Genomic DNA, 72,089 nt, shown 5'->3' with positions numbered 1-72,089 from the left:
ATAATCGTCGTTCAACAGCCGACCCAATTTTGGGTTTACTGTTACCAATGTTCAACAACGTCGCCTTGTAATTTTGTACCCAATCCAGAAGACCAGAGAACTCTTGGATCAAGTGTTGGGAAAAATTTTTTATTGAAACTAACCCGCGTTTGCGTTACACGAAGAAAAAAACCACGAAATCCCATAATCCGTCTACCGTGGAGGATATTCTGCATCAGCACTGTAGTAGGTGCGAGCCGGGTGCGGAATTCGTATCGACCAGCCATTATTAGGATTCGAATCTGGTTCACCTCATTCGGAGGCGAATACTTTTTCCCTTGGTTCCATCTTCACTGAGTATTAACTCTACAGGATGTTCCAATTTTATTGATTGGTACCAATTTTATTGTTTTGTCTAAATTTAGTCATCTTCAAAATGTAAATAGCAATTCAAGCGTAATTTATGGAAATAAACGTTTTTTTTTCTCTTAATCCGCAATGATTGATGAGAAGCAACCATGAGGGTTGATCAGCAACGTAAGCAAGGGGCGGAACTTTCCAGTTTTTAATTATAAAATTACAAAACTACGGAGTTGAACATTAGTGGTCGTAAACCCAAAAATTGGGTCAGCTGTTCTACGACGGATATAAAATAAAATCTATCTATTATAGGCCCTGGATAGTAGGGCACTGAACCCATGCCCAAGAGTTCGTGGGTTCGTCCATAGCCGGCCGAAGACTGCCCGTATAGTAAATGGTGACTGATGCAAGTTAAATCTATCGAGTTGCAAAGTCCTCCATGTTCCTATAACAAATCAAACAAAAATTTCCTTGTCTACTGAATTTGTTCAAAATTAAAAGGTTACAGAGTTGAACATTAGAAGTCGTAAACCTAAAGTTGGGTCGGCTGTTCAACGACGGTTATAAAATAAAATCTATTTTAAATAAGGCGAGTGAAAAAGTCTTTCTCACAGTTCAAATAAGGGGGAAAATCAAAACTGTTACTCAATGCATGATTTGAAACCAAAAGTAGATTACAAGACAGGATGTGAATATTAAAGCGCAAAAGCGTTTAGTTTAGAATAGTAAATTAAGAAAAGGACTTCGACAAAGGAATAACATAAAAAGATAAGTTGAGGCGTTTTATGTCACACACACATATATATAGGGAGGGGAGAGACTCCCCCCACTCTATAGGTACTGCCGCGATCATAATTTTACTGCTTATAATCTTAGCTTAACTAAATTACGCCGAAGGAAAAAAATGTAGCTTTAACTTAAACTAAACTCAGTGGCGCGACAGCCCCTAGGGGGCCCAAGGCCTACTGGGCCCATCTCAGTTTTCTTGACATTGGGCTCTAGTGTGCAGGAGCAGATGTTCCAGTTAGGTGGTCAGCCGAACGCGGAACCCCCAGTGTTTAGTTCCCAAGCATGCTTGGTACTCATTTGTCTACCCACTTAAGGGATGAAAGGCTGATTCAACCTTGCCCGGCCTGAGGATTGAACCCAGGACCTGTGGCACGGGAGCGCGAAGCACTACCACTCAGCCACCGGGCGTCTAGCTTTAACTTACGATAATTTAAAATCTGTTCTCCTATTTATATCCAATTATGTTAGAGGCCATGAGTCCTTTTCGCTCGCACTCACTTGTTTTTTCCTATATTTTAAAAACATGAATGTAATTATAAATGGATGCAGAATTTAACAGAGTATTTATAGTTTGTCTAAGCTAAGAACTCCCCTCGCCACATGGTCTGAGACCGTCTGCTGCTATGGATACAAGAATAGCGTATTTTAGGGATGGTATAGCTAGCCGACCGGCCTGTGGAAGGGTTAGGGAACTGCCCTTGCACCAGAAAGGTTCTGGGATCGAATCCCGGGCAAGGCATGGATGTTCTTTTCTTCTCTGTACTATCTGTCCTTACTGTGGGAGCAATGTTGGCCTACCTAATATGGTGCCCTGTTAATGTCCGAATTGACGAAAAATGTTAACACAGGCGGGCATTGGGGGGGAGGGAAGGTAGCTTCTCTTCACTCTAGGGCTAACACAATAGACTGAAAAAAAAGTCCTCTTACTCTCGCCGAATCTTAGTCAAAATCTGTCCTAAGCAATGACCCCACACCCCTTGAAATAGTTAGACCTCGTTACCATAGTCACCGCCAAGGGTCTTGACAAATGGCTAGGCGAGTTTTTACTTTAGACAAACTATACGTTAACTAGTTCATTAAACATTTTTTTTAGAAAAAATTGCACGTTGAGACATAAAGGTTTGCCACCCCTGAACTAAACCATCCGACAGAGAGCAATGAAATTTGGCATACTAATAGTTCGTCGCACGAAGGTTACTGTTGACATTAAAACATTCTATTACAAACCGTTCGAGTGAAAAACGGATTGAAACTTTCTTGCGTCATGTCCACTTCATTGCATGTCGGATAATCGAATAACCCGCTTACACGAATGGAACCAAATCATTTTGTATGCAATTAATGTTAAATTTCCCCGTTTAAACTGACATTCTTTGTTTTTTGTCCCCGCCTAATTGCATGAAGAAGAGGTACTGAAATGAAAAAAATTTGTTTATTTTGGAGAAATGCTTCACTAACTAAAATGAAATTTTCGTTTTTCAGTTAAGATAAGGATACAATAGGTGGTCACTTCAAAAAGGTCCTGTTCATTAGTTGGTCTAAACAGGTGTTAGGGGTAAAATTGAAAAAAAAAAATCAAATCTTGCTGCTAGTTATACATTGAAGTGAGCGACGAGTGTTTTACATATCATTGACTTATAGTTTGTTTACGGTAAGAACTCCCCCTGTCACTAAATCTGAGGCCGTCTGCTGCTAAGGAAACAAGAATAGCGCATTTCAGGGAGGGTAGCTTCTCTTTACTTTAGGACAGTGTTTCCCAAACTTATGACTTTTGTGTACCTTTTCTAAATTTTTCGTAACGCTGTGTACCACTAATAAAAAAATAAGTGCATTTTTTACTATAAAAAAATTGCACAAAAGTTAAAAATCACAACTGGCTGTTGACGCCACTAATTATTAACTGCTAACTCCGTAAATTTTCATGGCTAGCTTTGTTTTTAAATAAGTTTGTTTGAAATTTTCGTTTATTGCAAGATATTTCGCATAAGGACGCGTACCCTCGCTAAACTGTTCCCTTATCCCTGGGGGTACACGAACCACACTTTGGGAAACTCTGCTTTAGGGCAATATGAAGAAAAAGATTCCCTTTCTCTCTCCCACCTGAGACAAAATATATCCTAAATAGTGACCCACACCCCTATTTGAAATAGCTATACCTTGTTACCATAGTCACCCCCACGGGTCCAGACGAATAGGGGAGTTCTTACTTCAGACAAATTGTACTTACTTACACATCATTTAGAATTTTAAAAAGGCTCAGAGTGATTTGTTTTGTAGTCAAGATTTGTGGTCCTCTCCTGGTGCGCTATTAGCTTTCATAAGAAAAAATTTCAATAACGTAACACATCAGTATACAGTGTGTCTTTCTCTAAAGTAAGAATAATTATTGCTTAATCCAGAGAATAACTCTGAGAATGGTTGCAAGTTCAGCGAGAAAAGGATGGATTTGAATTAATCGGGGGGGGGGGACAATGAATCTGGGAAACGATATACTTAAAAAAATTCCAAACTAAAATAGCTCATTAATTTGGAAATTCTCAAGACGAGGTTAGAAAAAAAAAATATTCTGAATATGCGTTTGAAAGGAATACGCAATTATTCATGAAAGTCTTAATAGAAACTGAAAATCTAATTTTGATAAATTGACGAATTAAACGAGTATAAAAATAGTCTTCAATTATAGATATTTTCGGAAGGGATCAAATAATATTTTAGTACCTATATATTATACTATTCACTAATATTGATTTATTTTTATATAACTTTAAATGACATTTATATTTTATGATACTAACACAGATACTATTAATCAAAATTGTTTATTGATCATAAAACTAAGTTTATTTAATCAAAACACTATACTTTGCATTAAATACCATTAAAAATAAAATTTCGCAGAAATTTAGGATCGAATATTGCACTATCCTTTTAATCGAATAACCCGCTCAATTGCATAGATTTGGCTGGAACTGATGATATTCCTTTAAGCGGGGTTGACTGGTTAAGCCTTAGCCGTTGTTTCCTCAAAAATCTTAAAGATAACATCATTGATACTTTATAGCTCTATTTAATAACAATAAAAAAGAGTTATTGCTTGTACTTTATTTAGTTTTTTTTTCGTTATGTCATAATTTCAATCAACAACAGTTCCGCAATTGACTGATTGTTGACACGTTCTCAGCAGATCACGGAAGTCGAGCATCACTGGCCGCTGTCAGCGTGTGGGTGAAAAACTACTTGGATCAATCTGTGAAGGGACCGAGGGTGTAAGGTATTGGTCCTCGTTAAAATGTTATACGTAAGTACTTGACTTCACGCGCATGCCGTCGGTCTATCGAAGCGAAGGGAGCCTCACCTGTGCAGAGTTCAAAATTGTGATGGCATGTCTTCAGATGATTGTCAGGAATGTTTTCCAGACCGTTACCAATAGCCCATTGAGCAGCTTTAGTGCGACGTAAACAACAACGAAAAAAAAAAATTACGTGGTAGCACTATGTCACCAAATTATCTCTAAAGTTATCTGAAATCACGTATTTAATTTGTCACGTCTGTCAAAATGTGTTTCGGTATAAGTAAATAATTTAAAAACAGCGGTAATTAAAATAAAATAAAAATTCTTTTGCAATGAAAGGCAAAATTAATGGGAAAGTGGTACTAATTTGCTTAGGAAAAACGTAGAAAATTACTTCAGTGTTATTAACCGCTGTCCCTCTTTTCTTTTTCTCTGGTCTTTTAATTCCTAGTAAGAATATATATATTTTTTTGGTATTCTCTCTTTAAAAATAAAAAGTCAAACAGCTGATAAAAAATATTTGTTAGATTACGGAGTTATAGATTTCACTGAAATATAAAATTCAAAATAACTAGTTTGGAAAAATCTTTTTTTTATTCTTATTCAAAAATGTATTAATGATTTTGTAAATTAAAGAAGTTTCAATTATAAATAACTGCTTCGCTAAGATTTAAATAACTGCATATTAGTTAAATTGTTTGAAAGTGATCCGCGTTTGAAATATTTGACTTTTTATGCAGAAAAAAACATGGTGTTTCACGTTATATTTCATCTCACCAAATATTATTAAAATTCTTAATTTATTTCTCACTTATCCTGACATGAATAAATACAAAGAAATAATGAAAAAAAATATATTTAATGAAAATTCTGAGTCAAAGTGTTAATGCTGACACTCAGTTCATTTAAGTAATGTAATAGATGCATATTGAAATACTAAAAAGTAAGCCATTATGTTACAAAAAGCAACATTTATGGAGTTCAGGTACTTATTCGTTTAGATTAATCGTAAACAAGTGCCATACTATTATTGTCGCCAATGATGCTTAATTAATATAGGTAATTCCTTTTATATAAATTAAAAAAATTACTTATTTACAAAAATTTCAAGTTAATGGTAAATTTCGATATTATGCCTAGTAAGGCTGAATACAGTTAATCTCAATTTTAATGGGCTGAACTACAAAAAACAGGTTTTTGTTATGTTTTTGCTTATTAATTTTGTCAGTATATACCGTTCAGTTTTGTCCACGATTTCATAGGGTTGTTCAGTACCGAGTTATTGTTTTTTAATTTTATTAATCCTGTTCGAAGAGTGGATATTCAGCTAGTTGAAAATAAAAAAAAGTTGAATTACAGTTATAAAAATTAGTTTGTTAAAAATAAGTTAACTAACGCTTTTCGTTTCCCAAAACTCTGGTTTTTTTCTCAGGTCAAGAGCTAGCTCTTATTCAATACTTATCAATATTTTAGTCAAATGACTTCTAAACGTACTATTGGACGTATTTTCAAAATTTTAATCAAATATAGTAGCATTAAATTCTAACTTGAGATTCATTTAAATTGAAATAGTTGCAGTGTTAAAGTAGTAGCACCTTGGATACATATGTACTATAAAATAGTATCTTTCTCTTGATATACATCTTCAAGAAAGAATAAATAAATGAGATATATTTTCTTTTGAATATATTTATTTTTAGTGGTAAGAGTACAGCATATGTAAAAAGTATAAAAAAGGAAGAAAAAAAAATTATTCAAGTTGGATCTGAGAATTTGAAGCACGTATATTTGTTTTTATTCTTACACAATAGACAGAATATGGTAGCTAGCTTGACTCTATGAAGGTGCTTGCAGATGCAATCATATAAGGTCTATGACCACTACTAGTGGCATCATCCTGAGAAAAAAAGCAGCTAAGTCTTTCTTTATAACTATTGCATAGCTGCCAACCTTAGGAATCAAAAATTAGGAACACTATATGAGACAAAATTATATGCGCTAATTACGAGAGTAAGATAAAAATTTAACTATTTAATCATAACATTAATAGACATATATTTAAATATGTAAATTAGTAAAACAAAACTATAAACGCTATCTTTTGTGGGAAACTTATAATATTAATATTTTATAATTAGGAATACCGGTATAATATATTAAAAACAAACATTACCTATTATTATATAATTATTTATCTCCAAATTATAAAACACAGGTAAATAATAATCTACATCATAAACAAATATTTCTGATGCAAGTGTTTAAATACTACAAAAAAAAAATTTCCAAAAATAATAATTTAGTGAAATAATCAGCAACAGACAGCTAATGGAAAAATATTTTCCAATAAAAAGCTACTAATTACTTTAGCACAATAATCACAGGATGCGTGCTTGTGGCGATCAGAAAAAAGGATTGGTTTAAAATCAAAAATTTCAGATTTTTTATAAAAATATCGATTTTCAGATTGGATTTAAAGATTAGGAACAAATCCTAAAAAATTCTGAACAGTTGCCAGCTATGCTATTGTCTGCTTAGTCAGCTGTAAAATAAAAGCATTTTTCTAGATAAAAAAATAGAAATCATGTTACCTTAAAATTCTACAGTGGATCAGAATCCAATCTCAGACTTCAGTTATATTAATAACTGACAACCATGCCGGAAAATAAAGAGCTTAATTATTTTTATGAATTTAAAAAATATACAATTATATTTAATACATATAGCAAAATCAATGACTGAAATGTTATCTTGTTACGGTACAGAGATATTCTTCAAACTAAATGAGAATCTGCATAAACCATTGTAGAAAATCAAGTCCTGGTAAACATATCTCACAGAAAAGCTTTAAGCAGACAATGCTGTGAGACTATTCCCCGGGACAAACATGAATCATCAGTAGAATCCAGGCAAAAGCTAGAAGAGAACAAGTTGATTCAAGCTTCAAATTAATATTGTAATTAAGATACCTTGTTAAGATTTCAACCAATGGTTAAGTATATAGATAAAAGCACAACTCTTCAACTTGTGAATCTAATAAAGGATTGCATACATTAGTTTGAATCAATTTGAATTACAGAGTGAAAGAACATTTAGCACAGAAGTATACATTTTAAGTTATAAGCACAGATTAACAGAAATTTTTTTTTTATTATTAAACCTGGCATATCCATCTTTTTCCATGCATATGGCATACTTGCGACACTTTCAGAGTGGTCTCACAACTCTTTTGGGTGGAAGCATCACTCAAACTCATACTCGGGGATCTGACACACCTGTCACTTTAAAATCAAGACATAAAAAAGGAGTGTAAATTATTGCAACGTTAGGTTTGTTGCTCGATTTTTTCTTTTAAATTCTTTTTGCAGATCCCCAATTTAGTCAGGTTACTTACATCTGAAAGAGAGGGGAAGTGTCTGATTAATATTATTAAATATTTCTATTGCAGCATCAATCAGGGTTTACACACAAAGACGAACGGCTTTAAGAACAAGACAATCACAGGACATTACATCACAGCATTTAATAGTTAGTCACAGGACAGATTTTTTTATAATTTCTTTACACAACATAAACGACCCCACAGCCAATTGTTCAGTTGGTGTGTGCACTGTTGAGTCACTGTTTACCCTAGAGACAGCCACGTAGGCTTCTTAAAGGTACGAGTCCATGACGGATCATGGAATGTGCATGTTGTGCTATTCCCACGCTGATTTTTAATGATGAGCCAGTACATGTTGATGTGTTTGTCTACTGTTCAGGTTTGATTGCACTGCTCCCAGTTTTTTAGTATCTAATCATCTAAATTCTGTCGACATCACCAGTTCTTTAATGAATATTATTTTCTAAACCTTTTTCAAGAATAAAAAATAAAATCATAAATTAATTTTCTAGACTTATAAGTATCTAGATAAAACATTAAATTAGTTTTTATTTAGAATGCAATAAATGCCACTGATAAAAACAAAAGTAATAAATATTTTTGAAATAATCAAATTAAAAAAATATATATTATTAATTTTATTAATAAAATTAAAGACAAAAACTGATAAACATTAAAAGATCATTTAATTCATTCTGACTTTTAATTATTTTATTAACACTGTAATAATTTATAAACAGTGCTGTACTAACAGTAAACAATCCATACTATAACAATACAGTTGGGGAAAAAAACTCTGGTAAACGCCACTGTTAATAATATACAATTCCCTGAATAATCAAAACAAAAAACATTATAGTAATAATACAGAAAGATACTAACTGAGACACTCGTATTAGCTTCTGTTGAGTCGACATCTCATTTAAGCTAACAAAGAATAGAATTAGATTAATCTCCGTGCAATCGGAAATTTTTTATAATCTCTTTTAGTGTTGAACAATATACCCATTGCTATTTAGAAATAGCAATTGGCATTATTCATTAGCGTTATTAGCATTATTCATTTAGAATAGTTTACCAAAGGCGTTTAAAGTGGAAGAGAATTTATAATTCAGGGACAATGCTCTAACAATCTTCCCTCTGTCCTTTAAGGGTAGAACCAGAATCATTGAGAGAGAGAACTAGTCATAAAATATTCTATTGCATCTAAACATTTTTCTGCATTGTGTAAAGTAGCACAGATAAGAATATTAGAAAAAAACACTCTCTACTGAATACATTCTGAATATTTTTCTTCACAACATCATAGTACTAAATCTGTTCAAGTACTGTCAAGGATCTATCCAGACATTTTGTGAAAGGTCCGTATTTGTAAAATTGAGAAAAAATTCCTCGTAATTTGGGAATATAAAATAAACCTTAAGTCACATTCTTTCAACCAGGGTCCTGCTTTTGTGAATTTGTGCAAATAGGGTCTGTTATTGCAGCAAAAAAAAAAAAAAAAAAAAAAAAAAACTTTTTCAAGGAGTTTTTAAATTGTAAAGACTTACAAGACTATGCCCAACATTGTAAAATTACAATTAAAAAAAATTAAAAAATAAACAGCAATTGCTGCTACTAAATTAGCGATGCAACATACAAATATTTGGTATTTTGCCTATACTGCTGAACGCAGAATATTCATTTCAGACGAATAAGGGAAGAAGCGTATGCTGAAGACAAAATTTATTTCGTTTACATCTGTCGTTCTCCCCCCTCTCCTGGGAAGGGTTTATTCGATTAACAAAACAATAATGAAGATAAACGAATTTGTGAAGGGCCCGAGTAAAAGATAAATTATTTTGTGAAATGTCCGTTTTTATGAAAAGATATTTTGTGAATAGTTCGTTAACGGACCCAAATTTCTACTAAACAGACTTCTGACCGTGACTACTCTTTCTTATTTGTATGGGATGAGTTCTGGTTATCTGGCTAAATGTCAAGACAAGATTACAATATTTTCATATAATTAGTATATAAAGTTGTGTATAAATACACTTCCTTTTTTTAGCAACTTTGCCATGCATTCTTCAAAGATGTTTGCCAGTTGAATATGGCCCTGGCAGTTTAAATGTATGTAATCTTAACCAATACATTCATCCACAGATAAAGCTGATTCACAGAACATTAGCCCAAGTAAAATTCACAAAGTTTTAATTACCTCATTGAATTGCTTTACCAGTGACGTTTTCAATATCAACAAAATATTGATGCATATGCTGATCTTTTAGCAAGAGAAATTTCTAAACTCTTCGTCCGAGAAAAACAACTCAGGAATATTTCTGTATTATGATCCGCCGCGCCAACTACAATCGCCAAGGTGCTCAACAGATTTTAAACTTGCAAATTTAATAACAAACAAATAAAAAAAAAAATACTTGTAGATAGTTGCCTGGGGGTGGTTACGAGTTATACCTTCCGAGTTCTCTTCACTTTTTTTTTAGCCTGGCGGCTGGCTGCCCAGAATTATTCTTCCACAGATCAATAAACAAAATCTCCCCAATAACCCCACAAATTTTATTAACCACAAAAGCCAGTTTTTTAAAGTTGGGCATTGTACCCAATTGCACATCATTAGTTCCATTATTTTTAAAAAAAGCAAAATAAATTATTTTTTTATAGCACAACCATAAGTAATATTAAAAAAATAAATTAATCAGTATCTGAATTAGAATAGTTACACAAGATACAAACAATGCCAACGAATGGTTTAGATACATAATCATTGAATATGTAAATAAATTACATTTTAACTTACCAACATGAATTAAGGCAAAATCACTATCGTCCTTTCACAACTGCACACTTAATTTGTCCACACCGATTCCAGGGTGTGCAAACAGCGATATCCCATTTTCATTCAGCATTTAAGTACTTAGCTAAATACTTCTCCAGGGAATCACCTAGTAAAAAAAAAATAACAAAGTATTTTATTAGTTTGTATTTTGTGAAGAGAAAGAAGAAATGTGAAAGGTTTGCTTTACATTGTCCATTTATACGTAAACTGTCAAAAATCTTAGGGTAATGAAAAAAATACAATTATAGATATAGTTTGAGAATTTAAATAATTGAAAAAATTCAATTTAATATTAATATCCAATAGAGATAACTTAAATTTAAGATAACTTGCTAATCTGAATTATCTTCTAATTTATTATAGTATTTGTATTATTTATTTTAAATAAAACAAATTATTGAGTACAAATTGATTTGCACATAAATGTGATACACCTACAGAATAAAAATTTTTTTTGAAAGTATGCATGCTCATAATTTATTCAATAGTTAAGACAACCTAAAAGAATAATAATGAATGCAGTAACTGTGAATGAAAATGATAAATATTATCTAATTTTGTTCCATTTCTCTCAGAATTTTTTTATAGATTAGTTTACAATAAAATTGAAACAAATTATTTTAGACATGATCAAAAACTCTTCACTATTTTTAAGAAAATTCAATATTAAACTTTCTATATAAAATAAATTTTAATTAGCAATATATTTCCTAGAAAAAAAAGATACCTCTGTATTATGTCACTAAAATAAACATAAATCAAGTAATTTAACTAAATGAAATTTCATTACTAAGCTGCTTCAACCATTTTCGACAGATCAAACAAAGGATTTCTAAGGAAGCAGAGAAAAACTTTGATAAATGAATTTTTTTTATAACGATTTTCTTAAAATACATACATTTTACAAACTATTTACTTAAAAATCAAAAGCGTGGTATTCACAGATATTTAATAAAATTCATTAATCTTTTTTAAATTTCATGTAATTTTTTTAATATACTGCTATGGAACGTACACTAATATTATAAATCTTTAATTAATAAAAATTACCTGTAATTAAAACTTTCATGATGATAAAATATGAAATCCCGCGCAGTCAAATACAGAAAATGGCTTCCTCTAACAATAGCTTTTGTTTAAACAACGCCAATTGCTTTGGCGAAAAAGTTTGTAGGGTCAATCAATATAGGGTTATAAGAAGATTGATGGATAAAAGCTAGCGTCAAGCTCACTCCGCCCAGTTACCAATTCCTAAATTGACCAAATATCCCGCAACGGCTACTAAGATCGTTTCAAAAGATACTGTTGCTAATTTTAAGTTGTAAGCTATAATCTAACAACCGTTTATAAGTATAACATCAGTATACTACGCAATATTGTCAATAGTCTTCTCTCCAATGCGTGTTTGACTTATAATTGGAAATCTAAAATTGTTTATTTATTTTTTAACGCGCTTCACTAACTTTAGTTTTGAGAAGAAGATAACTGAATCCCACCAGAAAGAACTATTTTTCTCCCATTACCTTTTTACCTATAAAAATAATGGATTCTATTTCTCGCAAAAACCGAAAGAAACGAAAATTTCAACAAGAGATTATATACGAAGGAAATGCTAATAAATTAATCAAGAAAGAATCTGATGATAAAAGTAGTATGAACATTTCTCCTAAAGAAGTCTATAATTCATCTTTTGATAAAAATGATCCTGAAAGTTCCATTCCAGAATCTGATGTCCACGAATTTGTTTACTTTAAAAAAATTTTGGACACTTTGAAAAGTGGTGTGCCTGATGAAGATAGAGGTATTACAGGAAATGATGGTTTTATCTCCTTTTAATGTTATAGTTAAATAGCAATAACACGATTTTTTTCAGTTTTTAGAACTTCATAGGAATCAATATTGTATTCAGAGTTGGCAAGGTTTAAGGACAGAATGGATTAATCCACGGTTTAAACCGTCCTGTCCAAAACCCTATTATTCAAATGGTGTCACAATTTTAAAGAAATATTGTGAAAAGTAAAAGGGTAAATTTTGAGAAGGAAAAATGAAGACAAGTTTTTGTTTTATTTAAAAAGTCTACTATTATTTTAAATATTGCATTATTTGTATGGGATAAGATATTTACTATTTATTTATAATTAAAGGATAAGGTATTCGCTTTTGTTGTTCATTGAATTGTGGAGCTTCAAAAGTTACTTATATTCCTTTACTAAGTTAAAGCTAATTCAGGGGTCTGTTTAGAAGAAATTTGGGTTCGTTAGCGGACCCTCCACAAAATATTTTACTTTAGAAATGGACCCTTCACAAAATATTTTACCTTTAAATCAGACCCTTCACAAAATAATTTGTCTTTTAATCGGTCCCGTCACAAATTTGCTTCTTTTTATTATTGTTTTGTTAATCGAGTAAACCCTTCCCGGGTGGGAAGGGAAGAAAGACAGGTGTAAACGAACTAAGTTTTGCCTTCGGCAGACGCTTCTTCCATTATTCGTCCGAAATAAATATTCTGCGTTCAGCAGTATAGGCTAAATACCAAATATTTGTATGTTGCATCTCTAATTTAGTAGCAGCAATTGCTGTTTATTTTTTAATATTTAATTTTTTTTAATTATAATTTTACAGTGTTGAGCATAATCTTGTATCTATTTACAATTTCTAAACTCCTTGAAAGAATTTTTTGCAATAGGGATCCTTTTTGCACAAATTCATAAAAGCCGGACCCTGGTTGAAAAAATGTGACTTAACATTTATTTTATATTCACAAATTTATTTTATATACACAAATTTTTCACAATTTTACAAAAACGGACCTTTTAGAAAATGTCTGGACAGACCCCTGGCTAATTGTATAAAAAGTATTAAATATTTATTAATATATGTAATTATTAAGTGTACAATGGTTACACATATAGAATTTTTACCTTTTACTAATGTTCAAGGTTTTGGACACTTTGAGACAGTAAAACCCATGTGTCCTGTCCAAAACCCCAACCTTGATAGTATTTTTGAAATGCATTAATTTTAATGAACATTTCATTCATTGTGAATAAGTAGAGTTGTATCGATTTTAACCTCACTAGTTGATGTAAATTTTGATATAACTTTGAATTCTTTAAATGCCTACACCATTTTCCTCTCTAAATTAGACTCAGTATATCTGAAATAATATAATTAATACCAAATTCTGATTATCTTCTTTCGTAACTATTGTTAATTGAATTCCTATTTACTGTTGTTATTCCAATTGATTTTGCTCTTTAATCCCTTTGATTATTTTAATTTATTATTTAAATGATTATATTAAAATAAATATTAATAATATGCTTACATTAAACTTATTTGAATTTTTATCCTATTTTAGCACTATTTGTTTTAAATGCCTTAGAAGAGTCTAAAGGAAAAGAAATAGAATTGTCCTGTCATCACAGCACAAGCCGTTGCATTGAATCATTGCTCTCATTTTGTACAGATGTTGGCATGTGGAGACAATTCATGACATCATTTTCAAATGATAAAGTAACTGTATGCACTAATCCAAGTGCAAGTCACATAGTAGAACTCTTAATTCAATTTGCACTTAAAAATATCAAAGTAAATACCTATTTTATTTAATTTTTTATTAATTTACTCTGATTTGATTTTAAATACATTAAAAAAGGATTTGTTAATATTATTTTTGCAATTTTATTAAGTAAAAACTATATATACATTTGAACCTAGTTAAGACAAAAATAATTTATATAAATTTTTGTTTTAGACTAGCAAAACATTTTCCCTTTAGATTATCTTGGCAAACAATAATAATAGTTTATGCAAGGTAAATTTACTACCGTTTAGCGGTACCTTCACAAATTCAAACTTTAGGAAAAGTGGTAGTTTCACAAAATACTTTGCCAGCTAACTTTTATGAAAGGTAGCACATGTTTAGTCAAATAGTGCAATATGGTAAACCTAACTGGTCGTTTACGCATATCAAAGTGAGCTTTATTTTCTGCTCAGTTTTTTTACATGAAACGATGAGCCCTCTGTAAACTTCCCAGGCAGTCAAAATTCGATCATTATCTTAAACACTATTGTAAATTTATTCTAACAAACTTTTATTTTTTATGAAAAAAATTTTTTTTCTCTGTGAAACATTTTTTTTTTTTTTTTGTCTGACCTAGTCGAAAATGTTCTCATAATGAAAATAACTCTTAGTGCTAGTAGTGTTAAATGCATGTTTTTATTTTTATTATATTCAAGTTGAAATTTAACTAAAGACAATGTTTTTTAATTTTGGAACAATTAAATTTGGATACTATTTTAAGCTCAAGATTTTACAATCGCAAAATTATTTTTAAACATGTGGGGAAAAACATATATAAATTTATCAGTCAAAAGTAATTTTTATTTGTAGTGACAATTTTTGAAAATATTTTTTTACTTTACGCTATTTAATTATTAGTTTGTGGCTCTCCATGTATTTTCTTGTTTTACTTTTTTTTTTTGATGGTTAAAGATTCTAATATATATATTTGTAAAAAGTTTTTATAAGAAATATATTTATCTACCAGTTTTAATTCGTTTTTACTTTTCTTAGTTCTCATTTCTATGCAAAAAAAAAAGTTTTCCATATAATTGTAACTTTTATTTCAGAGTTCGTCATCAGTTTTAGAAACAAATGATGACACGTCATTTTTCCTTACCTGGATTGTAGAGTTTGGAAATTTTATTCTAGAAAATTTCACTGACTGTCTTGAGAACCAGTATGCTGCTCACATAGCAGCCAGTGTTATAAGGGCTTTGGGTGGAGATATGAGCAAGAAACTGAATAAAACTAAAAAAGGTGTTTCTTTAGGTAAGATAAATATTTTTTTCTAAACGAAAATAATAGTTCTTGAATATTAATATTTTTTCTTTAAATATTCACCCAAAATTCAAAGTTCATAAGTCAAAGAGCAGAGGTCTGTCCAGGGCAAATTTACTGTTTAGCGGTACATTCACAAATTCAGCTTGAGAAAGTACTTTTGAAAAAGCAAAATCTAAGATTCTCCACTCTACCCCTTAAAATTTTGTTTTTTTATTCCCGCGAAAAATAATAAATCCCGGCTGAATTACGCATTTCAACGCTTCCTCTATAAACTTAACAGGAAGTCAAAATTCAAACATTATTGTAAATTTATACGAACAAACCTTTTTTTTTCTCTTCTTTTTTAAAAAAATTTTTTTTCCCAAATAAAATTTTTTTCTGTATAAGCTAGTCAAAAATGGTATGTATAATGAAAATAGCTTTAAGTGCTACTGTTAAATGCATGTTTTTATTAAATTCAAGTTAAGATTTAACGATGGACAATTATTTTTAAATTTGAATGCAATTTTTAAACTCAAAATTTTACAGTAGCAAAATTGTTTTTGAATATATGAGAAAAAGTCTATAAAAATTTAGCATAGTAACAATTTTTGAAAATATTTTCTTACTTTACCATATTTTTGTGTTGATTTTTTAATATAATTTTTAATTTTCTCAAATTATGTCTAAATTTTCACAAAATCGGTACCCATCAAAAAAAAAAGAAAACCTAGGCAGACCCCTGAAGAGAATACAAAGTTACTACATCAATAATGGCATGAATAACTTTGAGTATGAAGAAAACATAAATACTAGTATTGAAAACGCAGATGAAATGTTTCTTCCACTGTGGAAAGAACTACTGCAGAAAGTTTCTTCAAACCCAAGTAGAAGAAATGGAGGAAACTCTATTTCAAATCGAAATACCAAATATTAAAATTATCTTTAAACAATCTATAATTGTAATGTAGTTGTAGTAATAGTGTTAATTTCTAGGTTATTTATTTATCATTAAATTGCTGAAAATTAACAAGCAATTAGAATGGAAAATAAGTATAATGGATATAAAAAATTTAAATAGCCATAATTCTTTATTTTACAGAAAGGAGTGTTTGAATAGTAAGACCTATTTCTCTAATTGTGATAAGAACTGTTAAAATGTAAACAAAATTTATTAAAACTACTAAATAGACAAATTATATACTACTACAGAATAGACATTAAATTCACAAGAACAAATAACGTTTTAATTTTTATAATCGAATAATGTTAAGTATTTGATTCTTCCGATTGGTAAATACCATACTCAAATTAACTCTTAAATAATATAATATATAAATTTTCAAATTATGTAAACTAAAGTAAATCATTTGTACGAAGTTTTTTTTTTTTTTTTATAGTAGATGTGAAAAGCACAATTATAAATTACACAATATTAAATTTGTTTAAATTTAAGCTTATCTTATAATACTTATTCTTTAACAATCATATTGGTCATTTTTAATTTAATAATTTCATTCAGTTTTTTCCAGCTTGCCGTGTTTCTTCCTGGTTTTTTTTTTTTTTTTTTTTTTTCAAATCTCTTCCGATGTCCACATCAATTTAATATCGGCCAGTGTCAATATGTTTCAATGAAACGTGTTTCTTTCTGGCAAAATGCAAACCTTGAATTAAAACTGTAATGATTGTTTGCATTTAGATGTTCACAGAAAAGTATTTACTCATTATTTTTAATTCTTTCTCCTCAATTTAGATGAAGCTTCTTCTAATGGTACTTCTTCTATAGAAGAAATTGTTTTAGAAAACATTCCAAAGGAGTTTAAAGAAAAACTGAAACTTTTGTCTAAACTAGTATGCAAAATTGAAAACATTGCAGGTAGTCATTGTTGCATTTTTTTCTTCAACTGAGTCTTAAAACTGGCTAATCATCCTTTGTATGTTTCTAATATGTTATATTTTCTTTCAATTATTACTGTTACTAGCTAATTACTGTTATGAGAGATTCTTTTGGAATAGAACATTGTGTTTTTAGCATTAACCTTGATTTTTAGCATAATGTTTGCTATTATTAAAAGTCAAAGTTAATAATTAATTTCCTTTAAATTTGCTTTTCTTTCCTCATTTTATTGCTACTAAATGAGCATTAGAAATTTTTGTTGTTTTCAAAAATACATAATAAATACCTGTTTGTCTAAAAACATATATATTTTGCAGTTATATTTATTTCAATTGATAATGACTTACTATATAAACAAAGCTAAAACATAGAAACTTTAAAATTAGAAAACTTACTATTTATTATGTTTTTAAGATTCCTGATTAGTTTAAGATTATTGGTTGTCAAAATTTAGTTTAAGATTATTTGTTAAGAATTCCACGAGACAAAATAAAGAAAATCTTATTACTGAAAAGTAAATCAGATTAAGCATATAAGCTATAAAAAAAAAAATTTCTGAACTTAAAAATTTTTTCTGTAAAATGTTTTCTTACCTTAAAATGTCTTGTTATAATTTTTTAATCAAAATATAATTATCCTGAATATTGCAACAAAAATTACAAAATTGTTTAAGATTCAGTTTTTTGTATTTTTTTTTTTATGTAGAATTTTTTTTTAAATCTATTTATTTAATATTATTCAGGTAGCATCAAAAGAGGGAAAAATCCAGGATAAGGAAAAATCAGGGGAATGGCAGGAATGAAACTAAAATGTCTAAAAAGTCTCGCAAAATAAATAAATTTACGTGTAAGGGGCCTTAAAGTCTGATGTTTTTTTTATTTATATATATTTTGGATTTGTAAAAATTTTTTTAAATGAATTCTTTATTTTCAACCTTATTGATACTTAGATGTGTTTTATCTAATCAAAGAATGAAACTAATTTACAAATTCAGGAAAAAAACAAAATAAGTAAGTAACATTTAAAATAATAAATCAAAATAGAAAAGCACTTAAAGCAGCTAGATCCAAATTTGTTTTATTTTAATTTATGAAGTCGGATAAACAATTCTAGCAGAAAACGAAAATTATAAAAATTTCAAGATATGTGTTAGTAGGAAAGCACTTCATTAGGGGACACGCCGCCTGCTAACACACTGGAGCCTTTCTGTTGTCAGTGGTGAAACCAAAAACTGACAGTGCCCCGAGGCCCCATAATAAAAAAGCAATTAGAAAAATTTTAATGTAAATGCAAATATAAATAAAGGGCATACAATCACAAAGCAAGTCTTTTTTGTTTCTTAAAGTAAGACGTAAAGGAAACGAAATAAGACATAAGAAATGCCCACGAAAAGAAAAATAAATAAAGTTACAGTTAGAATAGCCACATCAAAATAATATGTAAATTGCCAAATCATTAAGAAAACTTTAGAAAAAAAATCAAGTGCTGACTAAGTGTTTTCATTACAGAAGAAAAATGGGAGAGAATTTCTCACCCTTTCTCAAAAACAGGGTGAGATTTCAAAAAGTTAAGTAAGATTTCTAAAAATTTAAAAAAAAAAAACACGAATAGACTTGGAAAAAAAAAATTCTTAAACTTATAATACATTTCTAACATTTTCTAATTTCTACACCATTGAATATTTTCATTGAATATGGAAAATGTTCCATGTCTACTTTTTCATCAGCTATTCTCATTAAGTTGCTCAAATGCTCATCGGTCAATCTGTTGCGATATTTTATTTTAATTTTGTTTTGGGTGCTAAATGACCTTGCAACAGGTGCTGAACTATTCGGAATCACTAATTAAATTTGTAGCATTGTACACACACTTTCCTATCCTCTACATCTGCCAGCATAGGATTTTGAATTATTTCTGTTACAGAATAGTGAAGTTCGCTGAAGTTATTTCCATATTTATACTTCTTGTTAGGTCTTCCAGCATAGTCTTCACAGACTTCAACTTTTACAAATTGCTGTAAACTGTTGATGAGGGAGTTTGGTAATTCATTAACAACTAAATATAGAGCTAACTTTAAACAACTTATTATACAGGACTCATTTTTTTTCTTGCAGCTTGAAAGCAGCTACGGCAACACTTGCCGTAGCTGCTTTCAAGTCTTCTTCAAAATGGCATAAAACGAAGTTTTTTTCAAAATATGAGAGATTCCTGCATTTTAAAATTGATTAATAGAGTGTGCAAACTTCTCGCATTAATCATTTTTTAATGCGAGAAAAGAAAAAATATGCAAGGTTCTCGTACTGTAGTGAAAACACTGACTGGCCCCTTTTTTTAAAAAAAATCTTGAAAAGAAAATGAAAAATTACTTTGTGATTGTTTGTCATTTATTTATCTTGTTGTCATTTATTTAGTTTTGATTAGTGAATCCCGCAGCTGAATCGTGGTGACACGGCAATATTGTGGCAGAATGTTACTGAGTTCTTGCAGTAAGATTTTTCCTTTGGGAAGTAAAAAATTTTATAATCTGTTCTTTTTATCTTTTCTTCAGGATTATATTCAAAATTATATGCCATTCTTGCGCATTGGAGTGGGGAAAAACGGCTTGTAATTTTTCTATTTTCATTTGAGAATAATGAAATAAAAAGTTTGGTTTTCTTTTCTGTAGAAATATTTGTTCTATTTTTATTTTATTTTTTTGGCAGTTATTGCTATTTATTTCTGCATAGTTTTTGAAATCCGATATTTTTAATCTGATATTGTTTATTACAACAGCTGAATCTTGAAATGAAAACACGCATTTGTAATCCTCTTTTTAAAGAGTTTGATTTGATGTGATTTCGCCGTCAATCTTTTTTCTTTTTTTTTTTTCGTTAGTTACTCTGCTATGGATTTCACTATTTTAAATTTGATGATGACTTACAAAAAAAAAGGGAATAAATACTGTGTTTTCTCCCTACAAAATGCGAGAAAATCGCTCATAATTATAAAATAAAAAATATTTTGATTACGTATTCAATTTTAAAAAATTTTCTGAAAAGGTTTTTTTCTTTTCTTTTGAAGTTGACTCTTTTATTACTTGAAATTAGTAGCATACATATTTGTTATTATTAAAAGTATCTTGCAGAAAGAGATTAATGCTGGAGAGGTTTGTCGCAGAAACCCCCTAAAAAATTCTGCCACAGGATTAGTGAAAAGTCTTAACAGGAAATGTAATGTTATTATTTACAAAACAACATGTTTCTTAACAGTAAATTTTATTTTTCTTAGATTACGTTTGTGAAAGTTATGGTGCTCTTGTGGTGGAAGCTTTGATTTCTATTCTGAGTAAAAGAATTCCTAAATATTCTAGGAAATTGATCAAGAATTTGGCCTCTAATCTTTTTGATCAAAAGGATAATAATGGGTAAGAATAACTTACATATTTGATTTTTGTTATTTACCAAATAAGGAATATTAACAAGACAAATGGAACTTTATTAACAAACCTTATTTCAACATTTTTCAATTAAATAGCAAATGGCTGAAAAAGTTTATTGCTGAAACTTGGATGGATTCTAAATAATTTATTTTGATAAATTCAACAAAAAAAAAAAACATTTGCTTGATTAGTGTTTAATATAAGGGCTATTCTTTCTGTTAGTTAAGCAGTTAATAATTTGTTAGTTAATAATTTAAGCATGTTACTAGAGTGATATGTATTGTATATAGTAAGAATGATTGCACATGTTTTTATATGAATACAAAACAAAATAATTTTACTTATAGTGAATGAATAAAAACTAAGTAAAAATACTTGTTATGCAAATTTTTGTTGATGATAGCTTAAAAAAAGTCTAAATGGGAACATACATTATGAGGTACGAAATCATTGGCTAATTATGAATCAAGAAACAAATTGCTCAATTATAAGCAGCATTGTTTTTGTTAGGGTTTAAAAAGGAACATTTATTTTATTTAAAAAAGAAATACCGTTTTAACTCATTTTTGTTATAATATATTTCAAATGTTTTAAAAAAAAAAAATTTATATGGGCAATTTGTAGAATATATAGAAGTTTTTAAACAAAATGATTTCTTTAGACTCGTATTTTAATTTTATTTATATGAAATTCCAAGCATATCCGCTGAATCCCAACAAATCTGCTGAAATTTGCTTTACCTATGTTTAAAAAAATTTTTTTTAATGATTTAAGTGTTTTAATACTGATTTTGCAGTGTCTAAGTTGATTCACCAGTTAATGCAGAATTACCGAATTCACGCTAATTGTTTCTTTTTCAGTGTTCCTGTTGCTTTTCTACAAAAGAATACCTCATTTGTTATTGAAAAGATGTTTGAAGCGTCAGATGAAGATCTTCAGTCTACATTGTGGACAAATTACGTTGATGATAGTGTTGAACATTTGATTACGCATCGAATTAGTAACTTCATTGTTCAAAGGTTTTTTGACTCTGTCAAAAGTACAACTTTAGTAAGATAACTATTCAATCTTTAAATAAATAATTTTTTACTGTTTTGTTAGATTGAGAAACAAGGGTTTAATCCATTTTGTTTAATTTTCTATTTTATTTAAAAATATATTAATAAAATGACCAAAAATGAAATAAATGAATTGATATGATATTGTATCTTGCATATTAATTGACTTCAGAGTAAATTTATAAAATGAATAAGGGTAAATCTTTAGATTTTTTTCATTTTAAGAAGCAAAAGTATTTTGGAAGTGTTTTCATAAAGTATAGAAAAACACTCTTTTCTGTTGGCGTAGGAATCTTGACCAATGACCAGCGATAAAAAATTAATGATAAAGGAATGAAACCAGATTTAACTATAATAAAAATCCATCTTAAGATTTAGTTTTTCTGCTTGCTATATTTCAAAAATATGAAGGAATAAAATTTGTTTAGCATGATTGAAAAACTCTCCTAAATCCATAGATAATCTATGAGCTATCTGCTATCAGAGATAAAAAAATATATTATAAAGCAATAAAAGGCATAATTTGTTCATTGATTTAAGTATGGTGTAGGAATGAATAAATTATCGAAAACCTGAGAGAACCTAAAATTACTATGCGCCAAAACAAAACTAAAGAAACTTGCTATAAAATAAAAAAAAGAATAGTTTATTAAATATTACTTAAAAGCAAAATTGAATATTTCCATTAAACTGATAGGTTAATTATACCACTGCAAAAATGTTACTTAATTTAGATTGTCAAAGTGATTCTCATGCTTTAAATTATTTTTATTTCCTTTGCTTAAATTATTTGTTATGATGTAATGAATATCAGAGGTAAAAGTTATTTTCTTTATTTAGATAAGATTCTTGCATTTTACATCACAGTTATTTTGTTATTTATCATTTTACTATCTTCAGCTTACAATTTATGCTAAGCCTAACAAATTTAACTTGTTGAAAAATACACTCTTATAGTACAGTTTAAAATGTAAAAATATTATTCAATAGGAATCTCCTGAAAAAAATTAATGTTTTTTCTTTATCTCTGATTTTATACTCAGATACATAAATGCCGTTTAAGTCTTCCATTATTATTTGCCTCATGTTACTGAATTTTATTTCTTTGTTAATGGTTTGAATAAACCTAAACAAGATTTAAAATAGTTTTGTTAAAATATCTGTTATCTGTTCCTTAAAGAAGTTGTTTCTTTCTTGTAGCTACAAGTAATGAGTGAAAAGGCTGGAGGTCTTTTTAATACAATTTTGGAGGCTGAAATGTTTGGAATTTTTCTGTCAGTTGCTTTAGCTTGTAATCGCCTAAAAGCTCACCAAGCTTTATTTATGAAAGTACTACATTTTTTAGATATATTGATCTATAATTGCTTGTATTAAATCTGTACATTTAATAACTTTTTATTTGATAAGGTTATTTAATATTTTGTGATTATTTCTGTATTATGCCTTTTACTGCATTGTAAGAATTTTTAATATTATCTTATTGCACTATTTATGGAAATAGATAAAAATACCGAACATCTGAGACCTTTTTTAATTTTTCCTTTTTACTTATCACAGCAACCATGTATTGACAGGGTTACCACTCCACAGGGAAATTCTGAAAAATACAGGGAATTTTATTTCTTATTTTCGACTTTTAAAAGTGGTGAGCACTTAAGCGCTACCTATGGAATATTTAAGGATGATATTTCAGCTATACTAAACTAGTTAATTTACTATAGCATTATTTGTTTTAAGTATTTTCAGCTGTTCCTCTTTTCCTAAAGTTTTATCAGTAATTATAACTGGTATAGTTAGCCCAACACATCTCATCTTCTCCTTCTTCCTAATCCCCAAAATTAGCAGGGCTAAACAATGTCCATGAAATTCATGACCCGGAGGAAGTCGGCCACCAAAAGTGGGTTATCTGAAATGTCCTCTTGTCCAGTCCAGGATATGTTGGGGAGAAGCCTGCATGTTGTTGCACCTGGGGCAGTTTGGAAAGATTTTAACGCTACCCTCGAAAGAATGAGATTTAAGGTGACTGCTGGTAAGCCTGGTAATCGCCGTCTGATCCTTGCAGTTGCTCCGAATGTTGAGTGCACCTCCTGGACGGGTGCTCTGGTACCAGTGATGTTTAGGGAGTACGAGCCAGGAAACATTGACTTCTTTTTTCTCATACAAGAGCGCAATGATTATGTTTTCCCTGTAATATATTGTGTTTAATGTGTACAAGAAAAACAGGGAAATTTTTTTCTCCTCAATTGAGAGCAGAAAATTTTGGAGTAAAAGCTTTATTAAGGTATTGTGGTATTAATTAAAAAATAAAATTCATCTCATTTGAATTTGCTGAAGTGTAGAATACCATGCAATTTCATGTTTGCCATGAAAATGAGGGGTATAGAATGAAAGCCAAAAAATAATAATAAATAAATTCTTTGTTCATTTTAATGCTAGATCCATAATTTCGTAGTATTAGAATAATTATATTATATTTATGTTTTCCAGGATGTCCCAGTATTCACATAAGAAATAATTTTCACTAACACAGATTTTCAATTAAAAATTTTAAATATTTTCATGATTCTATCATTTTTATTGATTATTATATAATTGTTTGCATTTTCTATTAATCACGAATATCAAAAACGAGAAAAAGTTTTATTATTTAAATCAGGGTTCGCCAAACTTTTTTGATCATCGACCCCTACATAATTTTTCGAAATCTCCATCGACCCCCATAAAAGTAATTTTCTATTAATTAAAATTAAACTTTATTGTATACTGTTTTTTTTATGAATTTAAATATTTATTAAAGTAATAGTACATTGTGTAACAATAGTTTTAAGAAAAATATATTAATGTTGAAATTTAAATACCTTAATATTTCTTAAATAATAAGTAATTATGAATAAGTAGAAATAATAAGTAAAGTAACTACAGATTTATTGCTTCTTAATCAATGAGATGGGTATGCCTGGTGTTTTTTGCAAGGTTCGCTATATTTGGTTCAAAATTGGTCAATTTTAATTTTCGTAAAAGAATACAAAGTGTGCTATACTTTTGTCGCTGGTTGTACTAATCCATATTGTTACTGCTTACCTTCTTTTTTTACATGCATTGATAATTAAAATTGATATCTAAACTAAACGAATGGTTTTTATGGAAACAATAACTAATTATCCAAAACTATAAAAGTTTTATGAATGACACTGCAAATATTCAACACTGTTTACAGTTTGCAAAGATAGCTCAAACTGCCGTTTGCGTTTGTAACGTCAATGCTCGTCACACGTGACATTTGGACAAGCGCACATATGCATCTGACTTATAAACTGTGCTGAGTTCGTGCCACTGCGCGCTGGTACGTAAATACTTGTTTCACCCGATACGTTTATTAATTTATGTTTTATAAAGAAACTGATTTTAAGTCAATTAAAAAAATTCACAAATTTTGCATACTCAATGAGGTATGTGTGATTTTCCGATTCGGATCGACCCCCTGGCTCAGATCGACCCCCGCTTTTGTTAAAGAGACCCCTGGGGGTCTATATAGACCACTTTGGCGACCTCTGATTTAAATTAATCTCACCCTAGTTTTGCTGGGGGGGGTAATATTTTTTGTTTTATAATTTTATGCTGTTTATGAAATAGTCATACAAAGGTTTAATCAATATTTTTACTAATTTTTGCCAAAATATAGTTTACTAATTTTTGCCATAGTTTCATTGAATCAGTGTTATAAGAAGATTTAGAACTTTGAAATTTTAAGATTAAAGTACACTGATGATTTTTAGCTCTACAATTTGAACTTTTTTTTTAAATTATTTTTCTTGTAAACCATAATATTATTTAATTAGTTTTATTTTGTATATTTATATTATTTAATTATAAACTTTGGGCAACATATCAAGCTAATTTCCTATATTTCAAGAAAATAATTCATCTAAAAAATTGCTCCAAGCATGTTCTTTCAATTCATCCCATTTAAAACAGACATTTTCCTATAAGTTTTATAATACCTTACCTGATTTTTATGACGAGATTGAGAAACTGATATATTATGTTTATATTATTTATCATGCAGGCAACTTTTATGTAAATTCACAAAATTCTGTTTGTTTTCTGTCCCTTATTCCCATCAATTCTAAAAAATTGATTGGTTGAACTGGAGAAACTTTCACAAAAATTATACTACTATGATTAAAGGATTTTATAAATTTTTCTAAATTTGTTGTTACAGAAATTTTAGGGTTCTTGAATAAAGAAAAAAAAATTATAAATAAAATTATCCTATCATGAATTTCGTTTAAGGTTAATCAAGGGCTATATACTTATTAAATAATTTTAGAAGATGAAATCAAATCTTATCTGATGAAGATTAATTGCTTTAAAAATTTGAGCCCTTTGTACCATTAATTTAGTATAATTTTATTCAAATAACTGTTCAATCTGTACAGAATTTTAAAATGTTTCACTAATAAATTGCTCACTAATTATTATTTTTTAAAAAAACAAATGTTTAGTTGCTTTGAAACTCTTAAAGTTCTGGTTAAAAAATATTAAACCAACTTACAGTTTTATATCTTTAAATTGACTTTTGATAAGAAGTTATTCCAATTGAGGTTTCAATAATTATAACATATTTTAGTTTATTTATATATATATATATATATGTGTGTGTATATATATATAGAGAGAGAGATAAGTTCATTTGAATTTGCTACTCGCTGTATAGATTTTGTTTTGTTCTATTTTTTCTTTTAATTTTATTTTCTGTCTTTTGCATGATATATTTTTTACTTAATGTGTTCTATTTTGTTTCAATTTTTTTTACTGCATTTCTTGTTTGCTATTTTAATTTGTCCTGCATTAAAAATGAACATGTTTTCTAATTACAATTTCATGCAAAGTTTAGTTAAAGAACTTTCTTCTTGTTTTTCTGTTTAGAATATAATGCTTTGCTTACAATGTAATGAGCCACCTGAAAAGCAATTAAAATTGGTGCCTTTACTTCTCGGTCTCAACAAATATGAGGAATCTGAATACATTAAGACTTCAAAACTCACCATACGTTTGCATGGATCTTTGCTTATTCAAAATCTTCTAACTTTTCAGAAGCCTATAAAAGTAAGAAAGCCTTAAACTTATTTGTTTTGCTCAAAATATGTCAGTGTCAATTATTTGCATGCTGTAGTTGTAACACTATTAAAAGGTACACTTTTACCGGTAATGGTGTTAAGAACCAATTTTGAGAAATAAATTCATTAGTTATATTCAATATTGCTTGAAATGACGTTATGAAATACATTTTTATGATAAATTCATTAAATCAGGCTTCCCACGAGTCAAGGAAAACCTGAAGTTGCCAAGGAATTTTATTTAACTCCAAAAGTCATGGAATAGTCAGGGAATGTTGCATTTTTTTGCAAAAACCTGTAACATTCCTATATCATACCTGGAAAATAACTAGTCTTAAAATTGTCAGTAACAGTTATTCAGATTTGAGTTAAATTATTTTAACTACTATTACAATTAATTGTTGTACAAATTTCTCATTTTAGTCAATCTGAAATGTTCCCTTCCTTATTTAATAATATTTTCTTACACAGAAAATCTAATATTTCACATTATAAATAAGAGAATCAAAGTTTTCTAATAAAAATATGGTCTCAATTTTCATTGACATTTACCTAGTATACCTGGAAAAGTCAGGGAATTTTTTTTTTTTTAAATTGAGTGAGAACCCTGTTAGATACATATCATATAATTTAATTATGCAATATGCACTCATCTTTTGTAGAGATGCTTATATAATATTTTATCTATAATTGAAGTACCCCTATCAAACACACATAAAAAGCATAAATATTGTAAAATTATTTAAAAAACTGCATGAAGAGGAACTAAAATTTAAACCTAGAATGTGTTTCCATAAATGCTAACTCCAAAAAAATTAACCAAATCCAAGATATGATTAACATATCACATGAAAAAAATGAGTAAGTTAAATTTCAATAAAAATAATATGATTCAAAAAGTTAATTATTCCGTTTGAAAAATCTTAAAATTAATAAATATATAACCTTAAAAAACTGACGAATACATAAAGTATATCATGCAGGCACACGTTATAGCAGAAGCCGTTCAATATTATTATTTTAATACATTGTAAACACTGCAATAATAAGTCATACATACAGTAGACTTTACATAAGGTTGAAAAAAATTGTTGTAGAGAAAATTTCATCGTATAGAAGTTAGAGATTTATGATTTTCAAATTTTAAAGCAAAAGTTGTACTTTATTTTATCCAATGTTTTAAGAATATTGCTATTTATTTATTTGCAGCTGGTGAACAGCTTGTTAGATGTGAAACCACAAGTTCTTGCTTCTTTAGCATGTCATGTACAAGGCTGTTTTGTGATAACTTCATTCTTCAAAAGTGATACCATTGGAGAAAAGAGCAAAGACAAATTAGCCCAATGCTTACAGGTATACCTTACTAAAATCAATTCTTTGTGGTCAATTTTTAATAATAAAAGTAATTTTTTTGTTTTATATTTGAACTATATTTCATTTATACTTACTTTAACGTAACAAAATTTTTAAGTTATTTTTTAAATTTCATATTATTGCTTAATACTAAAATATTCATAAATATTTTCTATAAAAAATGTTTTTTAATTTTACAATCGGCATTGAACAGCTTTTTGGATATACGACTATCAATAATTTACTCTGTAGCCTAGTAATTTGAACTCAACCAAGGAGACAAGGTAACTTCTGGATCGAATACTGGGACAAGCTACATACATGGAAGATTTTTTTTATGGAAAACTTTGTACAGTTAGCTCGACCAGCCAGGGGATTCTAATTTTGTTCCATTTACCACTGATATTTTACGCCAGGTCTGTGGTCAATTCCAGCTGGAAGTAAATTTTGTATCAATCAGCCATCACTAGTCTAACAGATGGGGTTCCAACCTGGGTCATCACTCTGTCCTGATCATCACACTGTGGATCTCTAAAAGAAATATACATAGTAAACACTATGTCAAATAGCCTCTATTGCTGCAGAATAATTTTCAATCTTAAAAGTGTCTTGTTTTTTACATTCCCAAAACACACCAATTATCAAATTATTTTTTTAAATAAAAAAAACTTATTTTTCTTTCATTTTATTGTTTTTCCTTCTTAGAATGATTCAAGAATTGAGAAAAAAAATTATAAATATTTTTTTTAATTCTTTTTTTTTTTAAAGTCATGTTAAATAAAGTTCACATTGAGGCCTATAAATAATTATTCTGCATCAATTAATTGAAATTTTTACGAATTGTGAAAGTTAATATTAACATATTTCTTGTAGACTTTTTATTTGTGCTAAGCTTTTTAGAATTTCACTACTACAGTGTCTTATCAAAAAATATTAATACTTCATAGCATAAAACAAAATTTTCCATTTTTACGAATGTATATTACACATTGTTTTTTGTATTAGCCAATATTTTCATAGCCCAAATAAAGAGAAAAAAAATTTTCTTTTAAATTGCCTTTACTAATTTTAATCTTAATTGTAAAAATAAATAAAAAATAAGTGGTTAAACTAATTCTCAATAATATTGCAGTCAATAATTAATACCCATTTATTGTATACTCAATATTTATTGTAAGACATGGTGTTTTCTATGTAATGTAGAGAACACACTTTCAATTATTATCCCAATATAGCCGAATCCCATTTTAGCAAATTCCTAGGCAACCAAGCAATTACTACTCAATAATGAATATTCATTATACCAACATTACAAATTTTAACATAAACCAAAATTATTTTGTTACATTTAAATTTTTCGCATAAAAAATAAATAAATTTTGCATTTAATTGCAGTTTCGATCTATTTGTACTCTACAAGTAGAAAATATCAAATCAATGTTTTAATAGCTCAAAAAAAATTAAAGGGAAGAATGGATTTACTATAAATTATTTTTCAGTAATTACGTCCTCCGTAGCTTTTTCTGTACAAATGATTTTGAACAAGTTAAAATTACAAACTTCTCAAAATTATGCACATTTTAAAGCAAATGGAAATCACTCTTTCGGAAAGCCACATGCATTTTTACTTCTTCAAACATGAATGGGTTGTGGTTTATAGGTGGTCCCTTCCTAGTGATTCATCTTTTTTGTCATGTCCCTTTCATATCTGAAACTTTTTATTTTGAAGATGCAAAAATATTTTAATTCTGAGATCATTGTGTACTTTTGAAGAATGAAAAAGTGTTTTGATCATGAGAGAAAATGAGAATTGTTGCTGATTTTCACCTTTGTTAAATCGGATTATGAATTTCGTAATATCAGTAATTTTCACTCGTATCTATGGAGAGTCGTTTGGGGATTCGGAAAATTGTGTTACATTGAAATTATCGCTGTTTAGGATTTTACTAAAACGAGATTTAACTGTATAATAAAAATATTGTTATTTCGTGCTATATTTACTTTCATTACATTTGAATGCTAGAAGACAACAGCATTTAAATAGTAATTGTTCCTGGTTAAATTTAACTTCATTAGATCTAACAAAAATAGTAATATATTTCTTTTAGTGTTGATGTGTTTTTTATTTTTGTTAACAGCCAGTTGCCACAACCATATCCTGTGATGAAAATGGAAACCTAACTTTGGCAAGAGTCTGGGTTCTTCTCTCTCTGAAACAAAAGAGTTTTATTGCAAGTGAATTAGCTAAAAATGAAGAAAAGCTCAGATCTCACAAAACAGGAAATGTCATTTTTAACAAGTTTAAAATTTTTCAATACAAGCGTAATATTGAACAGTGGAAAGAATTTCAAACAAAGTTTTTAAACAAAAAATGTAAATAGCAAAAAAATTTATTGAATAAAATTTTATTTTTTATTGTTTATAGTTTCAGTTTTAAGTAGGATATTAAGTATTCATTATTTTGAACTATATAAATTATTCACGAACTTTATTATTATAACGAGCATGTTCCATACAATTATGTATCATTTATAAAGTTCAGTGTGAATATTTATGAAACTTGTCTGAAAAATTTAATTGTGTGATTAGATTTTTAATTTTATTAAAATATATAATTTATATGATATTCTTATTGTGATGATGGTATACTTTTCTCGGTACTATTTTGTTTGGTACCAGATCAATTAAATTATAAAACAGCAGCATTTTGTAAAACTGTTATAAAAAAATTGTTAAAATCTAGGGAAAAAAAATCTCAACAATAAGGAAAGTGGGGAAATTTAATTTGTAATCATATCTTCTAAAATTGTTGAAGAGTGAAAAACAATAGCCTGAATTTGTTATTTTATTAAAATTACAAGCTTATCATGCCATAGTACATTCAAGATTTTTATTTTCTATTTATTGCTTTCTTGTTTCCATATTACTCACAACAATAGAGTAGAGAAAAGTAGGCGTATAGTTTGTCTACTGTAAGAACTCCCCCCACCACCAAGTCTGAGGCTGTCTGCTGCTATGGAAACAAGAATAGCTCATTTCAGGGAGGGTAGATTCTCTTCACTCTAGGCCAGGACTGTCCAACTAGCGGGCCGCATGTGGCCCGCCAACATGTATTGCTTGGCCCGCCAACTTCTTATTCTGTCTGATCGGCCTCAGTTTTCCCATTAAAATTTAAGCAAATTGTTTTATAATCCTTCTGTTCCATTGTTTTATAATTAATAATTCAACTATTAATTGTTATTGTATAAGAGGTAAGAGGTTATTGTTCAACTTTTTCAAACTGCGGCCCGCCAGGTGATCAGCGACCGGAATTCTGGCCCGTGGGTTCTTTGCAGTTGGACAGCCCTGCTCTAGGCTATCACAATAGACCAAAAAAAGGTTCCCTTTCTCTCGCCAACCCAGCATAAACCTGTCCTAAACAGTGAACCCCCACCCCTACTTGAAATAGTAATATCTCGTTGCCATAGTCACTGCCACTGGTCCGTACGAGTGGCTGGGGGAGTTCTTACCTTAGACAAACTATACATTTTGCAAATTACTCTCACTGAGATTGTCATATTGAGTTGTCCCAAAACCACTATTAGTGCTAATACAATATAGAATACAAATTACAATACTTTTTCAACAGTCCTTTCATAATTATTCAAAAGTACTATCATTTGTTCAACAGTACTTTTTGATCACTGCAATCAATGCTTGTAATGAGTGAGAACGCACTTCAACATTTGCTTGTTATAAATCAAATGCTTAGGAAACTTTCATAAATATTTACTAAATTTTTAGATATAGTACTTACTATATTTATTTTTGTGTAGTACAAAAGAAAATAGTTAATTTGTTTTTTACTGTCTTATTGTCTCTTTGTTGGATTATGTCTCATCACTTACTTTCAATTGCCTTAGGGAATGTTCAAGGGATTTTTCCAAGAAGCGATTAGCTGAGTTAAAAGATAATAGGAATTTTTTTAATCACAAAAATAGTGCTCGCTAAATTAGGGCTCGTTATAAGTAAGATCGACTGTGCTTATTTTTATTGTAATGCTCTTTGATACTATTAGCATTACAATAAAAATAATTTGTGACTTAGTTTTTAATAAATTTTTTCAATTTTTGAAAAAACAATTGTACATTCAATTTTTTTCTATGTATCTATGCATTTTGAGAATGCAATGGACTGATCGTAAAGAACTAGTAGCACACCGAAGTAAAGCATCACTGGCTGTGGTCAGTAAGGAGGAGGGTGACCACTTTGATCAACCTGCATAGGGACCAAGGGTGCACGGTATCAGTCTCTGTTAAACTGTTCTACCATAATGTGCTCGGCTTCGCACACAGGTCGTCGGGCTTCCAAAGCACGGGAGCCATCCCCTCTACAGAGGATCAAAATTGCGATGGCACGTCTTCGGATCCTTGGGGATGTTTCAAAGAGCTTCACCAATGGCCTATTGTGCAGCTCTAGGGCGATGTAAATGAAGTACCTGCCTACCCATGCATTTTGAAAAATTCTTTATTAATGTGTAAGTTCAACTAATTATTAGAAGCATTAGAATTTTTTCTACTAAATATTATACAACCACTTAAAACATACAAATTCAAAAATATGAAGTTGATTTATTAATTTTTTAAACTCAGGGAAACTCTAAAATGTTTACTCATACAAGAATGCGTTGTTTTTTTTAATAGCAAGTTCAAAAAAATTAAATTAAGAATCCTGTTAACTTAAATTTCAAAAAAAGATTAATTGAGAAAAAAAACTCATCCATTCAATTATCTAATATTTTTTTTTCTAAACCAAGAGTCACAATCTTTATAAGATTAATTTCAATGAACTTTTTCCCCAAATTTTTGATGTCAACTTAATTTTGTGCAATTATTTTTTAAATTCAGAATAAAAATTTAACTTAATCCTTGCTATCCACGATTTTGTAAGTAAAACTCGTTAGGTGAATTAGTTTATTAATTTTCATGTTTTATTAAAAAATATTTAATGTGAAATTGCATCGATAACTCCGATCAAATATCTTCATTAAATGATACTCTCATGTTTCAACAATTGAGTTTTGTTTTTATTTCAAACTTTAGAGCTTAGAAATAAAAATATTTATTTATTAAATTCTTCATTGTCTCAATGAAGTATTGACTTTCTGAAGATCAGAAAGAATGGCGACTGCTTCCTTCCCTGACATATAATGGAACAGTTATTTTTAAGTACAGAAATATTTTGACCTCATGGTTTTCTTTTATAATATTCAGATTTACCATTACTTCGATGCTATGATATTAATTTTTTTAATCCCCACTCACTTCATACCTTCATTTATGAGGTTGAATTCTCTATCTGTATTCAAAGTGAATCAAAATGACAAATGAATTTATGTCTTCACAAATATTAGATGTCACAGGACTTCTAACCAATTGGTAAAATGATCTAAATATATATGTATCTACCACTGCAAAAATAAAATTCCAATTCCTTAGTGTATAAGACACGTTAACTGGATTCTATGCTGGGGTACCTTTTAATAGATGAAGGTTTACTTTGTTTAATGGTTTTCCCTCACATTGATGACCTTCGTGTTGCGAGCATGCCTATTTTGACAGAAACTCCCACTTCGATATGAACCATAACCACCTAGAGTTGACCTTCTAGTAGGTGTTGTATGAACACGTCTGCCTTGACAGTAACGCTTATTTTGAACTGAACACGCCTGCTTCGATGGATAGTCCACATTGAACAGTTGACTTGCTATACTTGTGACTGCGACATTATCCACCTCCTCACACTGTTGCTACTTAGTCTCGATCACACACAACGTCTGCCTGCATACACTCGACTGCTAATGGTAACCACGACTGTGACCTTAATACAGCTCTCACGATCAGCAAAAGTAAGGTGATCTTAACCCATTTTCGGCCAAAGGCGCGTAAACTCACCATTTTAATAAGCAATTTTTCTTTAACACTGTTGCGAATATTTTTCAATAATTTTATTGTTCTGCTGTTTTTAAGAGTTCTGAAGACATCCATAAAATATTAGTCTTTCAATAGGAGTAAATAATTTTAGTTGAGAAATTTTTAAAACACGCTAGTTTTTTAATTTCAAACGGATATGGAAAAACTCCATTTTTTGAAACTGCAAAATTATTTCAATTGAGATTTATCATATGTTTTTATAATGGGTTAAAGTTGTAAATTCTAAAAATAAAATTTTAAAAAAAAAAAAGAAGAAGAAAAAAAAAAGAAAGCAAATACCTTAAAAGAATTAAAATTTTTAAATCAAATTTAATGGTGCGTTAACGCGCCATTGGCCAAATGCGTGAAAAATAGGCAAAATTTAAAAATCCACTTTTTATGCAAGGTTTCAGAGTTTTATTGAAGCATTATTTTATATTTAGAGTTTTATTGTTATCAGAGTTAAATTGTGCTGAGGCTATGATTGATCAACAAGATATGCCATTATGAACAATCGTTGTCCTGAAGATACTTAGCGTTGCTTCAAAACCTGAGATGCACAAAATTTATTTTGATAACTTTTTCTCTTCCTATAGTTTATACGGAATTTTGAAAGAAAAGCGTTTCCTTGCATTTGAAACAACTCGCGAAAATTGCATAGCTGGTTGCATATTGGATGACTCAAAATACGAAGAAAACAAAATACATCGTAGCTCCTACGATTTTGTATTCAACAAGGATACAGAAACATGTGCAATAGAATGGAACGGCAATGCTGTGGTAACAATTATTACTAATAATTATACCATTTTTTGCCTCGTAAAAACCAAATGATACAGTCGCAAAGAAAAAAAAGTGATGTCAACCCAACGTTATTTCTGAATACAATAAGCATATGGGAGGTGTAGACCTACATGACAATACCATTATTTACAAACATCATTGATAATGTTATGGTAAATTCGTGGAAGCTGCATAGAATTTCAACTAGCTCAACAATATCACTAATAGATTTTATTTTATAACCGTCATTGAACAGCCGATCCGTTTTAGGGTTCGGTTTACGACTACTAATGTTCAACTCCGTAGCCTTATAATTTTGAATCCAATCCGGAAGACAAGGGAACTCCTGGATCAAATATTTGAAGAAATTAGTCTTCGTGGAAGACTTTGTGATGGAACTAACTGGCAATTGCTTTACACGGAGAGGAAGACCACGAGAGCTTCCGATGGTTAGCCTGACGGTAAGGAGACTCAAACCCATGATCCATCAACCTCTGAAGCTATTTTCACGTCAGCACTGTGGTCAGCGATAGCCGGATGCGTAATTCGTATCGACCAGCCGTTGCTGGGGTTCGAACCCGGTTCACCTCATTGGAATACCCTGCCTTTGGAATACCCTGAACCCTCACGGTTCTTTAGATCCTGTATAGCTATTTTATTTTATTTTATTTTATAACCATCAGTGAAGAGCAGACTCAATTTTATGGGTTTATGACTATTAATGTTCAACTCCGTATCCGTATTCCTTGTAATTTTGAACCCAATCCAGAAGACAAGGGAATTCCTGGGTCGAGTATTGGGAGAAACTTGCTTTCGTGGAGGACTTTTTTGATGGAGCTAACCCGCATTTGCGTTACATGGAGAGGAAGACCACGAGAGCCTCCCACGGTTAACCTGATGAGAAGGGGACTCTAACCCATGTTCCGTCTACCAATAAAGATATTTCACGTCAGCACTGTGGTCGGTGCAAGCCGTATGCGGAATTCATATCGACCAACCATCGTTGACATTCGAACTCGGTTCACCTCTTTAACGGTAAATATTGTTACATTCGGGTTGCATTATCATTTTTTTTTTTAATCTTTATGCATTTGTAGTTGTGATCTTGGGTTATTGTGTGACGCTTTGAAACAAATAAAAAATCTCCGTAGAAATCGTAGCTGCAAGCGTAAATTCTAAAATTAGTATACAGGGATTGGACAAAATAATGGAAACACTTCTATATTAATACACAGATTCTCACTATTTTTTTTATAATGAAGCGTATTGCTCTGAATAATTACATAAGGGAGCAGTAAAAAGAGAAAAAAATTAATCCTTTGAAAAGACAAGAAGAGGGTTTTGAAACTAAAATAGTCATTGGAAGGGTCACCAACGCAACTGCTTCTATGACACACTTAAGGTACTTGCGTGGTTCAATTTAAATAGTGAGACGGATTTTCTCTATTAGAGAGGTTACAAGTAGCTTTCTAACATACATCAGATGTATTTAATAATACGTAATTTGGTTCCGTTTTTAAATTTTCAATTCTTTTGCTTTTCAATTCAGGTTTAAGTACAATATTTATAATTTAAAATACTTTATTTAATTTTTAATTCTGTAGAAAAGTGTCTATAATGCTTATACGAAAAAATAATTATTCAACATTTTTCGCACGCTGATTTGCATAAACCATAAATGATTTATTTGCGACTGAGTGCTCATAGAAGTGGCAGGTGAATATCGCTCTGTGTTTAACGCAGATTTGCAACGTAGAAGCTTTACGAAATTTTAAAAATGTCTTCTCCTTTGCCTCCTTATTTGGGTAGTAAAATAAGTATTATTTCTAAGTCTGAAATCCGATATGAAGGTATTTTGTATACTGTTGATCCAAAGGAGTCTACTATTGCGCTAGCTAAGGGTAAACAATATCTTTTTCTGCCGTTTAATAAAATTAAATATTAATTGATATTCTTTGTTTTGTCATCATGAGTTTAATATCAAAATTAAATAAATTTTTTTTCATTACGTAGTGATACTTTTATAGTTTGAATTGATGTATTACAAGCCTTAAAAGTGTTTTCTTTTTTAGTGACATGGCAGTGACACGCAATATATATTTCACAACCCTTACGTAGGCTGAACTGTCAATACAATCAAAGTTCTATGTATATGTATAAAATATCTCTTTATATGTCACTTCTAAAATTACTTTGTTACTTTTTATCTAGTTTAAATAGAAAATTTTAAACTTAACAGGTTTAAATTTGCAACTCAAATAATGTCGCTAGATAAATTTTTTTGCAACAAATTTATGTTAAAAAATTTTTTTCTTAAATTTGTAACATTTTTCTGCTTTAAACGAAATTTGTTTTTTTAATAATCAGCATATAATTAAACAGTTTTAGTTAATTGTGTATTTTATTCAACTTTTGCTCATATTATAAAAAGATGTTTTAAGTATTTTAAACTGTTTTTCTGAGATAGCTGATATTTAACTTTATTTATTTCAATGTTACTTAGATATTACATATGCTACAAATAATATGCAGAATTTCTTTATGGTCCATAATCAACTTTAGTGATTGAAGACAAAAGTGTGAAATCTTATATTCTATTATAAATTCATAAAATATATAAAAACAATAGGTAAAGTGATGAAAAATAAAGAAGAAAATTTTGATAAAAATGTAAGTACAGTCAAACCCCGCTATAGTGAACCTTCAAGGGACTGAAATTTCGGTTCACTATATCCGTTACGCAGGCAATTTCACTAATGGTTCCCAAACTCCTCCCTTTTATTACATTATATTCATATAAATGACTGAAAAATATTATGTTGTAGCAAAAAATGTGTTAGTTTTCATCACTCTTCGTCTTGCGTAGAAAAAAAAATTTGTAATCTTTAGCTGATGAGCAATTCTCAACATCAGATATGGAAACACTTCCCGACTCTCAGATAATTTTTCCTGAATTTCTGTTATTACGCTTTTTGAACCTGTCTAACCTGCCATTCGAGCACATTAAAGTAGTTTCTATAGATGGTTTTAAAAATCGGTATATGTATTTATTTTGAAGTAGAAATTTCAAAATTATTTGCAAAGAAAATGGGGGGGGGGGAAATAAGTCGAAGACAGAAAAAAGTTCATTATATCCAACTTCCTCACTTTTTTGGTTCACTATATCCACTAAAAATAACATTATACGTGTATAGCAAGGTACGGGACCGAGCATTTCGTTCACTATATCCGGGAGTTCACTATAAGCCGTGTCCACTATAGCGGGGTTTGATTGTAGTAGTATATCAGAGGTTGAAAACTATGAATTGTCTGATTTTAATTGACAATACAACTCTCTCCAGCAATAATTATTAATCATCATTAAGATATAACTTAAAATTGTTACATGTGTTGACTAATAGGCACAATTAAATGTTTATGTAACAGATAAATGTAACAGTTTATCTAAACTATTTGTTTTTAACCTTCAATTTCTGAGTAATTTATGGAGTAGTTTTTCTTTGTCACCAATTTGAGTACTCTTCTATTTCGAAAAATATACAGATAGTGTTTTCAGGGCGAGGCGTGAGTCACTTTTCTCACTTAATGTCACTATCTTAAAAAAATACCACTTTTATTCACTGTTTTTAAGGCTTAGTCACTTATCACACTTTTTTAAAATTTTAATTTCACCATTTTCCTCCCATTTCAATCAAAAGAAAGATTTCACATATCCCTAAACCCATGATAATACAACCTTCTGGTAAAGGACTCACCTAAACGAGTTTGGAATAGATGATTGAATATGTGAAGAAAAATGAACAATTTCCACTTTCAAATGAATACCTCTTGAAATGAAAGCGCCATTCACTGTACCAAGGAATGATTTTATTCATCTTTCTCAACTTTCGTTTTCTTATCTGCCATGGAGCTGCAGAGCGTGAAATTTTGTGTATTTCTCCTTGAATTTAATTTCCTTTTTCTGTAGGGCTTTTATGTACCTTAAATGTACTTAATAGAGCATCATTTTGCATTATAGATATTAAGCACTATTAAAAGCTCTTTTTCTTCAGAAGAAAAAACATAAATTAAATGTTTACTTTTTTGTTATGTTTTAATATTTTGCCTTTTCAAAAATTTGATTCTTTTTTAATAAGATATTATGTCATGTGAATTTGAGTAATTTCTTTTTGACGCAAAATTTCACACCATTGGATGTTTTTTTTATTTTTGATGTCAGGACTTAAAAATTTTTCAGTCCTTTCTATGTGGTTTTTCAAATTGTGCTGTTTTTTATACAATGTTATGAGACACTAATTTTAAATTGATGAATTTCAAATTGATTTACTGTAAGCTTACTTGGTTTGATAATCATTTTATCAATCCAATGATTGACAAAGTTCCACTAATTTTTTTCACACGGTTTTTTAAATCTCCATATTTTAATTAATACAATGTTTATTATGTTACACGTATTCCAGTAAAAACTATTTGTTAATGATTTATTTGAAAATAGTTTCTTAGACATATTTGATTTCATCGTGATTTCTTAGTGTTTACCTTAGGCGCCCGAGCAAATTTTTTATAATTTTTCCAGCCCTTTCCACATGGTTTTTTAATGATATTGATTCAGGGCAATCAATATCATGATATTGATTACATTGTGAATTAATGTTGCTTTCCGTTGCATTAATTTCATATTAATACAATGTTATATTTTTGATTAATGCGGTGTTATAACTTTTAACGCGCTTGGTTCTATCAAGATTCCACTTTTTCCCTTGAGTTTTTTCAACCAATTTTATTTTTTTCAATTATATTTTTTATACAATGCTATTACATATGCATTTTTCAAATTTTTCCTCTTAAAGACAATGGTCACATGTGTCCAGTTTTGCACATATTTCTAATTTTCATACTTTTAATTTAATACTGCAATTTTTTATTGCATTGATCACTTTTTGCCACATTTGTCTTGTGCCATTTCTATTGTAAAAGTACTTTTTTTTCCAATAAGCTATTTTATCCAATAAGTTATTTCCAATAAACTATTTTTTCTCATAGGTTTTTTCAGTTCTTCATATCATATTTAAAAACACATCGTTTTTTGACACCTGAAGAGAAGCACATCTTAATAAATGTGTATTGACTTTTCATAATAGCAGCAATATTTTTGTTGTATACTTTTACTGCTTCTTTAATATAATATTTTAAGCCATAGTAGCTAAAGTTAAACATGCAAATTTTTTTTTAGTTGGGAAAATTAGAAAATATTTATTTTTTTAAAAAAAATTTCAATTAAATTAAAGCAATAACAATAAATGTTTCTAAACAAATTTTTTCCTTTAATTCATATATATTTTTAAGCTTGGATGTTGCCTGACTATTAACCCTATTTTAAATTAAGTCACTATTTATCACTTTAAAAAAATTTAGTCACTCTTTTCACTACTTTTTCTACAATGACCTGTGCTGAGCCACTTGTTTATATAAAATAGATATGAAATGATATACAAAATATGTTATATGTAAATGTATTAACTAATTAATGCAATATGTTAGAAAGAAAATTTAAATTTTCTCTCCGGTAGCTTTTGTTCCTCTGTATTAATAAATCAAATATATAGAAATTACCCTTCTAGTCGAGGGAAAAATTTTTTTTTTTGTATATCTTGCTGTTTATTGAATGAGTAATAAAAGAATTTCTAAGTAACTAAGTGAATAAAGGAATTTTTAAGTAACTGTTTATAGTTTTAATGAAATTTTCTTAATATTTGATTAATGAACTTAATTTTTAACATGTACATACAAGAATTACATATTTTAAAAAAAATTGTAACTAGATTAAAAAATCCTAATTTATCTATATTTCTCTTTATTTAAATTTATTAAAAAAGTTATAATTACTAAATATTCCACTAGCTAAATATTTAATTTTTATAAGGAAATGCCAAAACATTAGTGGCAATACTTTGGTATTAGCTACTTTGAAACTTAAAAAATGTGTTTTGATTTTTAACTTCAATATACTTTTTAAGAAAATAGTTCCGCATTTCAATCTTAATATAAAATTTTTATCTTGTGTTTTTAAATAATTTGTTTAAATTGTGACTGATTTGTTTTTCTTTCCCTGTCCAGTAAAATCATTCGGCACTGAAGGAAGACCAACAGAGAGACCCTTAGCGCCTAGAGATGAAGTTTATGAGTATATAATATTTAGAGCCAGTGATATCAAAGATCTTCATGTATGTGAGGGACCGAAGTCTTTTCATGGGTTTTTACCTCATGATCCTGCAATTGTTTCGGTATTTTTACTTATTATTCCAGTATTTGTCTTAGATTCAATGTTTAACTATACAATTCAATTACTTTTTATCTTTACTTCTATATGATCTTTTAATTCTTAAATCAGTAAAATTTTAAAACTTTTCTTTAACTTTTATCTTGGCATTTAATATATAAATTATTTTTCTTGTTGCTGGTTAACACTCAGTAAACAATAAGGGAAATTTCAACCCTTACTGATAATAAGTTTTCTGTAATCTTAAAATTTTCTTATTTCTTTATTTTTCTTTTAAGTTTAATTTGGTACCATTTGGTTTTATTTCGTTTTTGCTTTGCTACAGAGTAATTATTTTAAATTATATTAACAATCAATATTGTTTTGAGATTTAACCTTATATTTAAACAGTTCTCCCTAGAAATAAAAAGGCCGGCTGCTGCCTCTCAGAAAAAGGCACTCATTCATTGTGACTGGTATTATAAATTTAACAATTTATAGTATGAGTTTAATCCTAAAAAAGTAAATATTTGTAATAGTAATTAGAATTAAATCTATGAACAGAACTTTACTAGTGTGTAAATATTTAAACAGTGAATTAATTTAAAAAAAAAAATAGAATATGAATAAAAAGGCAGTGTTTTTAAGGTATGGTGGCTTATTTTTACAAAAAGGACAAGACGCATTTATAGGGATCAAAGGACATGCAGGGCGGACCACCTTTCTAAAAACGCTTAGGTGGTACACTGATTTAAGCTAGGAAATCAAGATACTAAATATTTATTTTAATTGTTTTTTTTTCTTCCCTGGAGTGTTATATCGAGACAAAATTATCAAAGAGAAGTCTAATTTTTTTCCTTATTATTAACATAACTTTTTTTCATCTGCCCTTGTGAATTACCAATCTTGGTCATCTTGACAAAAATGTTAAATGATATATTTGGATTGAGCTTAAGTTTTTCATTTTAGCAGTCTGGACCTGTTATGCATTATCCTTCGGGTCAAGGATACAACACATTTTATGGAATTACGGGACTTCAAGGATTCCCTTCTCATGTTGGCAACAACTATTCAAACGTACATCCTTTTAATGTAGCACAATCAAGTGAGTAATACTTTGATGTTTTTTTGTACAATGAAAACTGCAAAATATTTGTTTTTAAGTCCCTCAGTTTGAGTTCATTATAATATATACTTGTAAGTTTTTATCTTTCCATGTATAGTTTTGCAGTTCCTCTTCTGTATCTTTTTTAAATGATATTATTTAATTTTGTTAAATTAGGTGCAGGGGTGCCTGGATGGGAAATCACTGATGTCCTAAAGATTTACACTATTCGGCAAAATTTGCTTGGCCATTTGACATATTTAATAGAATTCATTTTCTAAAGTTTCATTTCAAAAACACATCATATTTACACCTTTTTATTTAATTTTTGCTGGAAAAAAAACAAGCATAACTTTTGTTTAGAATATCTATTTCTAAATTACATCTTCAACAAATGAACAAATCTATTTAAGAAAATTGGCATAGTATTTGATTGCCTTTTTTAAACTTCTCTAATTAGTTTTATTCTTTTTTTAAGAATAAACTAATGAATACAAATTAATTCGTAAAGTGGTTTTTATAATTACCATTACATAATTCACTTTTTTAAAGGACTTTAATTATCAACAGTTTTTATAAAGTTGTCACAGGTTCTATCAAGTTATAATAGTGGTGTTAATTTTATGTTGTATGAATTAAGAATTTTGAAACTTTTAGAATTCTGAATACGAAGACCTTACATCTGTAATATACCTAAAATCCTCGAAGTCGGGGATTTTGCCCCTTAATGATTATGTTCTTTAAAGGAAAAGTAGGCAGGTAACAGTGGCGTAGCGAGGGGGGGCATCATGCCCCGGGCGCTACTCACAGAGGGGCGCCAAATGGTCAGCAAAACAAAAAAAAATTTTTGGATAATTTTTTATTTTTATTATAATTTATTTCTGGAAAATATATTTTAAATTTAGTGTCAGTGAAATATAATAAATGTTAATTCGTAAATAAAAAGGAACACTATCAAACTGTAATAATGTATTCATAATAGAAATGACGCGTCTTTTCTAATGTCAGGGCTGACTCGACCTGTGTCTGTCAGCACTTCCTTATGGCATCTACGCTGTGTGGTTACATATATTATCTCCAAATATTTGCAGTGTACAAGGTTCAAACATCAGTGTACAAAGTGTTTGTATGTTTGTACAGTGTACAAAGTACAAACATTCTTTCTTTCAGAATACTATTTATTTTTATTTCTATAAACGCAAAGTAGCTTACGATCAACTTTATCATTAAAGTATGATCAACTTTAATGTTATTGATAAATTTGCTTCATCAAAAGCGGAAAATTTATACATAGTAATTAGTTTTATTAATGTATTATAATCATATTATTAAATATATGTATTTCCTTAGAGATAATAAATATTTACTTTTTTATTGTTTCAAAACTGCGTATTTTTAAAATATTTCTTTATAAATATGTAAAATAAATAATAGGTATCTTTTGAACTAATTCTAGATGATCATTTACATTTCAAAATCTAGTCTTGTTTTCTCAACTAGATTTTTTGTCTCAAATTTAATGCCTAGCTTGAGCCTATGACTTTATTTATTTTACTTTATTTATTCATTACTTTGCGAGTATATTTTACTTATAATGTTAGATGGTTTTCGAATGGGGGGGGCGCTAAAAAGGTATTGTGCCCCGGGTGCGAGTTAAGCTTTCTACGGCGCTGGCAGGTAATTCCTCATTTTAATCATTTGAAGTTAGGTTGAGAACTGAATGTTTTTAGTGTCCCTTTTCGTAAACAAAAATTTTAAGCTCTTCATAAACTCACACAATTTCAAGCTGTGTCCAGATTTAAAATCTTGTGCCCCGGGCGCGAGTTAAGCTTTCTACGGCGCTGGCAGGTAATTCCTCATTTTAATCATTTGAAGTTAGGTTGAGAACTGAATGTTTTTAGTGTCCCTTTTCGTAAACAAAAATTTTAAGCTCTTCATAAACTCACACAATTTCAAGCTGTGTCCAGATTTAAAATCTTGTGCCCCGGGCGCGAGTTAAGCTTTCTACGGCGCTGGCAGGTAATTCCTCATTTTAATCATTTGAAGTTAGGTTGAGAACTGAATGTTTTTAGTGTCCCTTTTCGTAAACAAAAATTTTAAGCTCTTCATAAACTCACACAATTTCAAGCTGTGTCCAGATTTAAAATCTTGTGCCCCGGGCGCGAGTTAAGCTTTCTACGGCGCTGGCAGGTAATTCCTCATTTTAATCATTTGAAGTTAGGTTGAGAACTGAATGTTTTTAGTGTCCCTTTTCGTAAACAAAAATTTTAAGCTCTTCATAAACTCACACAATTTCAAGCTGTGTCCAGATTTAAAATCTTGCTGAGATTAGCTAGGTAATTAAGATTTTTTTGCAGCCTTGTACCCTTATATCTGTAAATGAGTAATATGGCTCAGATACTTTATGTGTCCTATTTTTTTGTATAAAGTAAAAGGTAAGCAAAAATTTGCTTCTTTATATATGGAATAAAAACCAAATTTATAAGTAATTGGGAACGTTTTTAATTAGTTCGCTCAATGTTAATAATTTTAGCGAATATGGAGTAACAAATTTTTTCTTTCCCTTGAACTCCCATGCTTATGTGAAATCAGACTATTTATATTCCATGAGATTTGCTGATTGACAAATAATTTATTATTTGATTCATGGGGTAGTGTTAGGGTTGCCACTCCACAGGGAGAACAGGAAGATCCTAGAAAATACAGGGAATTAAAAAAAATCACCTAAAATAACAAGGTTAATGCAGGGAATTTTATTTCTTTTTTAGTCTTTTAAAAGAGTGTGGGATATTTAAGGATGACATTTCAGCTATATTAAACTATTTCATTTACTATAGCATTATTTGTTTTAAGTATTTTCAGCTCTTCCTTATTTTAAGTTTTTCAAGCAATAAAAAATTGTATAGCTAGACTAATATAGGTCACTCACGAGTACAATGATAGTGAGTTTCCTCTTGATATAATGTGTATAATATAAGAACAGAATATTCAGGGAAAACACTGAAATTTTTTTTCCAGATATGAGTGGAAAATTTTCTTCATTTTAGCTGTGAATTAATTTATCTCTTTTTACATTTACTTTTCAAATGGTTCTTTATTTATTGATTAAAATAAAAAGAAAAGAAAGCGAGTCAAGGGGTTCATGGAACTTCCTCAATCACGTCGCAGTGGCCAGATTCGGCAATGTGGTCAGTATTGAACATAAGCCATCTTTACTTCTAAGACATACTGATATCTATCGTTCTGAAGCATGTTAAGTGGCTACTAAGGATCGGACCCCAGTTTAGCTCCTTACTCACAAACCAATGGCTCATTTACTATAATGTATAAAATCGTTAAATCAGTTGTGGAACATAGTGTGTAGGGAAAATATTATTTGCAAATTTTTTTATTGCAGCAAATAAATTACATACCTATTTTATTTTCTAACTGCCGTTGAACAGCCGACCCAATTTTGGGTCTATGACTACTAATGTTCAATTTCGTAGCCTTGCAATTTTGAACCCAATCCAGAAGACAAGGATACTTCTGGATTAGTACCCCCAGAAGTATTGATTTGTTATGGGAACTTGAAGGACTTTGTGATTCAACCAATTTAACGTGCATCAGTCACCATTTACTACACGGGGAGTCTTCGGCTGACGGGGATCAAACCTATTTATGATTTGGTTTTATTCAGCAAATCCCCCATCCAAAAAATCTAAGTTTGCGGTTAATAACAGTTTAGAATTTTTGCTTTACCCTTTTTGTTTTTCCTTCCTAAACTTTTTAACTTTATACTTGTATTATGACCACCCAGGAAGTTTGTTTATTGGTAAACAAGTCTCGCAACCTAAACTGCATGCAATTGAAAAACAATTTAAAGGCTTCACATTAGATTTTTTAAAAAAAAAACAGCTGGACAACTCTTCTTGCTAATGCTATGAAAGCTAAAATAGAATTTCTAGACTGGTGAAACAAAATTTATTAATTTTTTGCACTATGTAGCTTACAAAAATGCTAAGTATATGTAGATCTCAATTTTCAATTTTTCTTACGTTGATTTTCTCTATTGCACATCTGCAGGATTGATTGTGCTCTGGAAAAAATCCGGATTTCCGGAGATCGAAGTTTCAGACGTTTCAAAAAATCATTGATCACAGAAGTTTCCGGAAATCACATTTTCAAAGGTGGAACTTAAAAACACAGTTTATTTTATTTGTTTGTAAGAGAGAGCCAGAGATATACTTCATAAGCTTATATTCTTGATTAATATTGATTTTTTATCAGTAAAATTATAATCATTAACTCAAAGAAAGACATATTTGTAAATTTTAATTACTTCTCCAGGTCATCGTAGGTGTGTGTAAATGAAATAGGTATGTGTAAAATTTTAAAAATATTTTAAGTAAACTAAGAAATATCGAGAAAAAGGAAAAAAAACATGTTTGAATTTTTTTCTCCAATTTTTTCAATTTAAACTTTTTTTTTAACTCAAGAAATTTTCCGGAATTTTGACTTGGGCTCACAATCACCCCTGCATTTGTATAACAGATCCTTGTACTTCAAAATATCCACTAAGTTTAATTCAGTGACATAGCAAAATCATTTCATTGGCCGAAAATAAAACAAACTTAATTGCTTTTATATTTCATAAATTTATAAACAAAAAAAATTTTTTTTTCCCACTATTTCTAATACGGCGTGGGAGAGCTATGGTCTGGTGGTTCAAGGGATAGTGCCTGCCTTCCATTGAGGTGAACTGGGTTCAAATCCCTGTGATGACTGGTCTATACAAATTCCGCACCTGGCTTGCATCAACCACTGTGCTGATATAAAATATCCTCAGTGGTAGATGAATTATGGGTTAGCCCCCTTGCAGTCAGGTTAACCATGGGAAGTTTTCATCTCCATGTAACGCAAATGTGTATTAGTTTCATAAAAAAAAGCATGAGGGCAAATTTCTCCCAATACATTTTTGAGGAGTTCTTGTCATCTGGATTGGGTTCAAAATTGGGTCTACTGATCAATGATGGTTATAAAATATATCTAGGTAAAAAGCCTTTTAATACTCTTCTAAATTCTTAAATTGTTTGTAATAGTTTCTAATCTCATTAAATAGCTCATGTTATTTTATTTTCTAATTTATCACTGATTAGTTCAAAAGTTTCCTAATTTTTGTGATTGTTCATTGATAATTCTTTGAATATAGGTCGTCCAACAGCGCAAACTCCTCAGCGCAAAGGCACTACAACTGATGCTAGTGTCCAAGTCTCTGTGGGTAGTACTGATGTATATAATAGACAGGGACTGGATGGTAGAGAACCTCTGAGGCAAAGAAATCAGATGAATTATCCTCAGAGGAGGAGGGCCTCTTTTAACAGGCAACCAGGAGGTCCAAGACGAAATAGTAAGATTACTGTCAAGTCTTTTGCCCTGTGCTGGTTTTTTCTTCTGCAAAAAAGTGTTTCAATTTTTTTTCTGCAGAATTATTTCCATAATGTTGCCTTTCTTGCATATTTGTTGGAGGGAAAATGATTGTAGAAATGCTGAAAATTTTTAAAACCTGGATGTCTTTCATTACTCCGTTTATTATTAATATTCTACCGAAATTATCACGACATGCAAAGTGCAAATCACGCAGTTACATGATCAGACATGCTCTTTTTCAGTGTCGGATTAATCATATGCGGGGGCCCTAGGCCATTAAAATTTTTGGGGCCCTTAGATGAGATTTTTTTCTCTCATATTATTTATTCAAATATAAAAGTATTTATATATATTTTCATTTAAGAAAGCATATTTAAAATAAAAATAAATTAAATTTTACTTTATTTTATTAAATTAGAACTAAAAAATAATCGTAACATTTTATAACCATAACATATATGTTTGAAATTTTTTTTTTAAAAAAAATTGTTTTTCTAAATTTTTTAAAAATAATTTTCAAAAAATCCATTTTAAGGGGGACCCCTAATCATTGGGGGCCACAGGCCATGGCCTAGTCTGGCCTAATGGGTAATCCGGCACTGCTTGTTTTGCTCAGATATTATTATAAACTGATGCAGGATTTTGATAATTCAAATTGTGCATTTGATTGTTCACTTTACTCTTTGTACTTAGATGTCACTTCTTAGGCGACTCAGTTTTCACTCTAAAATTAAAAATTTCTATCTTTATAAAATAACTGGTTGATAATTAATTTTAAAGATTATGTAAAGATACTGTATGTATTTCAAATAATTTATTGCTTGCATTACTTTAAACAGCACTTTTAAGTACTCCATGTCCAAAGGGCTAATATGAAGATTCCACCGTTGTTGATGCTGATTTCCATGCGGTTTTTAAAATTCCAATAATTTTTATTTGATATTATTACTACAAGTGAAAATTGTTAGATTTTCAGGGATGAAAATCTTCAGAGTTTTTCCGGGTTTTTATATTTTTATCACGTGGTGGGTAGAGTTTTTAAAAAGTGCTTAAAGGTGCTTATTTTTGTTTTTTAAAAATCCCTTAAAGATGCTTTTTTGATTGGGTGGTTTTAAAAAGTGCTTACTTTTATTTTTGAAAATGAGATTTTTTTCTCAAATTTTTTGATTCAGTCGGTTTGTAGCATATGAAAGAACCAATCACTTTACAAGTTTGATGAAATACTTGCGAGTCCGCATGTGCGTCAAATGAGCTGGGTTCAGTGTGATTATTGCACTCTCATGTGCCGCTCTGCTACATTTTGCAAGATATTCTCAATTTCAGGCTTCATTTTCCACTCTCTGAAATCGGAATTAAAAATATCTTTTTTTTCTTTTTTTTAGTGGCTAATGTAATCAAGAAAAAGTTCTTTGTCAGAAACTAGTTATTTCATTATGATCATGTAGTCTTTGAAAATTATTTAGCATTTTGTTAATGTAGATAGTGCTTAAAAATTTTATGAAGAACTTCATTGAATTGCTATGATAGATATTATGACTTTTTTAGGATACGTTAAAAACAATAGAAGTTTTGCCATTTAAATTCTAATTTAGTTATATTTACCTGTCCAATAAACAAATTTTTTTGAACATATTTATTGATGTTATAGGTATTGCTCGGCGCAACCCAAGAAATGAGTCTAATATAGAAAACTATGACAAAGAATATGATTTTGAACAGGCAAATGCAGAGTTTCAAGAACTTGAAAATAAATTGGCAAAAAATTCCATTGGTATTTTTAAGCTTTTCTCTGGTATTTTTTTTAAACTATAATTTTCAATACATTTTAGAGTTTAACTTATATTACTTTATTTATATTTTACCTATAACTATTTTAAACTTAAATTTATTTTTATGTATAATTTATTTTTATTATGTATAATTTATTTTATGTAATTTTTTATTTTATTAGTTTTTATGTATCTGGATTGCAATGAATTTCAATTTTTTTAATGCAAGAAGTATTGTTGAGATAGTTAACTGGCCTTAAAATAAATTTAACTGTCAGAAGTTAACTCCATAATTCTGCTATAGTGAATCTTAATTGTAGAATTGTAATTTCTAGCTTCTCAATACTGTTGTGCAATAGAAAAATCAACATAAGCTGTAAAAAAAAAATTCAAAATTGATGGTCTTCAAAAAAAAATTTTTTATCAGTTTTTTAAGACTTTAATTTAGTGTTTACAGCATTAGCAATAGCAAGAAAATAATTGTCAAGCCACTCTTCTTGAAATCTGTCTAGAAGTGGTGTTTTTTAAATTGCACATCAGAACACATTTCAAAATTTGTCTGTTTCTGATTTTAAGTCTTTGAGGGAAAATATTTAAAACATACAGGGTTGCCCCAGGCGACTAAAATGGGACTATTTGCAGCTATTTTCGACCTGGGGCAACTATGGCAACTTTTTTTGCCTGAAAAATTTTAAAAAAGCAACTATTTTCAAGAAAAGGAGACTATTGGGAGACTTTTCTGTTCTTCTAGCGATGTTTTTTTAAGCATAAATTGGGCTGAAAATAAATTGGGCACCCTGCGGTAGCTTTCTGAACATAATAAAAAAAAATTTCTTAAATTTTTTTTTTGAAATGCAAATTTGAGTCATCACTTTTTAATGAGCTCAATTTGAACAGATTCCATTGTGAATCTATTTTGTTTCTCAATCGCCTTTTCAACAGTTATTGCTACGAAATTCTGCGTGATTTTAAAGAGCCCTATTTTTAATACTATATTATGATGCATGAATTTCGAATTTTAGTAATAACTTTTCAGTATATATATATATATATATATTTGCTAAATCAATTATTAATAAAAGGGAAAATTTTTTAGAAAGAGTTTTTTTTTTTTAACAAATATTTTTCTGAATCAATTCTAGTACTTAAAAGTATTTAATTTTCTGCAAATAGTCGAATTTTTTTATGTAAAAATTTAGTGCTAGAACACTAACGTTTATTTAAGAATTATCATATTGACCATCAAGTTGACAAAGTGAATCATGGTATATTACAATAAAGTCATTTAATAAAATTTTAGTAATATTATTGAAAAATTTTGTTCTTATTTAGGCAACTATTTTCATAATTTTAGGCGACTATTTTCGTGCTTTAGGCTACTAGAAGCAACTATTTTGTTTATTTTTTTCTGTGGCAACCCTGAACATATGAATTGCAACATATTCTTGCAAATACGTTTAAAAGTTGTTTTAGTTTCATTTAAACTTAAATGAAGCATAAAAATTTATTAAAATTATATAATTTAAATGAAATAAAATTATAAAAATTTATTAAAGCATAAGTTTAAAAAAAGAACGAACCATATTAGTCTACCTGCAGTTCTTTTTCCCAAGAATCTTGACATTTTTGCTATAATGAGATTAATTTATGGATTATTGTACACTTTTTTTAAAATAAAAGCAGCTGTTTAAAAAATAAACCGAAAAAGAAAGTAATATTACTTAGTTTATTTTTGTTGAAATAGGTGGCAAGATGGTAACAGTAATATTAACTATTTAGAGGTTTTATCATGTAATTATTAAAAATATCACATTTAAATTTTAAAATTATTTTAGTGATGCATAAAATAAAAGTTAATGTATTAAGTTTTTCATTTTATAAAATGTAATTATATAAATACATTAAATAGTTTAAGAAAATTTAACTCTTCAATGCATTTTGGCAAAATGACGCATGATTTAAGTTCCCTTTTTTAAAATTCCTATTAGTTCACACTCTCCCTGAATTTTGTTCAAACTCACAATCATTAATAAAATACTTTTTATTCAGCCACTCAAGTTCAAATACATTTTTTTGAACTTATAGTGATAGCACTTGATGTTAATACAGTTTTTTCACATTAATTGATTAATTAAATAAGGATGAGCTAAAAACTAAATGGAATTTTCTGATCGGTTAAGTGTTAGTCATTGTTTTAAATTTTACGATAAGCGATAGTTTTTCACATATTTTAAAAATAACAGTAATTTCTAACGTATAGGTCTATTTGAACAAAAAAAATTTTTGCTCACATTTAAATATTTAATTTTATATTCGCTGTGTCAGATAAATTCAATAAAGAATATTATGTGGTAGCACATGTGGTCCTCATCACTAAATTTATACTTTTATAGCTATCTGATACTAGCATTTTTTTTTAAAATTCCTACTTTGGATTTGAAAACAGACATCAAGTGTCTGTCCTACATGATGATTTGGATATAGGGGATTCACTCTCCCTATATATATTTATATATCTTGTTCAAATTTTCATTTATAAAATACTTTTTATTTATCCATTCAAGTACAAAAAAAATTTTTTTTGAACTTGTAGTGGATGACACTTTTTAATAGTTATTTCACATGTTAATTCATTAATTAAATGTAATTAATTTTTAGTTTTATATGGGGAAAAAAACTGTAATTATTTAATAAAAAGAAATTAACATAAAATTTTTCTTTGAAAGTAGGAATTTACTTTAAAAACTTTTTTTTATATTACTTGTTGGAATTTATCTTTAACAAAAAATACAAATTAGAACTTTGAGATTTTTTAAAATTTTTAATAGAATTTTAAATATGGTTGTAACATCCAGTACATCATTAGAATTTTAGTTTAAAACAATACAGTAAAATGTGAAAGAACAGACTTTTGCAAAAATATATCTATTGTTAATTGAATTCAGGTTAGCATATATTTTTGATTAAAATCCATCTGCTCTTCCTCACTCAAACCTGGTTTAGCGATTGGTTCCACCCTTGAGTAAAATGAAGTTTTTATGTCTCTTTTCATGATTGTCTATGTTTTGCAGATTTGAGCCTGGATCAGTCTCCCAGTGTTCTTGAAGATCAGAATTCCTCTTATGACAAAGAGAAGTCTTTCTTTGATGACATTAGTTGCGAGGCAACCCAAATCAGTAAAGGGTGAGTTAAGATTTTCATCTTTATTTATAAATCAATGGTGCATAGCGTTTTTAAAAGGTGCCTATTTTCAATTTTCGTTATTTAAAAGCCCCTAATAGTGCTTTTTTTCATTGGGTGTTTTTAAAGTGTGCTTAATTTTCTCTTTTCAAAAATGAGATTTTTTTTGTTACCATGTCTATTTTGGCCACGTATAAAAAGCGTGCTTTTGCGTTCTATTCAATGTTTTCACAATTCATTTCGGCGTAACTTCGGTCCATAGTGTATGAAACCACATCTTGCATGTTTGATGAAATACTTGCGAGCCCGTTTGTGCGTCTACTGAACTGGGTTTGAGTTATTTGGGAGTGATGATGAACTGAGTTCTCATGTGCAATTGAGAATATCTTGCAATGTTTTGCAAGATATTCTCAATTGCAAATCTCTCATACAGAAAAATCTCTCATTTTATAGCGGCTAATATAATCAAGAAAAAGAGTTCTTTATTAGAAACTAGTTATTTTCTCTTGATCATCTGAAGTCTTTGAAAAATTACTTTGCATTTTGTTAATGCATATCGTGCTTAAAAATATTTTTTGAGTGCTTAAAAAGTACGTAAAAGGTGCTTATATTTTGTTGAAAGATTTGGCTACGCACCCTGTAAATGGTTCAGATTTTCATCTTAATTTATAAATAAACACTGTCATAAATAAGCATTTAATTTTGTTTTTTTAGTTTTCCCAGATTCGATTGGAGACTTGAGAGGAAACTAAATGTAGAAACATTTGGGGCGTCCGCAAACAATGCTTGGCTGCGCAGACGCCGTGGCAGAGGTAATATGCGCAGAGGATACAACCGAATGAATGAAGTCCCTAAAACTGGTAATCAAATTTAAAATTTCTAATTATAATTTAAATTAAATAATATGAAATCAAATAATAAATTAATCTTATTTAATAAACATATTTTATAGGACCATTTCTTCTAGGAATATTATAAAATATTGTTAACTTTAATAACAGATTCAGCCTATTGCCTAAAATTAATGATTTTTAACCCTGTGGCAGAATCGCAACGACACTGCGACGTTGTTGCAAAACGTTACTGAGTTCTTGCAGAATGATTTTTCTTTTGAAAACTGAAAATAATTACTTCAGAAATATATTTAGGTAATGCTCCAATTGTGTTTTAATATTTATTGGTATTGATTTTCATGTGAATTTTAAATATTCAGATGTATGTCACAGGGATGCTACGCCTGCGCCATTTGCGACAAACTGAGACAAAACGGCATAACTGCGCCATTTTGCGACATTCAGCTCAGTTTCTGCCAAAGCTGCGCCATTCTGAGACAAAACGTCCAAAATTTGGCAAACCTGAATTCAGTTTCAAATATTAATCCGCATCGCCGTGAGTCATTGGAGATCATTTTGCCGTTCACGTCTCCACGGGATGAAAGACTTCCGCGAAAAAGCGGAAATCCGATTTTTTCTCCCAATTTTTAAAATTTTCGACCATGTTCCAAAAACTAAAATTTTTAGGGAGTCCAATTAGAGAAACCCAAGCCGCCGGAACGATAGTCGGATTCTCGCGACTTCCGCTATAGAGTGGAAAGGAGTCTAAGCGTTTCGTTTCGACCACCGGTAATTGATTTTTTTTTCTTCGTTTGGCTGATTTTCGGAATTTTAAATATTAGGAACTGCGCTGGAATATGCTAAAATCGCGATTTTTAATCAGACGATTTTAATATCAATCATCGATTTTCGTATTTAACTGATTTAAAACTTATGTGTTGCGATTTTTTTTACGCTGTTTAAAAATCGTACTAGCAATTCCTATTCACTCAATTTAAAAATTCAATATCGCGATCTGTATTTTCGCGAGTTTAAAATCCAACGTCGCGATTCGTATTCACGCATTTTTAAATCCAATATTGCGATTCGTTATCACGGAGTTGTAATATCAGATCTCGTTTTTCGTATTTGTACGCTATTTAAAAATTACTCATTGCGATTCGTATTCACGTGATCTAAAAATTATTCATCGTGATTCTTATTTACGCGATTTAAAAATTCAATATCGCTATTTGTATTTTCGCGTTTTTAAAATCCAACAGCGCTATTCTTATTCACGTGATTTTAAAATTCAAAATCGTGATTCATATTCACGCGATTTTAAAATCCAACCGCACGATTCATATTCACGCGATTTTAAAATCCAACCGCACGATTCATATTCACGCGATTTTAAAATCCAATATCGTGATTTGTGTTTTTTAAATCCAACAGCGTGATTCATATTCACATGATTTTGTAATCCAAAATCGCGATTCATATTCACGCGATTATAAAATCCAACCGCACGATTCATATTCACGTGATTTTAAAATCCGATATCGTGATTCATATTCACGCGATTTTAAAATCAAAAATCGCGATTCATGTTCAATCGATTTTAAAATCCAATATCGTGATTCATATTCACGCGATTTTGAAATCCAATATCGCGATTCATATTCACGCAATTTTAAAATCCAAAATCGCGATTCATATACACGCTATTTTAAAATCCAATATCGTGATTCATATTCACACGATTTTGTAATACAATATTGCGATTCATATTCATGCGATTTTAAAACCTAAAATCGCAATTCATATTCACGCAATTTTAAAATCCAGTATCACGATTCTAGAAAGAAGTAGAATTAAGTTTTTTCTTGAATTGTAAAGATGTGATATATTTTTCTACAGTTGTTGCATTTAAACAATTACTAAGTGCATTCATAATCACATTTTATGATTGTATATTTAGCTATATAAATTAAAAGAACATAGTCAACTAACTGATCTTGTGATTGCAAGAAAGTACAATCTACTAGTCAATGCCAAATAACTAAAAAGTTTACTTTTATACTTAATAAAGGATGCAAGTCATTTTAGAAAGAAAATTATATTTATATGTGTCTTTTTAAATTGTTTATAATAGTTTTTATATATTTCTGTTTTGATATAAAAATGTATATATGCTAATTTTTGGCTATTAAGTGCTCCCTAAAATTTTCTTGAAAAATTCCTACCTAAAATATTTCAAAATTTCACTGCACCTCCTGAATTCTATCAAAGAGTGTTTTTTTTGTGTTATTTGCATTTTCTTAAACTCTCATTATTTAATTACTGAATTTCTCTTTTAATTATTGAAATCTGTAGACCTTCCATTGTAACTGAATAGTTATATATTTTGAGATGAAATTTGAGCTCAAAATAAAATGGGTATTTTCCCTTTTGAATTACTGAAACTAAATAGATATTTCTTTTTAGAAAGTTAACACCATTATATTTTAAAAAATAAGAAAGTTAAAATTTACTTTGTAAAATTCTGGAACAGATACTATTCATTGGCATAAATGATAAATGCAATATATATGAAAACAACAGAGTCCGTAAAACAATTTTGTGGACTCTTATAATCAATCATATGCAGGTTTTTTAAAATCCTAGCAATAGTGAATGTATGTATAATTGTAGTACTCCTAGTATGCTATTAATGGTTTTATGGATCCTGAAAATTATCTTTATATTGTTATCAAACTGATTAATAATCATTTTAGCTGAGATAAACTGAGTGAAAAAATAATTTTAGCTGAGACAAACTGAGCCAAAAAGAGATTTTAACTGAGACGAAATGCAATTTCTGGTGAGACAATTTGATATTTTGCGAGTAGCATCCCTGATGTCAAACAATATGGAAAATTCAGATCGCGCATTTGAGTATATACTTGTTAGGGAATGATTCTATCTAGTTTTGGCAGTGATTGCTATTGATTTCTCCATAGTTTTTAAATTCGATTTTTTTTTTTTTGTACAATATTTATTTCAACAACCTAATCTCGAAACGAAACACTCATTTGAGGAGTCGGATTCGCATGATTTCGTCATCTATCTTTTTTTCGGTAATTACTACTAGAAATTGTACGATGTTTTTTTTTTCTGTGATTATTTACAAAATGCGAAGGAAATAATTTGCACCCCCCAAACAAAATGCGAGAATATTACTCATAATATTATAAAATTTATTGTGTTTAATTAAAAAAATAGTTTTTTTTTTTGCAAACATAGTGCTTTTGTTATTTTAAATTGTTAACATATATGCTAGTCATTATTGAAAGTATCTTGCAGAAAGATATTAGTGCTAGAGAGTTTTGTCGCAGATAGCTCCAAAAAATTCTGCCACAGGGATTTTTAAGAACCATTTATTTTTGGAAAAATGGATAAAATTTTCATAATTTTGTTTGCAGTGAAGTCACGCACTTCTGTACTTCTAATTAACCAAACTTATAAATAGTTTTGTTTTTTCACTCGGAATTTTTTTCAGTTAGATTCATATGATATCAACACTACCATTAAGAAAGTTATCATTAATTTTAATTTCAACCAATGTGGTGGTGGTAACAGAATTACATCATCCGAACGTGAAGATCCGTTTTGTTTCCCAAAATTTATTTAAAGTGCATTTAATTAAAAATCACTTTTAAAGGATAAATTACCCATTTGGGGTTCAGATAAAGACTTCAAAATCTCTTGCAGATCTCTTCAAAATCTCAAACCTGAGCAGACCAGGTAAAGGAATTTCCTATTTTTCAGGGTTGCCACTCAACAGGGAAAATACATGGAATTTAAAAATCACCAAAAATAACAGGGATAATGCATGGAATTTTGAGTTTTTCTTTAGAAACTGAGAAAATACAGGGAATTCTTTTCATCTTTTAAAGAAATGGTAACCACTCTAAGTGCAATCTATGGGATATTTAAGGATTATATTTCAGCTATATTAAGCTATTTCATTTAACATAGCACTAATTGTTTTAAGTACTTTCAGCTGTTCTTTTTTTCCTTAAGTTTTTTCATAAATTATAACTAGTTTAGTTAGTCCAATACAGTTCATTCAAGGGCGCAGTGATTTTGTTTTTCCTCTTAATATATTGTGTATGTACATGGAATTTTTTCTTCTTCCAAATTTGAGTGGCATTCCTGTTTTGAATGTATAGTTAAAACCTTTTTATTAAAAATTACCTGTCCTATAAAATGGTTATTTCACTTAGTTTATTATTTGAGTAGCTGGCATATACTACACCATTGATTGTGCTCTGGAAAAAATCCGGATTTCCGGACTTTTCGCAATCTGGAAGTTTCCCGATATCAAAGGTCCAGAAGTTTCAAGAAATCGTCTATCACATTTATGTATAAAAATTCTTGTATATTTTAGTTAAAACTATTAGAACTAGAATTCATTTGTAAATATTTTTTCTGGTGGAATAAAAAATGTGATAAGAGATAAAAGTAAACTTATACATAATCATTCATTTAAATTATGCTGTACATAATTTAATCAGAATTCATGTTTGGAAAACATCAGTGATTTGAATTTATAAAGATATTAATTTTTAGACTCACAATCATCCCTGCTACACTAAAATCCATTGTTCACTGTAAATTATCACCTCAGATTTATCTGTAGCATTCATGAATGGTTTATTTGTAGAATTCATATATTTGAAGTGGTGGAATAATGAGTTAATGGAAAAAGCTAAGTTTTTTGTTTCTATCATATTTACATCAGTAATAAAATGCGGTTTATGTGCCTAGGAATGGTTATATTGTACCAGTTTTTTCAGTTCTTGGGTGTTCTTGAACTTTTTTTGCTTAACACTAACACTTTGTTGTTTTGGCATCATGACTTGGCTGCGCAGAATTTTTTCCCCACAAGTTTGTGCTTGTCCTTCCTTAGTTAATACTGCTATGGATACTTTTCTTTCTTCAGCCCCAATTCTATATACAGGGCAGTTACCATGGCTAGTGGCAAAAAATATCTAAGTGATGTTTCTGTTAAAGTGAGCAAGAGTGCGTTGCAAACATTGTTTAAATTCTCTGGACTCTCCAGCTCCACATGGTCCATGCTTAATTTCTAATTCTAGAATCCTAAAGTAAGCATACTTATCATGCTACTGGATACAACATTTAGAGTGCACTTTTTAACATTCCCAAGCACAAGCCATGCAGGGCTGATTGTGCTCCGGAAAAAATCCGGATTTCCGGAATTTTCGCTAACAGTGATCCGGAAGTGCGGAGATCGAAGGTCCAGACGTTTCAAAAAATTATTGATCACCGAAGTTTCCGGAAATCAAATTTTTAAAGGTGGAACTTCAACACACAGTTTATTTTATTTGTTTGTAAGGGAGAGCCAGAGAAATACTTTATAAGCTTATATTCAAGGTTAATATTAATTTTTTATCAGTAAATAGTTATTATAATCATACACTCAAGAAAGAAAGACATATTTGTAAATTTTAATTACTTCTCCAGGTCATCATAGGTATGCGTAAAATTTTAAAGATATTTTAAGTAAACTAAGAAATATTGAGAAAAAGGAAAAAAAACTTGTTTAAATTTTTTTTCAATTTAAACTGTGTTTTTTTTTTTTTTTTTTTTTTTTTACTACAGAAATTTTCCGGAATTTTGACTTGCGCTCACAATCACCTCTGGCCATGAAAAGCGTAACTTGATTGCATGGCTAATATGATTTTATTTTCCTGTTTGTATAATTTTGAAATCCACTTGAATTTCTATTATTAAACTATTTTATTTGTGTCTTGAAATACTCAGTTTGCCTTATTTTGATGTGTGCTGTACAAAAATACAGTACTAGCTTTTCTATTTCAGCAAAGCATTCCTCTACTTCACAATTTGAGATTTTAAGTTTTACCACTGCTATAATTTAATTTCTAAATCATCCTTTTTATTAAGGAAAATTGTGGGTACTCACTACATTTGAAAAACATGCAGTTTTCATTATCCTGATTGCAAGTGATATTAGAACAGAATCCATGAAATGAAATTGGAGTTTGTGGTAAAAAAATTTTTTCAAGCAATTACCCTGGCAACAATTTTACCTTGACTCCAGTTAAGCTCGAAATTGGCTCAATATGGGAGCTATAAGAACATGCACCAAGGGTCCAATATTGGGAGGTCTAGATTTTTTAATTTGTCCTAGAATGGCCCTACTTTGGCCAATATAGAACCTACATTGGCTAAATAATGGATATAAAATATAGGGTTAATCTGATAATTCTACAAAGGACCGATATTGGTTGTAAAGTGGCTGTAAAATATCAGGTGAATATAATAATTCTATGTAGGGAAAAATGAAGATCATTCGAACCCTTACGAAGCAAAGATTCATGAATATTGTCCCAATGAGGGCCCAAGTTATTTTGCCGCTAGGGTAATAGCAATCTTGCATTTTCATGATGCTTGCATAAGTAAGTAGTATGTGAAACATTATTTTACAGTTTACCAAATTTCGCAAAACTTCCCGCATCTTTACTTTATGTCAAAGTGTACTGCTGTTTCAATTCTCTTAATTTCCTTACAATCTTTTTTTCTTCCCATAGCAAACCCATGTTTCCAGAACTTTTTACTCTTCGTATTTCTGGAACATTCTTTTCTGCGATTCTTTTTGGTTTGAATTAATCCGACAACAGAGCCTAGCTTTTTTGAAACAATTATTTCCAATGGAAATTTTGGCTAATATTTGGGGACACATAGTTTTTATTTCCTAAGGATTAGAATGTCATCATGTGTCTTTGCTTCAAATCTATCACAATCATTATTTTTTTTAAAACTTTGCTTTTAATCTATGTTCTTGACCATTTTTTTTCTGTTCCTTTCTCTCACTAGCAAATTTGGCCTTTGTCGTACTTCATAAAATTTTTTTTTCTTCCTTTCATTCTTTACATCTTTTCAGGATTTTTTTTTAATTTTTCTCTTCCTTTTATTTAGCAGTCAAAGCTTTTTTTTTAAATTTAAAACTTTTTGTCAGTACTGAATTATCAGTTAGAAATCAATAGTTATTTATTCTAAGCAAATTTGTAAAATCATGTTCATAAAAAAATAGAAATTATTTCATATTTTTTCTTTCAATTAATACAAATAATTGCTCTTCAATAATTTCCAACACCAATTTTAAAATTGCAGAAAATTTACTAAAAAATTGATGCCGAAGATATTACTTAAAATTCAATATTTTATGCAGTTTAGAATTATGTAAATGTATTGTTTAGTGATTATTTCAAAAAAGTATTTCAATCATCGATTATGAAACGCACATAAAAATTTAAAAAAAAAGAATCTAAACCTTTTCTGGGAACCTTTTTTTAAAAAATAATTTTTCTGTTATGTTAAATTTTTTACCTATTTCTCAATAAAATATCATGTGATTAAGTTAATTATTTGATCTGAAACTATTTTACTAATCAGAACCTAGAATAACTAAATCAATAGTTAAAATTGATGAAAAGATAGTTAATTATAAGATGTTTTTCAAATTATTTAGTAATGCACCGAAAACATTTTCACGGTTCTTAAGAAATTTCTTGCTATTTTCCATGACACATAAAGTTTATGCCCATTTAAATAAGCAAAAATATCTTCCATTAAATTGAACAAAATGAATTAACAATAAAGGTAAAGAACTTAATGTAGGCCTTAAATTTGCTCTCCCTGTTTGATAAAAAAGTAATTTTAAATGAATAACTCTATTCTGCTTCCCAGTATGTGATTTCTTTACCACTATTTAAACTAACAATTAAAGATAGAATTTAAAAATTATGTCTGCTTATATTTTCTCATAGCAGTATTGAGAAAATCAACATATCTAATACTGCAATATTATTCTTTAAATTAAAAAAAAGCAAACTTAAGCATCTTTGTGGTGACAGAATTACACTAAATTTGCTAGCAATAATTTAATAAATGTAATTAAAACAATACTTTTAAATATTAACATTGCAGTTAAATTTGCTGTTTCTATAAGTTAGCATAGTAGAAATAAAATACAATAAATTTTATATATTTTTAATCTCAAACTTATAGTACTCTAATTTTCCAAAATATTATCCATCTTCTAAAAATATTATTTAAACATGTCAACTTAGACAACAAAAGAAGTAACATCTAATATTTTTACTAAGAAATAAAAGATTTGTACTTGCAGGATTTTTGAAAATTCAAGTGTTATTTCAAGTTTTGTGACCTATGTCCTAATTTCCAGAGAACTGCCCAGATAAAATCTTTTCTTAATGCAGGTTTTTTTTAATAAAATCTTTGTTTCGCATTATTCCTGTGGCAGAATTGCAGCAACCCGGTAACATTGTCGCAGAAAGTTAGAGTTCTTGCAGAAAGATTTTTCTGCTGGGAAGTAGAAAATTTTGAGCTTTTGTTTGTTCAGAAATTTACAGGTAGTATTTGAATCATGCATTTAGATAATAAATTTTTGACTCGTTGAATTTAATCAATGTAATGTTTCGATTAAATTTTCCGCAGCTATTGATTTTCACAACGTTTTTAAATATTCTTATATATTTTAAACACTATGTAAAATTCGAATCTTGCATTTGAGTATTTACTTTTTAAGGCAATGATTCTATCGATTTTTTGGCAGTTATTGCTATTGTTTTCTGCATAATTTTTAAATCTGATATTTTTTATTACAACAAACTAATATTGAAACGAAGCATGTGTTTGAGGAGACCGATTCAAATTATTTCATCGTGGATCTTTTTTCTTTTCTTTCAGTAACGAATTTCTTTATTTTTAATTTTTTTTATTGTGATGATTATTTACAAAATGCGAGAATATCACCCATAATATTAGAACAAAAAGTGCTTAAAGGTACTTATTTTTGATTTTCGTTATTTAAATACCCTTAAAGGTGCTTTTTTTCGTTGGATGTTTTTGAAAAGTGCTTAATTTTTCCTTTTCAGAAATGATTTTTTTTTTTTTAGTTACCATGTCTATTTTTGCCACATATTATGCAAAAGTGTGCTTTTCACATTGTTCTATTCAACTTTTTTCAAAACTCATTTCGGCTTACTGTCGGTCCATGGCATATGAAAGCGTCAATCATTTTACATGTTTGATGAAATACTTGATTGTCCGTATGTGCATCTACTGAACTGGGTTCGGTGAGATTATTGCCTTCTCATGTGCAACTCTGCTGCATTTTGCAAGATATTCTCAATTTCAGACTTCAATTTCCGCCCTCTTATATTGAGCCAAAAAATCTCTATTGTTTTATAATGGCTAATATAATCAAGAAAAGAGTTCTTTGTCAGAAACTAGTTATTTTCTCATGATCATCTAAAGTCTTTGAAAATAATTTTGCGGTTTGTTAATTTATATAGTGCTTAAAAAGTACTCAAAACGTGCTTATTTTTTGTTGAAAGATTAGACTACACACCGTTATGTGTTCAATTAAAAAAAATAGTTTTTTCTTTGTAAACACAGTGCTTTTGTTATTTTAACTTAGTAAAATATATTTTAGTTATTAAAAGTATCTTGCAGAAAGATATTAAAGCTAAAGAGATAGTTTGAAGAAATTCTGCCTCAGGGCACATTAAAATTTTTACAATGTTTAATTTTGAAATTTCAGTTACCTTTGATGAAAAGCCTGTTGTGAAAGAAGTAGATACTGCCACAGAAATTGAAGAAGTGAAATCTGATCAGCTTCCAATCATTGAAGTGGTTATGGATAAAGAGAAGAGTGAATGGCCAGAAAACAAAGTGGAGACCGTTTGGAATTAATATGCTATTTGAAGAATATATATATTTTTTATACTTTATTCTAGTCATCAGAAGATGCAAGTCATTGATTTTTTACTCAACAAGATTGTCTATTTTTGTAAAAGTGAGAGAAACACTTGACTTTAAAAATAATTTCATTATTTGTGTTTGCATGCTTCAAGTTCTGTAAAGTAATCAGCATGTTTAACATGTATACCAGATGCTGAGAAATAAGTGTAAGCATCATTCTAAGTTGTGTTAACCTCTGCTGATTTTAGCAGGGTGTATTTATTATTTTTGGCATTTATTTATTAAAGTGTATTTGCAATCTAACAGGTTTTCTACATTCTTATGCTTTCAAAGACCATCACACAGATCAATGTCATTGAACATCTTTGGGACAGTATACAAAGTCACATTTTTCAAGTTATCTTGGAATGTTTTTACTGCAAAACACCAGATACCAAAGTTAGAATAATTATTATATAAATTTACTAGCTGAGTACAAGTTATTCGTATGGGGTTGAATAAAAACAACAAAATACATGAGTATTGAACAATATGAAATTGTGCACTGAACTTAGGATTTCGGGACAAGAAGTTTCTACAGGATAGAGGTGTCAACCCTATGCCCAACCTGGAGGGCCAATCCCCTGATGGGGCAAGGTGCCCAGTTATACCCCCAGACACTAGGTACTCATTTTAGTCGCCTTTTACAACATGCATGAGCTGCATTGTGACTATTCTTTCACACCCAGTCACCACAAGGAGATCTAACTTTGAACTGTACAAGATTGATAAACAACCTGTTATTATTAAATATATAATAAATAGAATGAATTTGATGACCCATATGATTCGAATGAGTGATGGCAATGCAATAAAAAACTTGCTGCTTTTTAAACCTACTGGAACAAGAAAGCGGGGAAGGCCGCGGTTGAGATGGGCTGAATCTGATTTTCTTGCAGTTAATTTTTAATTTTATAACCGTCGTTGAACAGCCGACCCAATCATGGGTTTACGACTACTAACGTTCAACTCCGTAGCCTTGTAATTTTGAACCAATCCAGAAGACAAGGAAACTCCTGGATCAGTACCCCCAGAGGTATTGATTTGTTGTGGGAACATGGAGGACTTTGAGACTCGACAGATTTAACGTGCATCAGTCACCCTTTACTACACGGGGAGTCTTCGGCCGGCGAGGATCGAACCCACGACCTCTTGGATATGGGCCCAGCGCCCTACCGACCAGGCTATCCCGGCCCTCTTGCAGTTAATGAAAAGAATTGGAGGTCAAAGATAAATCGGAAGTCATTATGGAGAAATCTTCATAGGAAAGAATTGGCCCACATTGGGCTGTCTGGCCAACTATAATGATGATGCACAAAACTTATGATTTGACTTAATCGTAATTTTCATTGATGATCTAGTTAGATTAGATGTTAGATTTATTGATTTAGACAAGGGGTGTAAAAATGACAAAAATAGAAAAGAATCCTGTAAAAAGGGTGAGAGTTTAAATTAAGAAAAAAAAATTTCCAATACTGAATCAACAATAATTCATTCTTTTAAAAAACAGGGGACAATAAGGAAGTTCTGTTTCCATGTTCTTTTTTAATTTGAAACGAGTTACAAATATCATTTTTTGAATAACATACTAGTTTTGACATTGATAAATGTTTATTTTTTTTCTAGTGAAAATTTTTAAAAAAAAAATCCAAATGATTATTTTAATATAGAGTTTTTTGAAATATGTTCTGAACAAAGAAAAAAATCAGGAATATTAGGACATAACAGTAAAAATAAAGGACAGATTATTTTTGATCGGGACAACTACAAACCTTAAGATCTCAATATACGTCGAAAAAACTTATGTTTACTGAGAAAAAAATACATCTTTATGTCTGACTTTGAAACTTAAAATATTTTCTACTCTAATTCAGAGATGACAATTAGTTCTGTTTTGAGAGCAAATTTTTTAACTTGCAGAACTCCTACTTTTACATATGATTCTATAACTAAGATTGAAGATTGATTAAAAATAGTTATAAGTTAAACTCAGGGATGAGAGTAATCAGAAAGTAAAAAAGAGGAAATCCAAGAAAGAATATATATACACAGACACACAAAAATTTGATTTTTTAACTTGTAAACCATGTGATTATAAATCCCGATGATTAATTATAAAATTGTATGAATATGAATCACATGCATGATTTTAAATTGAGAGAATATTAATCCCGATATTAGGCTTTTAATTTACATGAATATGAAACTATCGAATTTTAAAAAATGCGAAAATGCAAATCGTGATACATAATTTTTAGATCACGTAAATACGAATCACGATGCATAATTTTTAAATCCCGAGAATACAAATCACAATGTCTAATTTTTAAAGCATGTATAAATACTAAAATAGATGTTTATCATAGATAGAAACCGCAAAAACGAATCACAATATTGCATATTAAACTTGCGTGAATAGGAATTGCAACATAGGGTTTTAAAAGCGCGCAAATACAAATCGCGATATTGGATTTTTAATCTCATAAATAAGAATCGCAATGTACGATATTTAAATCGCCTGAATAAGAATTGCAATGTTCAACTTTTAAATCAGGTAAATATGAAAATCTATGTTTGATAATAAAATCGCGATTTAAAAAATGTATAAATACAAAACGCGATATTGGATTTTTAAATCTCGGAAATAAGAATCATAATGTACGATGTTTAAATAGCGTAAATAAGAATAGCAATGCATGATGTTTAAATAGCGTAAATAAAAATAGCAATGCACAACTTTTAAATTGGGTAAATACGAAAATCCATGATTGATGTTAAAATCGTGTAAATAAGAATCGAGATATTTGCAGAGTCTGGACTTGGGATTTCTAAAAGGCTTGTTTGCATTGCTTTTGTTTAGACATAATAAATAAAAATTTACAAGATTAATTGAATGAGCAAATAATTATTTTCATCGCAAATCCACCTCTATTTTTCATCCCGTTTGCCAGACAACAGAGTCACGACGTCTGAATTGCGAAAATACGAGCTATCCAGCGGATGAATAAAAAACACGGAAATCTTATTTTCTGTGCATGAAAGAGAAAATAGCTAAAATAAGTAAAAAAGACAGATCAGAAGGGTTAGCAGCTAGGATGTAGTTTGAATTTTCTGTTTATCTCTGCAAATTGTAAAAAAAATATAATTATTTCATTTCAACGACTAAAATTTCAAAAAAAAAAAAAAAAAACGGGATTTTTATTTAAGAAAAAATAAACTTTCAGAGAATTGGAAGTTTTGATAAAAAGGCTGAAATTTCTCATCCCTGTTAAAAGATCAACCATTTCTATCCCAAGGAAATGATTTTTAGAGAAACTTCCAAGGGAGGAATGAGGACTTCAATACTTTTGCTCCGCGGAAAATTAAATTCCTCTTAAAATACTTTAACTTGTTCAAAAAAAAATTTTCTGCGGGAAAAATCTGAACAAAAAGCGAAAATTCGCGAAGAATCAAAAGTTTTTTTTTTTAGACAGCAGCCCCAGCTAAATAATTAGCGTGCTTAAATTATTTAAATTGGTACTTAATTTGTAAAATTGTTTGCTAAAGCTAAAGTTTTTCAGAGTGATTTTTTTTTACTGTGATGGCATTGTTAATGAGGTTCAGAAGCTAAACCCCGAAGTTACTATTTAAACATTTCCTATGAAACACCAAGTGAAACTACCTCACTTAAAATAATACAAAGAATCTTTTTTATATTTATATATTTAATCATAACAAAATATTTATATAGATAATTTTCATAAAAGCCATTATTATTAAATTTTAACTTTTATGCAAGATATATAAAATTTAACATTTTCTTTAAAATCTACTAACTGCATCTATTTGATAAATTTCAAATTAAATTATAAAGTATCTTCTTCAGATTCCACATTAGTTACATCAGAGTCACTTTTATTAGTTTGATCATTGTCCTGAAGATCAGAATCATTATTGGAATCTTGCATAGCTTGTGATAGAATCTCCTCTCCTTTAAGGTCCCTATTTTTCAAATTTCCAAGCCAGAAAGCCTCTTCACATTTATTCACAGCCAGCATCACTTTTACCCGGAAAACAAACACTTCTAAGCTCTTTTTCAGAAAAGGTACTTGTTTGATTAATGAAACATCTTTAAGGACTTTAGAATGGCAACACACATGTTGCAAGTATCTGGTACTTGCTTGCAGTGTTTTCATCAAGCATATAACTTCTTCCTTTTTATTCACAAATAATTTGTCCATCAGTGGCATTCCATATCTCAGGAAAGTTTGAAGAATTTCTCGACTGAATTTCAAACAGGTACCTATATTGGTTCTTGATCCAAAACACTTAAGTAAATTAGTAAGCACCTGAAACACCCTGAGTATGATGATCCATTCATTCATCTGTTCATCATTGCCGTGTTTCTCTGAGAAGTAAGATTTGACATAGCTCATTAAAGAAGTGAACATTATTTTGTAATAGCAATTTAAGGAAGACTTGTTCAATGTATAAAAAAGATTATCCTTAACATCATCTTTTAGAAGTTGTGGAATGGCATCAACCGACAAATACTCTAATGCCTTCAAAGCAGACTTAGAATTTCGCAAATATGATTCCAGAATAATTTTGACATTGCTGTTGATTTCCGAAGGTTTTACGCTTTTGGATTCAATTTCAAACCACTTTTTCTTCAAAAATTTCAGAGACAACTTGGAGACTTTTTCTTTCGGCTCGGAGTCAGATCCGAAATACAGGATGCAAGATAATAAGTGGGTTAGACTGGATGCACAAGATAAAGATGGAATTGACTCTGCAAACAAACATAAATGAGAAGTAGATGCTCTGATTAAATCATCATAAGAAAAGTGATCAGGTACATTACGCTCAGGTGTGAATGATGCTAGAGCTTTTTTCAAAAGAGAGGAGTTAGTTTTTAAATTTAAAACCTTGCAGGACATTATTTGAGTCAAGACTTTTAATATCAGGTGAAGGCATTCGATATTACGATGTGATTCATTATTATAGAATAATAAAGAATCTTCCACACCGTCAGAATTTACAGCCAATGTTTTAAAGTATTTAAGAATCTCCTCTACAGTGTTACACAAAGATGGTATAAGGTCAATGCAAAAAGACATCACACTGATTACAGTAAAGGATTCAAGATTCGAAAAACCTGCTTGTTTACTATGAAATCCTTTTAAAGGGCTGGTTGAGGAATCAAAACAATGATGAAGTTTAGAACTTAAATCTTCTAATAAAAATTTAAGTTCATCAGGATGTAAATCAGTGGACGTTACCTTCTCGTTCAAAAATACGTCTGGTCGCTTTTGAAAAGTTATATCTGACTGCAAAAGAGTAAACACATCAATGTCGAGTTCTCGGAAAAAAGGCTGTAAGCTTTTACTGATTTTCAATTCCAAATCCAAATTTGATTTAATCTCTTCTTCCGACTCTGAATCAGATGATTTTGATTTAAGGGAGGTATCTTGATTTTCTAATGTAGTTTGGTCTGTGGATTCATCTTTCTTAGATTTTTTGTTCTTGCCTTTTTTACCTTTGCCACTTCTTTTCACACCTTTCTTATTAGGCAACTTTAAGGTTAGATGAGTTTCTTCAAAATCAAAATTTGCTACTGGAGGTGAATAGCCATTGCACTCAGCTAAATATTTGCAAACTAAATTCTCCATTCCAATCAAAAGCTGTAATCTGGTCAACACATTACATCTGATATCAACATCGGTTGTAGTAGCAAAAGCATTGATATTTTCTCTCACCCAATTAATACAATAGAATAGAGTGTTCAAAAGCAAGTGTTTTTCTGCAGTTGACAATACTGACAACTTTTGTATTCTCAAATCTGGCAACATAATTGAGCATCCCAAAAGTGCATCAATTTGCTCAAGATTACCATCTTGCACTTCTCTAAACATCCTTAGCAATCTAAACATAGGAGCCAACTTGAGAGGAGATGCAACTGCCGTATTAGCTGATCCTGAACTTGTACTTTCAACCGAAGAAATTTTTAAAAGTGTCTTTAATACTTTACTTTGGTTAAAATTACCTTTATCTTTGCTGCAGTTAGATGAAGAATTTAGTTTAAATTTTGAAGATTTACTTTCAGAGCCAACTGTCTCTTTGTAAACAATATTATACAAATCAACAGCCACAGGTTCTTTAACTTCATCAAGACCAAACTTTGGACCAATGTTCTTTCCTTCATATTCACTTGGATCAATGTCTATTATAAAAGTCTCCTCAAAATCTGAGAGGACATTCTCACCTATCCATTCTAAGATAGATTTACCAAATTTCTTCTCAATCATAATGTGAGAAAGTTCATCACAAAATAATGCGTAAGCCTCATTCGATTTGGATGTGCTGGCTGCAACCAATTCGAGTAACTTGACTGAATGCTGAAAACATTCTTCGAATTCAAGAGCATCAGAATTAATAGATACATCAGGTTCTTGCTCTTCATTCTCCTTTTCAGCAGCAATTTTTGCAGACATTAATGCTCCTATTACACCCATTTTGCGATATTTTACATTCTTATTAGATAACTGTTTACGAATTATTATCAACAAATCATCCAAAAGCATGGCACCTTCTCGGCCTCCCTGATATGCTAAAATACTCAACATTTCATGGACCTTGCGAATTTGATTTAAGGTCAACTCTCCAAGATGGTCAAGTAAGTTTTTTATGAATAAACCATATGGCACCATTTTTTGAGTGTGATTTCTGATTAAAGTCAACAAAGTATTCAGGGCAGAGTTCACCTCGCTTTCTGATTTGTTTCCCACATGAGTAATTAGATTACCTATAACCTCTTGTTTATAAAAGGAGTCAAACCACACAAAACAGTTCATATATACACAGCAAGCAAATGACGAAATCACTGGTTCAAACGCCCTCAGTAGCAATTCAGCAATTTTAAGCAGTTCTTTTGCATACTCTTGAAGAACATCATGATGACCTCTAAATGTTGCTTGTAATAAATCTTCATTAATGTCACCAGCTTTAACTTTGTTTTTTAGAAGACTTTCTAACTTCCTTTCATTTATTTCCAGAGACAAAAATATTAATATAACAAAAATATCCAAGGCTTTGTGATTATTTGGACCTTCCAATAGCTCAAGGTATTTAACCCATGCATCACAGAGTGTTTTTTGAAATTTTAATGAGTGTTTGATTGTGGTTAACACACAGCTTTCAATGCTTTTTGATATTTCCCCATTTTTGGGATTAATAGGGGTTGATGATATGATAGGATTAAAAGTTGAATTAAAATCAAGTTTGCTCTGCAGTTCTCGAATGACTTGAGGGGCTTCAGCTATGGTTAAATCTTGCAAAACAAATTTCACAATGACAGGCAGGTCTTCAATATTTGCGGTCGAAATTGTTTCAATGACTTTCTGTCTTATCTCTGATAACAATTCAGATTTGATGTTCAAATTTGTTAAAGTATCCAATATTATCACATTCAATTCCTGGTTGCCGAGCAGGAATTCTCCAAGGCTTTTTGCAACTTTTGGGTGATCAAATTCATTAATAACGTCTGGTAAAAGTCTGATAATGTCTCGTTGAATATCAGTTGGAGTGCCTTCAATCAACTCAAGAAGTTTATCAGCCAAGGCTTCGCTGTTAACTAGCTTGTTAAGCCAACGAAATTGAGATATTATTAGACACGCAACTGTTTTGTTTTCTGTGCGATCATACAAAGCAGTGTTTTCTGTATAAGAAAACTCAACAAGCTTATCTAACATTATATTGATAACTTTCTCTTGAATCTTTTCCACACTTAAAAGTAAATGAATCAAACTGTCTTGGGATGGATTTCTGGCAGTTTCGCAGGAGGCCGCTGTAACTGTAGGCATAAGACTCCATTTAAAACGAATTTCATCTTCCAAATGGCTTTCTAATCCATTGAAGAACTTATTTATTTCGTTGTTTGCTTTTCCAGATAACAACTTCGTCAAATCCCGAAGAAAAACAGCTTGATCCACATTTAGTTCATTAGCATTGTTCTTCTCTCCTGTAACGTATCCGGCTCTTTGTAAAACTTCTTCGAAATAATTTTCTGTCTTCCGTTTAGTTTGTTTAGGAACTAAAGCAGGTTCTTGAGAAAGATAAACATCCGAAATTTTCTTTCCTATCCATTCATCAGATGACATTTTCTAAGCTTTAATATTGAGATATAAATTTGATATAAGTTTACCAATATCACTAAAATTCGCGCCGAACATCGATCTTCGTGTTAGTAAACATTTATGTAAAGGTTATAGTTAAAGTTAGTGAATATTTTTCTTAATTAAAGATTTATTAATTAAATACAGTAATTGAGATATGAGCTGAAGAATTCGATCTTTTTAGGTGTTTAGATTAAAAGATTTTTCCATAACTTAATAATCTTTAGCACAGTATGATGAAAATTTTAAATGCATATTTAGTAACGAAGAAATAGGCAACTAGCGACGCTTGAAATAGAAATAAACTTGGCAAACAATGATATAAGACGGCATTCCCAAAAGAGCAGAAAATCAGGGTCATGAATCGTGGTTGCCGGGAGAAAAGTGTTGCACCAAGCAGACTCCTCAATTCTGCTTTTAACATGTAAAGTCTATGGCGGGCTTCTCACACTTTGAACCGATTTTTCTTGTTTAAGAATCGGAGTAATCAATTTAAAAAAA

General features: G+C 29.7%; 3 protein-coding genes and 1 long non-coding RNA gene across 7 annotated transcripts; 2 read left to right on the top strand and 2 right to left on the bottom strand.

Moving 5' to 3' along the window:
- Positions 1 to 7,296: 7,296 nt before the first annotated feature.
- LOC147816626 (uncharacterized) lies at positions 7,297 to 7,712 on the bottom strand. The gene is made up of 2 exons (XR_015435984.1): positions 7,581 to 7,712; positions 7,297 to 7,336 (listed from the first exon to the last, which is right to left on the bottom strand). It is a non-coding gene; the product is annotated as an uncharacterized LOC147816626 (long non-coding RNA).
- Positions 7,713 to 11,907: 4,195 nt separating this feature from the next.
- Positions 11,908 to 30,732, top strand: LOC107455909 (nucleolar protein 9). The gene is made up of 10 exons (XM_087169507.1): positions 11,908 to 12,439; positions 14,000 to 14,229; positions 15,274 to 15,475; positions 17,220 to 17,342; positions 20,631 to 20,766; positions 21,642 to 21,831; positions 23,040 to 23,168; positions 26,769 to 26,948; positions 28,169 to 28,312; positions 30,451 to 30,732. The coding sequence occupies exons 1-10, from the start codon at positions 12,181 to 12,183 to the stop codon at positions 30,691 to 30,693; spliced, it is 1,836 nt and encodes a 611-aa protein (XP_087025633.1). The 5' UTR covers positions 11,908 to 12,180; the 3' UTR covers positions 30,694 to 30,732.
- A 5,730-nt stretch (positions 30,733 to 36,462) lies between these two features.
- On the top strand, positions 36,463 to 63,699 carry LOC107455918 (protein LSM14 homolog car-1). Of its 4 annotated transcripts, none has more exons than XM_043040182.3 (8): positions 36,463 to 36,947; positions 41,164 to 41,330; positions 42,275 to 42,410; positions 47,602 to 47,799; positions 49,468 to 49,590; positions 52,660 to 52,771; positions 53,483 to 53,628; positions 63,236 to 63,699. In XM_043040182.3, the coding sequence occupies exons 1-8, from the start codon at positions 36,824 to 36,826 to the stop codon at positions 63,385 to 63,387; spliced, it is 1,158 nt and encodes a 385-aa protein (XP_042896116.2). In that variant the 5' UTR covers positions 36,463 to 36,823; the 3' UTR covers positions 63,388 to 63,699. The 4 variants fall into 4 exon arrangements, with proteins under 4 accessions (XP_042896116.2, XP_042896115.2, XP_071035512.2 ...); XM_043040181.3 differs by having other exon boundaries at positions 36,495 to 36,947; positions 42,278 to 42,410; positions 49,468 to 49,611; XM_071179411.2 differs by having other exon boundaries at positions 36,544 to 36,947; positions 42,278 to 42,410.
- Positions 63,700 to 67,127: 3,428 nt separating this feature from the next.
- Fancd2 (Fanconi anemia complementation group D2) lies at positions 67,128 to 71,690 on the bottom strand. Its single transcript, XM_016073665.4, has one exon. It carries the CDS (start codon positions 71,571 to 71,573, stop codon positions 67,281 to 67,283), a length of 4,293 nt encoding a protein of 1,430 aa, XP_015929151.2. The 5' UTR covers positions 71,574 to 71,690; the 3' UTR covers positions 67,128 to 67,280.
- Between the last annotated feature and the right edge of the window lie 399 nt (positions 71,691 to 72,089).

The sequence above is a fragment of the Parasteatoda tepidariorum genome, chromosome 1 (assembly GCF_982258835.1).
Source record: "Parasteatoda tepidariorum strain Cologne lab strain chromosome 1, Ptep-v5.0, whole genome shotgun sequence".
NCBI lineage: Eukaryota > Metazoa > Arthropoda > Arachnida > Araneae > Theridiidae > Parasteatoda > Parasteatoda tepidariorum.
The sequence above is the reverse complement of the archived record's forward strand: the minus strand, read 5'-3'. Positions and strand labels throughout refer to the sequence as shown.

Coding starts and splice junctions, on each gene's coding strand:
- LOC107455909 (XM_087169507.1), top strand. CDS start 12,181: ATGGATTCTATTTCTCGCAAAAACCGAAAGAAACGAAAATTTCAACAA. Junction 17,343..20,630: donor CAAAATTGAAAACATTGCAG/GTAGTCATTGTT, acceptor TATTTTTCTTAG/ATTACGTTTGTGAAAGTTAT. Junction 20,767..21,641: donor GATCAAAAGGATAATAATGG/GTAAGAATAACT, acceptor TTTCTTTTTCAG/TGTTCCTGTTGCTTTTCTAC.
- LOC107455918 (XM_043040180.3), top strand. CDS start 36,824: ATGTCTTCTCCTTTGCCTCCTTATTTGGGTAGTAAAATAAGTATTATT. Junction 36,948..41,163: donor TACTATTGCGCTAGCTAAGG/GTAAACAATATC, acceptor TTCCCTGTCCAG/TAAAATCATTCGGCACTGAA. Junction 41,331..42,274: donor ATGATCCTGCAATTGTTTCG/GTATTTTTACTT, acceptor TTTTCATTTTAG/CAGTCTGGACCTGTTATGCA.
- Fancd2 (XM_016073665.4), bottom strand. CDS start 71,573: ATGTCATCTGATGAATGGATAGGAAAGAAAATTTCGGATGTTTATCTT.